The sequence below is a fragment of the Saccopteryx bilineata genome, chromosome 1 (genome assembly GCF_036850765.1).
Source record: "Saccopteryx bilineata isolate mSacBil1 chromosome 1, mSacBil1_pri_phased_curated, whole genome shotgun sequence".
In the NCBI taxonomy this organism is placed as follows: domain Eukaryota; kingdom Metazoa; phylum Chordata; class Mammalia; order Chiroptera; family Emballonuridae; genus Saccopteryx; species Saccopteryx bilineata.
In genome coordinates this window covers 162,796,001-162,868,089 of record NC_089490.1, presented here as the reverse complement: position 1 = coordinate 162,868,089, position 72,089 = coordinate 162,796,001, and the positions used below count along the sequence as shown (strand labels likewise).

The 72,089-nt window shown below is 37.5% G+C and overlaps 1 protein-coding gene and 2 pseudogenes across 1 annotated transcript; 1 reads left to right on the top strand and 2 right to left on the bottom strand.

The window, feature by feature from the left end:
* The first annotated feature begins 18,380 nt into the window (after positions 1-18,380).
* Positions 18,381-51,673, top strand: ADAM29 (ADAM metallopeptidase domain 29). The gene is given in 8 exon segments (XM_066252686.1): positions 18,381-18,522; positions 49,874-49,931; positions 49,933-50,252; positions 50,255-50,520; positions 50,523-50,663; positions 50,666-51,019; positions 51,021-51,231; positions 51,234-51,673. Coding segments are annotated over 8 exon segments (1,932 nt in total).
* A 4,811-nt stretch (positions 51,674-56,484) lies between these two features.
* LOC136319414 (small ribosomal subunit protein eS7-like) lies at positions 56,485-57,075 on the bottom strand (annotated as a pseudogene).
* A 498-nt stretch (positions 57,076-57,573) lies between these two features.
* LOC136320233 (calcium uniporter regulatory subunit MCUb, mitochondrial-like) lies at positions 57,574-58,895 on the bottom strand (annotated as a pseudogene).
* Positions 58,896-72,089: the final 13,194 nt, after the last annotated feature.

Below are 72,089 nucleotides of genomic sequence, written 5' to 3'. Positions count from 1 at the left end.
AAATCAATAGGGGAAAAATTTTAAATATAAAAATGTAACTGCCTTATGACCCAGTTATTCCACTCTGGAAAAATATATTAAGAAACCCAGCCTGACCAGGCAGTGGCATAGTGGATAGAGTGTTGGACTGGGATGCGGAAGACCCAGGTTGGAAACCCTGAGGTCACCGGCTTGAGCAGGGCTCATCTAACTTGAGCACGGGCTCACCAGCTTGAGCGCAGGATCACTGGCTTGAGCATGGGATCATAGACATGACCCCATGGTCACTGGCTTGAAGCCCAAGGTTGCTGGCTTGAGCAAGGGGTCACTCGCTCTGCTGTAGCCCCCCAGTCAAGGCACATAAGATGAGAAAGCAATCACTGAACAACTAAGGAGCTGCAACAAAGAATTGATGCTTCTCATCTCTCTCCCTTCCTGTCTGTCTGTCTGTCCCTATCTATCCCTCTCTCTGACTCTCTATCTCTGTCAAAAAAAAAAAAAGAATCCCAAAAACATTAATTAGAAAGAAGATATACACCTCTATGTTCACTGCAGAGTTATTTACAATAGCCAAGAACTGGAGTCAGCCCAATTGCCCATCAGTAGATGAGTGGACAAAAAAATAGTGGTACACTTACACAATGGAAAATTACTTGGCTGTAAAGAAGGAAATCTTACCCTTTGCAACAGCATGGATGGACCTGGAGAACATTATGCTAAGTGAAATAAGCCAATCAGAGAAGGACAAGTACCATATGCTTTCACTCATATGTGGAATCTAATGAACAAAATGAACCAACAAGCTAAATAGAGAAAGACTCATAGAGAGCAGGCTGACAACGGTTGCAGGGGCTGGCGATGGAGCAAGCTAGAGAAGGTGTGGACAGATAAAGAAAAAAAGAGAAAAACTCATAAACACAAACAACAGTGGAATGATTGCCAAGGGAGAGGTGGGGTGTAGGGAGGTGGAGAAGGATACAGGGAGCAAAGATGCTGATGCCTGGACAGTTGACTTGGGGGCATGAACATACAATACAGTGTACAGATGATGCTGTCGAATTGTGTACCTAAAACATGTATAATTTAATTAACCAGCGTCATCGCAAGCAATTCAATAAAAAATAAAAAAAATACCAAAAGAGTTTTCTCATATTTTTGTCAAACTCTAGAGATAAACATTTTAAAGCTTTGCAAATTTGCAGGCATTTGGGAGTTAAAATAATTTCTGAAAAGTGTTTCTATTACTTGTAATAATTGTTTGGTATCAACACTAAGCTAGCTATACAGGTACTCAGAGAAAAACAAAGATTTCATCATAGCGTAACCGTGTTGTTTTCATTAAAGCTTCACTAATGCGCAACTTCTAAAGCATTATTTTGTTCTGAAAACAGAAGTTCTACTTTCAAATTTAAATGTATTTAAATTAGTATTTAAATATACTCTACAAACACATATCAGTCTGAGTTATTATTTAGTATGATAATTATTTGTGGTGATTATTATGTACCATTTAGTGAGCTGTGTATTTGAAGTCTTGCCAAATACAGTGTGTTTAATTCTATGAATTTCTGATGACATTTTTCCTATAAAAACACAGACTACATTTTTAACATCCTCTTTCAAGCATAACACATTGTGATAAAAGGTTACATAGTAGTATAAGGTTAAAGAAATCTGATATCATTTTTATTTTTGTTTCTTAATGGTTTTTTCTATTCATTGGAATTTAAGAAATCAGGAAAATTTAACTTTTTAATATTGTAATTGGTTGGTTTGCTATATTTTGTAAATTTTATGAATTTAATTCTGAGATGATATCCTTTTAAAACACTGAAACATTTTAATATCTTATTTTATGTAATTATTTGATTTGTGTGCTCTTGATATAATATTCTGTTTTATCTGATATATATTATTTGTATTTTATAATTTTAATTAATTTCAAGAAAACACACTGCATGCGCTATTATTATGTAACATAAATCTACAAAACAACATTGACCATCATAACAAACAATATTTTGTGTATCCAAAATTGTTTTTTATTTTGGTTAGATTAGAAAATATTTGTGTTGGTCATCTTTCAGTGCTTTCCTTCAGTTACATGACTTGGATATCAAGGCCTTTGTTTAGACAAAACTTCATTGAAGAGTTGAAACAACCACATTCAACCATTTCCCTTGTTCCTATGAAAGTCTATAAAAAAACAAATTGAGAAATAAAGTCATCACAGACTCAATGTCACTGAATATCCAACACTGTTCAATATTAAATATTTTGGTTGGAAGTACGCTAACTTGAACATTTCTTCAAAGAGAGGAACTTTGCTAAAGTCAAATAATTTGGCTGAAATCATTATCTTGCAAACGTTTTTGTTTAAAAAAGAAATCTTTCTAAATCCTGGTAGAGTTAATCTTCTCAGGGAAATAATGATCGTATGGTTTATGAATAAAATACTTTGTGGTACAAGATGTTAAGCTAAAATTTCACAAATTCAATAAATAGCAATTAAATAAGATATTGCATCATGTTAACTTATTGGTTACCTTGCAACTATAAAAATATTTTATCACTGCATTCAGGTGCATTTCTTTTTTATATATTAATAAAAATAAATAACAAAGAAGTACAGATAAAGGGCATATATTACTCTACTAATAGTTATTTTGCACTTGATATTTGAGCTATTATTTTCTCAGAAAGTATAAGTGGAGAAAAATATATTTTTAAAGTAAAATTTGAAACATTAAAATTATTCTAAATGGTCTACTACTTCACAAACTGCAATATTTTATGAATAGCTACAATTAAGGAATTAAAGATTTGAAGACAAAAATAAAGTATCATTAGATGCTTCTGTTTCATATTGTAAATTTATAATTATTCAATTTCATAAAAACCTTTCATTAACTTTTATAAGTTTATCTCTTGTAGCTATAAGTGAAAAATCTTTTATGTAACTGTTACAGTTTTTCTGATACTAAAATTTTGGTTATTTATATTCATGAAATACTTATTGAGACCCTCTATTATAAGGACACAAATATTTGTATTTCAATATGTGTTATTAACTTCAAATTTATAGTTTGACTGAAAATTGTGAATAAATATACATGTTGACTTAATCACAAATAATAGGCCAGGTTAGTACTATCAAGTCATGTTAGGGCATAACTCCATTTTCTGTTACCAAACTCAAGGGGTTCACTGCTTGGGGTGCTCTATTCAAGAATGAGATGTGGTTGTCATAAGGTAGTTTCATTTACTTGCAGCAAGTAAAGGAGACAGTCTATTCATATCCATAGCTCTGTCTCCTTAAAGGGAAGCTTAATATTGCATGTATGCATTATTTGTTCAATTACATGTTGATCTCTTCTCCACAATTGACCACTTTTATCCAGTTGAGTTCCTGGCAACTCATCCACCCTGTTTATAGCTATATCTGCAAAACACTGTGCTACATTTTATCACTAGAAAGAAATAACATTTAGAACTGCCCAGACTTGAGACCCTTGTCCTATCTCCCAATTGATTTCTCTGGGTCAAGGCCCTCTTCTCCATTACCTGGGGGCAGTTATTATTTCAGTTATCCATGTGGAGTTGTCAACATAAGATAGAAGTGAAAGTTGTTACATTAGACAGTCAATATGCAGAAATTTGTTCTTACAAAACCTACATTTTAAGCTAAAAAGAAAGAATAACCTGTATATAGCTGCCCAGCCTAGACAAAACAAGGCACACTTTGGCCAAGAAAAATCTGTAAGAACACAGTATTGGCCACCATATTTTGATTAATCTTCAATAATAAGTATGCTCAAGGCGTGGCAGTTCCCTGATAGTAACCAAACTTTACTGCTCCTGGGCCCATTTAAGCCATGCCAGATCCTACATGCAGCACCTCCTTTGAATTTTAATTTCATTTCCCTCCTTATTTAGTTGAACTGTTTATTTTCTGTTGCTCAAAAACATTTTAAAAGTTAAAAAAAAAAAACCTTAATATTAATTGTTGCTGTAACAATCTGACTTTTTATAAAGTAGAATCTGAGTTGACCTGTGAAAAATAACCTTGCTAAATACTAAAATTAGAAATCAGCTGGTAAAAATTTGTTAAGACAGAGATAGAGAAAATGTTAAATTGGCTCACAGAAATTAATTGTTGGAGCTGTTAATGAATAAATGATTTACCCCTCATGATAAGCCTTGACATTCCGCTTGTGATGAGCTTGGACATTTATGTTTTTTTAAAAAGGGACTTGAATGTTTTAAATGTTTAGATGTTTGGGATGACTTTCAGCTACAGAAAGGAGAGAATAGACTTCTTTTTTGTATTTGTCAGGATAATGAGAGCTGATCACTGATGCATTAATTGCATTGTAACAACAAAAATGTATTTTTATGAAGTGCTTCTTACTCATTTCTCCTGTAGGATAGACGTTTGTGAATTTTTAACAAGAAAAAAATTTAACACAGTATATTTCTTCTGAAATTTAAATGAGAATTTGTTTTAAGTAACTTGAATAACATATCATATGCATTTTTAATTTTTTTTCTTTTCCAAATGAGAGGAGGGGAGATAGAGAGACCCCCACATGCACTGCAACTGGAATCCATCCAGCAACCCTCATCTGGGGCTGATGCTCTGCCCATCTGGGACAATGCTGGCAACTGAGCTATTTTTAGTGTCTGGGGTAGAGGTTCCACAGAGCCATCCTCAGCGCCCTGGCCAATGCACTTGAACCAACTGAGTCATGCCTACAGGAAGGGAAGAGAGAAAGAGAGAGAAGGGGAGAAGGGGTAGAGAAGCAGATGGTCACTTCTCCTGTGTGCCCTGACTGGGAATCAAACCTAGAACATCCACATGCCAGGCCAATGCTCTACCACTGAGCCAATCAGCCAGGACACATAATATGCATTTAAATGAACTATACTGTTACTATATTCAATGTTACTCTAAGCTAGATATAACAAGGAAGGAACTTTTTATAAATAGTATCTTTTAATATAACAGCATTAATCAAAATGGTATTTGGCCACTTAAACATTCTCCAGCCTCACAAACCAACATGGCTTGATAATTTAAGAATGATATCTCTTTCTCTCTCACACACACCCACATACACACACCCCTTCTATTTTCCTTTTTAAGAAAAGGGAAATATAAACTTATTTGGATTTCTATGTGTTTAACCTGAGAATAACTCATAAAAAATTAACCAGATAGACATACAGAGATTAACATATAGATCTCTAGATTTTATACATAGATATATGTGTATGTATACTTACAGAGATGTAGATATAAATATCATCCAGTGGTGGAATCAGTGGGAATATTTCTCAGTGTCTTGCCAATGATTTTTACTTAAAATAACACATCTTCCTCTGATATGAACATATATGTTCTTGAAGTTGGGATTTTAGTCAAACTGTGTGTTTTATAGTGTTAATTTTAAAAGTTGATTTATCATATGGTTGATATTCTCATAAATAGAATCATTGCTGACAAATTACCTTCTACCAAATATGGACTATAAAATTAAAGTATAAATTATCATTGCTAGTTTCATATAAACAAATTCATTGTTTTTGGAATTAGTGTTATGACTTATATAATTAATAAATAAGACATGAGTTATTTTGACTTATATGTATTCTGTTCACAAAAATTGATAATAATATGCATAAATAGAAACAGAAGCTTAAAATTTAGCATAATTTTTATAAGAATGAGATGGCACTTAAACTCCAGGTGTGCAGGCTTTATTAGAGGAGAAAGACCTGCCAGGGCACTTCTCCAAAAGAAGGACCCCAAAAACAGACTGAGGCAAAATTTTATAGGGTTGGGGATAGCCTCGAGCAAGGGTGTGCTGGTATGTTCGGCTTTCTGGAATACTCTTCCTTGGGGCAATCGATCAGCTTCCTGGAACCCCTCTGTCCCAGGGGCGATTGTCTGGTAATTAAGGGTGGGGTCAGGCAGCCAAAAGGAACAGCAAAAGGGCAGTTGTAATTCCTGGTAAATTCATGTATCTATCATTTCTCAACTCTGTGGTTACATATAAAAGAAAGGCAGTTATTAATTTTATAATATATGGTGAGGGGTGACAAGGAGAAAGAGGAGAAAAAATTGGAAAATTATTGTTTCTTCTGGAGAGAACTCAAGAAGAGAACCTTGCCAAACCAAGTCCCTCATCTAGATAAGGAGGTCATCAATTTCCATGCTGTGAGGTCTGAACCAGGCGATGTCCTAGAAAACCTGAGTGAGGAAGTAAAAAAACCTTGCGAGGTAATAATTGTTAGTTGCTTGCTGCGAGTGCCAATTGAACAGGGTGACATGGTGATACATGGTCTCCTGGATGAGCCTCATGAGACGTGCTGGTCTGGTTCCTCTCGAATGGGAGGACATGTGGAGATTTTTAGAGACAGTGAACCTGTTGGTGTAAGTTTTAGAAGGACTGAGTATGTGTGGTTTAAAAGGAAGGGGGTTTGGAGAACATTCAGGAGGGAATTTCTCGGGCTGAGGGGCGGCTTCTTCCTGCTGTCATCCCTACTTATTTAATATTTCCCTCATGAAGTTCTCCTTGGGGTACTGGGGAATAGGAGTGTAGGAGCATTTGATTGTAGATAATCCTAGAGATTTCTCTCATCTGGGCCTGTAGGAACTTGATAAAGAAGGGGGCAAGCATTAAAATTAGGCACAGAATTAGGATTGGTCCTATAATTGGTGCTAGCTTGGAAACAAGGGGTTTTTCCACCATTGTTCAGAGTAGGGGTCAGTATTGGCCTGGCCACTGCAGATTCATTCTTGAAGTTTTCGGAGAGAGTTGATATTTTCCTCTACCAGGCCAGACTCATTAATGTAGTAGCAACACTGTTCCTGTAAAAAGAGGCAAATACCACCCTTCTCTGCTGTTAGTAGGTCTAAAGCCCTCCGGTTTGGTAGGGTGACCTGAACTAGAGAGGTCAGTTGTCTCTGGAGGGAGGCTAGAGAGGTAGCTGAATTATCAAGGGCCTGTTCTAGGTCGGCCTTTAGTTGGGTAGTAGTCCATATACTATGGCCTAAGCCAGCCCCACCTATCCCTATAGCTGTTACAGAGGTGGCAAGGCTAAGGCCAAGGAGTACTGGGAGGAAGGCAGCCTGTTTATTCCTGCTTGTTCTCAGCTGGTTTGAAAATTCTTCCTTTCCATAATATGTTAGTTGTGGTGCAACTATTACCAGGACACAAGGGAGCAGGGAAGAGGTGTTTAAGGTTTTTAGAATGGTTCCATTGGGACCATTTTATAAATGAGTTCCGTAAAGGCTGGTTAGAGAAGTTTGATTAGGATAGTCTTATTACATAATGGGGTAGGCCGATTGGTGTAGCAAATTGAGAGGGTTTTTTTTTTTTTTTTTTGGAAGGGAGGAACTCCAGAGAGAGAAAAGGGGTCTTGAATTTTGGTGGTGTTGAGTGGGTATGGTAAAGGAACTGCAGTGATGGGAGGCTTGTTTAAAAAGGCACAGAGAAAGCAATGTTGTATACAGAAGTGAGGTTGAGAACTTAGATGCCCTGCTTGATGAGGCCTAGCCATGAGAAAGGTCGGGAGTAGGAATGTATTTATAGGGTTTCAGATTTTTCTGTTTCACAAGGGCATGTTTCAGGATTGGTGTGTAGGGTTAGGTAGATTTTTCAATTTTCTGATTGGCAAAGGTCTGCATGTGGTTCTGTAAGAAACTAGTGAACAAACATAAGAAGCAGGGTCCAAAAGTTAGAGAAATAAATAGGAGAGTGAGTGGACCAATGAAAGGCAATAGTCAAGACACCCAGTTTTTGCAAAACCACTGATTCCATGACTCGGTTTGTTTTTTACGAATTCGCTGGGCTTCAGAGAGAGAAAGAGTAGAAATAAGACAGGGAAGTGACCAGTCCCCCTGCCCCTAGACCTATTTTTGTAGAGATTTCTAAAGCAACAAGAAGAGGAATTACCTGTATAACTCATTTGGTCCTTAGATTGATGGATAGTGTACTAGGAACTGGAAGAGGCTCATGGGGTTGGATTAGGTTGATATTTGGGGTGAGATAGACTAGGGTACAGGTTTTTGTCCAATTGGTAGGGAGAAACATATAGGTGTTGGTCCCACACAAGTAGAAAGTCCCTGATTGGTTGATACAGGATGAGAGGTGGATAGAGAATAGAAGGACAAGGGGTCAGTTTTGTTTCCCTGTTTCTGGATGGTCAGGGTGGAGGAAAGAGTCACCCCAATAAGTGGGGAGAGTAAAGAATTGTTAGTTAGGGTGACTTAATTAAACATTCTTTGAAAACCCATTTTCTGATTGTTCAAATTCTTTTTTCTCAGTACAACCTCCTACAACCTGCATAAACCTTATAAACCTTAAACTTTCATAAACTTTCTTATCCAAAAATAACTGACCTTCATAACAACTTGCTTTTCCTTTTTCTTTCAAAAGTATTTCCATACCTTATACCTTCTATTATTAAAACCATACAATTCCTTTCTAGTCAGAACTCTTGATTTAAAAACTGTTAACCTGAGATGACGTCAGAGTAATGGCGGAGTAGGAAGCGATACCGATAAATCTCCCCCAAAACTCAACAAGATCTTCAACCAGAAACAGAAAAACCTATACTTGGAGCTTCCAGATTCTTCGCAATACACCCAAAGGTATGATTGAGTGAAAAATTGGCTAAATATATAACCAAACCCCGAAGGAAATAGGGAGTAAGAAATGCTCTGCCTTCCTCACTAACCTAAACAGGGCGGCTTTTTCTGGTAACTGTGAATTTAGAAACTGAGGCAGGCAAAGGGGGTGAATAGATCCAGGCTGCCGTAGCAAAAACGGCCGAACCAGGCTGTGGCTCAGAGATCCAAGCCGAGGAAAATCTGATCCTGTGGCAACCCGGGCAATACAAGCTAACACTCGCGCCAAACCCAAACAAAGAAAGACAAGCGGAGCGGCCATTTTACCCGGTCTCCTGGTCGGTGCGCAGTTAGTGGAAGAGAGATTTCTTCCTAAGCCGCGGAAGTGGGTGCCCGTGTTGCCCCACGGAGAGGCAGGGTCAGAGGCCTTTCTGTGGGCTGACGGCAGAGTCTCTGGGCAGCCCCAGCGCCCTGGGAAAGCCACGCACGGGAGGGAGTGAGAACTAATCCCAACGGTGGAGATTTTCCGTGCTGGAGGCTGTTTCACTCAGAGGGAACCGCGGCCGGCCTCATATCCTGGTTTGCGCGCGCAGATAAGGAGTGAGCGATTCCTCCGAGTGCCTCGGCAGTGCGCGCCCGTGTTATCGCACAGAGGGGCAGAGTCAGGGGCCTTTGTGTGGGCCAAAGCGGAATCTCGGGCCGCCCCAGCGCCTTGCAAAAGCCGCACACGGGGACGGAGCGAGACTCAATTCCAACGCTGCAACTTTTCCCTGCGGTTGGGGGTTTCACTCAGAGCGTGAGACTGCTGGCCGGATATCCTGGTTGCAGACAGTGAGTGAGAGTTTCCTCCAAGCGCCCCGGAAGTGGGCGCCCGCTTGTGTTACCGGATAGAGTGGCAGAGCCAGAGGTCTTCGAGTGGGCGGAAAGCCCGCCTGATTATGCTAGCAGCTCTGACTGACTGAGGCTTACCCAGAGCCCTGTGCTGAGTGGAAATAGAGTGGGGAGTTGCCAGCAATTTGAGCCTCTTACTATCCAGGCAGAGGCAGCAGCAACCCCATACCTGGACTATCAGGCTACTAATTGAGGAAGGAAAGACTAGGAGAAAGGCTCCAGGAACACGGACTCTCTCACTGTCGGAGCCTATAAATGATAATGAGCCTCGACTCCCAATGAGAATAAAGCACAATACATGACATTGCCATAGAGACTTATCAACTGCACACCTCTACCTGAGCGTGCCAAAGGGGCAGAACCCGGGGTACAGAGTCACCGACCAGGAAGAGGGAGAGAAAAGAAAAAGCAAGAAGATAACCTCTCAAAATCAAGAATAATCTGCAGACTTTATAACCTATCCCATTTTATTATATTTGTTCGTTTGTTTCTCTTATCTTCATTCTTGAGACTTTTTTTTCCTCCTCCAATTTGGCCGATTAACTCTCTACCGGTCTTACTCTCTCCTCTCCCTGAACTACACTACCCATAAGTGTTACATCTCCCATTATCATTTCTCTTCTCTTCCTTTCTCTCTATGAGGGTTGCACTCCAAAACCCTTAACTCTCTCTCTCTCTCTCCTTTCTTTTTTCTTCTTTTAGTGGTTCCCTCTTTTTTTCTCTCTCTCTCTTTCTTTTCTCCCTCTATATTAGTTTCTTCCTTTCTCCTTTACATCTCCTCTCATTCAAACCTCAATAACAAACAAATTATCTTATCTGGGACTCAAACCTATGTTTGTGGCATTTTGGGGGGTTTTTACTTCACCTTTTTAACTCACTAGCAGTGCTCCCATCCCTGGCTCTCCATATTATCTAGTTCTTGTTCCACTAAATACAATAGTAAGTTTTTAATTTGTCCCCCCATTTTTCCATTTTCCTCTTATTCCTCTCATCATAACTCTTAGAAAACCAACACCTAAAAGCAAATCATTTTATACTTGACCCAAATTTTTTCCTTATTTGCTTTTTGTGGGTCCATACGCTCTTTTTTTTTTTTCTTTTTTCTTTTTTTTTTTTTTTCGTTTTTTTTTTTTTTTGTTGTTTTTTTTTTTTTTTTTTTTTTTTTTTTTCTCTCTTTTTTGCCCCTTTATTACTTTTCCCCAATTCAGGCCCTCCATCACAGGCATTGTTTGTTATAACTCACAGTCCACCACAAGATTTTCTCAAGAAAGAGGGGAGAGGAAAGGAGAGGAAAAAAAGAGGGGGGGATTAATTTTCTTTTTTAAAAATTTTTATTTTATTTTTCTTTATTTCATTATTAATTTTTTTTAAAAAAAACAACTCTTTTCGATTTGTTATTTTTTTATTTTTTTTAACTTTTTATTCTTTATTAAATCTCATTAATACTATCAACAAAACCACCCTCAGATGCCATTAAGGAAGAGAAAATCGAATATCATGGATACAAAAGAAAGAGAGGTAACACAGCTAGATGAGGAAAAATCTATGGAGAAAAAATTTAATATATTGGAAACCTTGGAGCTAAATGACAGAGAATTCAAGATAGAAATCCTAAAAATCCTCCGAGATATACAAGAAAACACAGAAAGGCAATATAGGGAAATCAGAAAACAACTCCATGAACACAAAGAATATATGTCCAAGGAAATTGAAACTATAAAAACAAATCAAACAGAGATGAAAAACTCAATTCACGAGCTGAAAAACGAAGTAACAAGCTTAGCTAATAGAACAGGTCAGATAGAAGAGAGGATTAGTGAAATAGAAGACAAGCAACTTGAGGCACAACAGAGAGAAGAAGAAAGAGACTCAAAATTTAAAAAAAATGAGATAGCCCTACAAGAATTATCTGACTCCATCAAAAAGAATAACATAAGAATAATAGGTATATCAGAGGGAGAAGAGAGAGAAAATGGAATGGAGAACATACTTAAACACATAATTGATGAGAACTTCCCAAGCCTGTGGAAAGAACTAAAGCCTCAAGTTCAAGAAGCAAACAGAACTCCAAGTTTTCTTAACCCCAACAAACCTACTCCAAGGCATATCATAATGAAATTGACACAAACCAACAGCAAAGAAAAAATTCTCAAGGCAGCCAGGGAAAAGAAGAATACAACATATAAAGGAAGGCCCATTAGATTATCATCAGATTTCTCAGCAGAAACTCTACAAGCTAGAAGAGAGTGGACCCCAATATTTAAAGTCCTGAAAGAGAGGAACTTTCAGCCACGAATACTATACCCATCAAAGCTATCCTTCAAATACGAAGGAGAAATAAAAACATTCACAGATACAGAAAAGATGAGGGAATTTATCATCAGAAAACCCCCACTCCAGGAATTACTAAAGGGGGTTCTCCAATCAGATACAAAGAACAAAAAAAAAACAGAGCCACAAGTAAAAGCTCCAAGAAGAACACAATAAAACCAAATTTAAACTGTGACAACAACAAAAAGAAAGAGGGGGAGAAGACGGAGATTAACAGTAGCAAAGGACGATGGAGTGCAAAAGTACTCACAAAATAGTTCGCTACAATGAACAGGGTAGGGACCCTTTTCATTACTCAAAGGTAACCACCATTGAAAAAACCACCACAGAAGCACATGACATAAAAAAGATAGCAACAGAGGAAAGATGTATGGAATACAACCAAATAAAAACAAAAGATAGAAAAACGAAAGAGAAGGATCAAACAAGACACAAAACTAACAGAAAGCAAGATATAAAATGGCAATAGGGAACTCACAAGTATCAATAATTACACTAAATGTAAATGGATTAAACTCACCAATAAAAAGGCACAGAGTAGCAGAATGGATTAAAAAAGAAAATCCAACTGTATGCTGCCTACAGGAAACTCATCTAAGTAACAAGGATAAAAACAAATTCAAAGTGAAAGGCTGGAAAACAATACTCCAAGCAAATAACATCCAAAAAAAAAGCAGGTGTAGCAATACTCATATCGGATAATGCTGACTACAAGACAGGAAAAGTACTTAGAGACAAAAATGGCCATTTCATAATGGCTAAGGGGACACTGAATCAAGAAGACATAACAATTCTTAATATATATGCACCAAACCAAGGAGCACCAAAATATATAAGACAGCTACTTATTGATATTAAAACAAAAACTGACAAAAATACAATCATACTTGGAGACCTCAATACACCGCTGACGGCTCTAGATCGGTCATCCAAACACAGAATCAACAAAGACATAGTGGCCTTAAACAAAACACTAGAGCACCTGGATATGATAGACATCTACAGGACATTTCATCCCAAAGTGACTGAGTATACATTTTTCTCCAGTGTACATGGATCATTCTCAAGAATTGACCATATGTTGGGCCACAAAAACAATATCAGCAAATTCAGAAAAATTGAAGTTGTACCAAGCATATTTTCTGATCATAAAGCCTTGAAACTAGAATTCAACTGCAAAAAAGAGGAAAAAAATCCCACAAAAATGTGGAAACTAAACAACATACTTTTACAAAATGAATGGGTCAAAGAAGAAATAAGTGCAGAGATCAAAAGATATATACAGACTAATGAAAATGACAATACGACATATCAGAATCTCTGGGATGCAGCAAAAGCAGTGATAAGAGGAAAGTTCATATCACTTCAGGCATATATGAACAAACAAGAGAGAGCCCAAGTGAACCACTTAACTTCCCACCTTAAGGAACTAGAAAAAGAAGAACAAAGAAAACCCAAAACCAGCCGAAGAAAGGAGATAATAAAAATCAGAGCAGAAATAAATGAATTAGAGAACAGAAAAACTATAGAAAAAATTAATAGAACAAGGAGCTGGTTCTTTGAAAAGATCAACAAAATTGACAAACCCTTGGCAGGAAAAAAGAGAAAGAACTCATATAAACAAAATACAAAATGAAAGAGGAGAAATCACCACGGACACCGTAGATATACAAAGAATTATTGTAGAATACTATGAAAAACTTTATGCCACTAAATTCAACAACCTAGAAGAAATGGATAAATTCCTAGAACAATACAACCTTCCTAGACTGAGTCAAGAAGAAGCAGAAAGCCTAAACAGACCTATCAGTAGAGAAGAAATAGAAAAAACCATTAAAAACCTCCCCAAAAATAAAAGTCCAGGCCCTGACGGCTATACCAGCGAATTTTATCAAACATTCAAAGAAGACTTGGTTCCTATTCTACTCAAAGTCTTCCAAAAAATTGAAGAAGAAGCAATACTTCCAAACACATTTTATGAGGCCAACATAACCCTCATACCAAAACCAGGCAAGGATGGCACAAAAAAAGAAAACTACAGACCAATATCTCTAATGAATACAGATGCTAAAATACTAAACAAAATACTAGCAAATCGAATACAACAACATATTAAAAAAATAATACATCATGATCAAGTGGGATTCATCCCAGAATCTCAAGGATGGTTCAACATACGTAAAACGGTTAATGTAATACACCATATCAACAAAACAAAGAACAAAAACCACATGATCTTATCAATAGACGCAGAAAAGGCTTTCGATAAAATACAACACAATTTTATGTTTAAGACTCTCAACAAAATGGGTATAGAAGGAAAATATCTCAACATGATAAAGGCCATATATGATAAACCATCAGCTAACATCATATTAAATGGCACTAAACTGAAGGCTTTCCCCCTTAAATCAGGAACAAGACAGGGTTGTCCACTCTCTCCACTCTTATTTAATGTGGTACTAGAGGTTCTAGCCAGAGCAATCAGACAAGACAAAGAAATAAAAGGCATCCATATCGGAAAAGAAGAAGTAAAGGTATCACTTTTTGCAGATGATATGATCCTATACATCGAAAACCCCAAAGAATCCACAAAAAGACTACTAGAAACAATAAGCCAATACAGTAAGGTCGCAGGATACAAAATTAACATACAGAAGTCAATAGCCTTTCTATATGCCAACAATGAAACAACTGAGAAGGAACTCAAAAGAATAATCCCCTTCACGATTGCAACAAAAAAAATAAAATACTTAGGAATAAACATAACAAAGAATGTAAAGGACTTATATAATGAAAACTATAAACCATTGTTAAGGGAAATCGAAAAAGATATAATGAGATGGAAGAATATACCTTGTTCTTGGCTAGGAAGAATAAATATAATCAAGATGGCTATATTACCCAAAGCAATATACAAATTTAATGCAATTCCCATCAAAATTCCAATGACATTTTTTAAAGAAATAGAGCAAAAAATCATCAGATTTATATGGAACTATAAAAAACCCCGAATAGCCAAAGCAATCCTAAAGAAAAAGAATGAAGCTGGGGGCATAACAATACCTGACTTCAAACTCTATTATAGGGCCACGACAATCAAAACAGCATGGTATTGGCAGAAAAATAGACACTCAGACCAATGGAACAGAATAGAAAGTCCAGAAATAAAACCACATATATATAGTCAAATAATTTTTGATAAAGGGGCCAACAACACACAATGGAGAAAAGAAAGCCTCTTCAATAAATGGTGCTGGGAAAACTGGAAAGCCACATGCAAAAGAATGAAACTGGACTACAGTCTCTCCCCCTGTACAAAAATTAACTCAAAATGGATCAAAGATCTAAACATAAGACCTGAAACAATTAAGTACATAGAAGAAGACATAGGTACTCAACTCATGGACCTGGGTTTTAAAGAGCATTTTATGAATTTGACTCCAATGGCAAGAGAAGTGAAGGCAAAAATTAATGAATGGGACTACATCAGACTAAGAAGTTTTTGCTCAGCAAGGGAAACTGATAACAAAATAAACAGAAAGCCAACTAAATGGGAAATGATATTTTCAAACAACAGCTCAGATAAGGGCCTAATATCCAAAATATACAAAGAACTCATAAAACTCAACAACAAACAAACAAACAATCCAATAAAAAAATGGGAAGAGGATATGAATAGACACTTCTCACAGGAAGAAATACAAATGGCCAACAGATATATGAAAAGATGCTCATCTTCTTTAGCTATTAGAGAAATGCAAATCAAAACAGCAATGAGATACCACCTCACACCTGTTTGATTAGCTGTTATTAGCAAGTCAGGTAATAGCAAATGTTGGAGAGGCTGTGGAGAAAAAGGAACCCTCATACACTGTTGGTGGGAATGTAAAGTAGTACAACCATTATGGAAGAAAGTATGGTGGTTCCTCAAAAAACTGAAAATAGAACTACCTTATGACCCAGCAATCCCTCTACTGGGTATATATCCCCAAAACTCAGAAACATTGATACGTAAAGACACATGCAGCCCCATGTTTATTGCAGCATTGTTCACAGTGGCCAGGACATGGAAACAACCAAAAAGCCCATCAGTAGATGACTGGATAAAGAAGATGTGGCACATATACACTATGGAATACTACTCAGCCATAAGAAATGATGACATCGGAACATTTACAGCAAAATGGTGGGATCTTGATAACATGATACGAAGCGAAATAAGTAAATCAGAAAAAAACAGGAACTGTATTATTCCATACGTAGGTGGGACATAATAGTGAAACTAAGAGACATTGATAAGAGTGTGGTGGTTACGGGGGGGAGGGGGGAATGGGAGAGGGATAGGGGGTGGGAGGGGCACAAAGAAAACAAGATAGAAGGTGACAGAGGACAATCTGACTTTGGATGGTGGGTATGCAACATAATTGAACGACAAGATAACCTGGACTTGTTATCTTTGAATATATGTATCCTGATTTATTGATGTCACCCCATTAAAAAAATAAAATTATAAAAAAAAAAAAAAAAAAAAAAAAAGATAGCATAGGCTACAATTTTATGTCAACTATAATTGAAAAATAAATCTTAAAAGAGTTATGGTAACACTAAAAAAAAATAAAAAATAAAAAATAAAAACTGTTAACCTTTAGTGACAATTAAGTTGACTTTCTTTTTTCTTAGTTTCTCTTTTCCCAAAGCCTGATTAAAATAGTCCTTAGTTTCTTCATATATTTGCCATACGTAGACCAACCAGTTTCAGGTTTGCGGTTGGAGTAAGGCATGCCATTTTTCTATTTTAGCAGCAGTGGAAGTTGTCAGGATCGTGGTGTGTGGACCTGTCCATGTGAAAGTCAGTCCTTGGGTGATGTAATGCTGGAAGTGCCTCTTGGACAGTCTTTGAACAGTTTGCTGAGTAACCTGTAAATCCTGCAAGTACTTAGGGGAAGGGTGGTTACATTTCTACACTTTGCAGTTAGAGTTTAAGTCCTAGTGACCACTGCTTCTAGCTGGGATTAGCAGGCATTGAGACAAGAGGAATAAAGAAGATACTACATATTATATAAAGTAACAAACTCAGACTGTCAATACCCACAGTAGAGATCTTCGAGAGATAAATAAAACTCAAATATTCAGGCAAGGCATAGTAAATGGCCCTTGTGTTTCCAAAAAATGAGATCAGCTATCTACTATTTGGAAGAAATACCTTAGGCTCGTGAACAATGTCCTTGGGCCTTCAGTGGCAATTCCCAGCATGCTGGGCAAGGTCAGGTCACAGGTAGCTGGAGCAGGGCTAGAAGAGACTGAACCCTCCCTCCATGGAGCAAGGGGGCAGCTTACCTTCTCATGTCCCTCTTTCCACAGCACAGATGTGTCAACCGGTGGGGCCAGGTTGACCTTTCTTTCCACTCTGGAGCAGGGCCCTGATGGAATTCTATGAAGCCCTTTAGGGCACTGGAGCCTTTAAGAGCATATGCTGAAAGCTGGTATTTCCTGACTTCTTTTGGGCCTTGTTTGCCTTTTCTGTTACTTCCTTGGCCATTATAGACCTTAAAAGCCATGCTCAGAAGATCTCGCTGAGGGGCTTGACTAAGAGAGTAAAATTGGGAATCCAGTGTTTAAAGAAGCTTATTAGACTGAGGAAAGAAAGGATTTGATTTGTGGTGGTAGGTGGTTGGAGACTGCAGAGGGTCTGAGTTCAATATAGGGTGAGACCTCAGGTAGAGGGGGTTAAGGCGATGCCCAGATAGACTAAAGACTAAGAGTGAAGTTGAGCCTTACCAGAGAAGACACAATATCCCTTCTCAGTAAAGAAGTTAAGAAGGATGGCTGTGTGTCTCCTTGAGGCAGCAGGGAGGGGCTGCAGAGGAGTAGGTTATTTACATATTGTAAGAGAGTATTAGTTTTGAGATTGCATGCTGCCAAATCCTGAGCTAGTGCCTGCCCAAACAGGTGTGGGCTGTTTCTGAACCCCTGGGGTAAGACAGTCCATGTAAGTTGCTGGGCTGCATTAATGCAGTTCATGTAAGTTGCTGGGCTGCATTAATGTCCGGGTCAGTCCAGGTGAATGCAAACAGAAAGTAAGAATCAGGGTGTAGAGGGATGGTAAAGAAAGCATTCTTGAGGTCTAGGACCATGAAGTGAGTGGTGTTTGAAGAAATGTGTGACAGTAACTTGTAGAGATTAGGGACTACTGGATGGAGAGGAACTACTGCCTCATTGATTAGGCATAAAACTTGTACAAGACAATAAGCCCCTGAAGGTTTTCGAACAGGAAGGATGGGGTTATTGCAGAGAGAGTCCATGGGGATGAGTAAGCCCTGATTTAAGAGGTGGGTAATTATTGGTTTAAGGCCTTGGAAATAGACACAGTTACACATTAAACAAAGATTTTACATATAAATTATGAATTAAGGAATTTAAATGAGCACGCTTTACTTGTTTCAATTAAAATTATACTAGAGATATTTTCTGACAAAGAGAGAAGACGGATTACTTACTCACATAGCTTAATATACAATTCTGCTTTTTTAAGTTTTTTGAGATGGCAGGGAGTTGCCAGCGTAGAGGGGAGGAAGAGAGGAAGCAGACAGATGGGCAGCATGAACAGCTGGATGGAAGGAAGGAGGGTCAGAATCTGCAGGAGGAGGGGGAAGAGGTTGGAGTGCTGGTGGTGGCACCACGTGGTCAGAGGAGTCAAAAAGATTTAGAGCTCTGAAGAGAGGGGAGAGGACAAGGGGGAGAAGGGCATAACTGTAGCAGAAGCTGATGATGAGAGGGAAATGGATAAAATACAGCCAAAGCCGGTGGGGAAGGGTCAAAGAAGAGAGACAGGCACCACAGCCAGAGCACAGCTTTTAAGGAGGGAGGAGGGATTTAAGAACACAGTGGAGAAGGGAGGGCCCCTGGCCAGCAGGGGAGGAGAAAGAGGGAGTGGTATTTGCAGGTGGAAAGAGGATTTTAGCAAAGAGAGGGGAGGGGGCTTTCTGGAGGAAAGAGACTGGAGCGAAGAGATTTGCAGAGGAACCAGAGAGAAGTCCTGAGAGAGGGGTGCCCCCAGGGGTCAGGTAGGAGGGGGAGAGAGTTGGGAGTCCATTGAGAAGGAAAGATTAGCGGCAGAGGTTTTAGGTGAGGTTTCTCTGAACAAAAATGGCCGCTGTCCACAGCTTCCCTGGTTGTAAGTTCAGCGGCAAGGGGATCATCCAGGCAGCCAGTGCCCCGTCCCGGGTTTTGGCGCCAGATGTAACAATGAGACAGCACTCAAACTCCAGGTGTGCAGGTTTTGTTAGAGGAGAAAGACCTTCTGGGTGCTTCATCAAAAGAAGGGCCCCAAAAACAAACTGAGGCAAAATTTTATAGGGTTGGGGATAGCCTCGAGCAACGGTGTGCTGGTATGTTCAGCCTTCTGGAATACTTTTCCTTGAGGTGAATGACCAGCTTCCTGGAACCCCTCTGTCCCAGTGATTGTCTGGTAATTAAGGGTGGGGTCAGGCAGCCAAATGGAACAGCAAAAGGGCAGTTGCAATTCCTGGTCAATTCATGTATCTATCAATTTTCTAGTTTATTCATGATTTATTATAATCTATTCTACACAGCTAGTGGTCAGCTGACTTTCCAGGAAAAAAAAAAACGGCTTTATTTAAGATACAGTATTAGAAAATACTTCAGACTTACTTCAACCAAAATGGCAAGGGAATTTTATAAAAACAAGCCTCTGGGTTCTGATCTCATCTCAGAGATGTGGAGAACTAGAGAGTGTTTCCCCCACTTAAAACAAGAAAAAAAATTTAGTGCAAATTAATGAGTTTTCCAATTACTGCAACAAATATTACAATAGATAAAAATAAAAATAAGATTAAGAATGTGAAAAGTACACTCAGGGAAAAATAGGTCCAGGAATTTGCCTCTCTGAAACATAAGGTGCTGAGTGGCTTATAAACTGTTAATAAGAATTAACTAGAAGACTTTAATTGCTAAAGTCTAAGTGAAGTGAACATGGAAGCTGGAAGCTGGAAGCCATCCTTCTGCAAGCTTTTTCTCCAGGAAAGATTGGAGAAAATCCTAAGGAAGTGTCTCTGCGGGTGCCGTGTAGGGAGTGGAGCATTGTCCACTTTCTAATCTCCACCTGTCTCAACTTCTCTATTTGTCCTGTGGAAACAAACCCTTAATATGCAAAGTCATCAAGACATGGTGCCTTAGGGCACAGATAGAAACCAGCTGTAGTTGTGAAAAAAAAAAAGGAAGAAGGAAAAAGCCTTACCCTACAGAATGCCTACAAAGCACAGCATTACCTGTGGAGGAGATTCAGGGACATTATTGAAGGCCTCACCTCTGGGACCCATGTTTATAGCACTTGCCTAAGGCTGCAGCTTAACCAGAACTCCCGAGAAAGGGCCTGGCCTCTCCTCTAAACCTATCAGTTTAATACTGAATCTTCCAACCGCATAGTCACAGCATAGGGGTAAGAAGCGAACCATGTCAACTCAATAAAAACTTTTTAATTAAAAAAATAAAATACAGTAAAATTCATAGATCACATGAAAATAAAATAAGTGAAATATAGCTGGGAGAGATGCAAGAGAGTGATTCATTTTGTGAGCATTAAGAAATGAAGAATAAAATATAAAATTTCATATAGAAAAAGAGTCAAGTTAAAATTGACCATGACATTGAAGTTACATTATCCTACTTAACCAAAACAGGAGAGTGTCCTTGCAAAACCTTCACTTTTTTATTCATTTTAGAGAGAGGAGAGAGAGAAAAGGAGGGGGAAGCAGTTAACATCAATTCCCATATGTGCCTTGAACAGGCAAACCCAGGGTTTTGAACCGGCAACTTCAGTGTTCCAGGTCAACGCTTTAACCACTGCGCCACCACAGGTCAGGAACAAAACCTTTTGTAAAGCCGGGAGCCATGGCCAGGGCCACTATCAAAGCAGCCCGGCTCATGCAGGTTCGCATTGGATTGGGACAGTCGGTAAAGAAACAGCGGAGCCAAAAACTGATGGGCCATAGTCTTTAATTCTAGCTTGCACTCGGCGGGCAAGTGTAAAGCCAGAAGCCAGGGCCAGAGCCACTATCACAGCCGCCGTCAGTCCCATGCAAGTTCACATTTGATTTGGACAGACGGTAATGAAACAACGGAGCCAAGAACTGGTGGGCCATAGCCTTTAATCCTAGCTTGCACCCAGCGGGCAAGTAAAAATACACACTGGGCTCCAAAACCCAGTCACATTCAGTGCTCACAAAGCCACTGACTTGTCCGAGTTTCCTAGAATCAAAGGTTTCTAGCTCACCAGACTTATTCACCTCTGTTCCCCATCTCCTTCCTTATCCCAAATACAAACTCTACATAAACTGGCATCTCACTCAGCACTCCACCATCTTGGCTGCTTCTCCTGGCCTCCTCCATGTGGCCTTTCTCTGCTCTCCTCTGCTCTCTCTTCTAATGATAATCTCAGGAACCAAGAGCCCAAGGTCCCGCTCCATCCCTATTTTATAGTGTAGAAATCCAAACCCTTAATCCAATATACAAAATAGGGAAGTCTCTAATACAGTCACTTCTCTGAGGCATGATTGGATTGTACCACCCCACATCAAAATGGGTGGGAAAGGCTTAATCCCAAAACCAAGCCCCAGGCTACAAGGATTCTCAACACACATTAATATCACCTGGGCAACGGCCTCTTTAACAAAGTGAGCATAATACATTTTATCTGCCCAACACCTTTCTTATAGACTCTTCCTTAATTTCTCAATTTTACACACAGAACAGAAAGAGTATTGGAAAAAGAGCACCTGATGCTCTTATCTAACCTCTCTCTGGTATCTGTCCTGTACCAGATACCTTCAATAACCTTCAAACACTTTTTATGTCCCAGCCCACTGTCCCCTTCAGACTTGTAACTGAGAAACATTCTTTCCTTTTGTGACATCACACCCACTAACTAAACGAGGTGGTGGTGTGGGGAATTTTCTTTAAACTATGCTCTCCTGATGGCCTATTCCTGGATTTCCTGAGGACACTTTGATCTTAATCAGGTCACCGGTAATTTTAACATAGATTTGCCTGTACCCTTCATAGAAGTTGAAGACCTAGGAAGTAATCATACTTCTAGGCATAAACTATGCTGATTTTCTCATATCATTTGGGCTTAAACTAGTAGTTTAATACTGAATCCTCCAAATATCTACCTAAAGACTTGCACCATACCCACTAAAACCAGAACCAAATGAAGTACAAAAATCAGTAATATGAAAACCTAATAGTAAAATGTACTATTTCTTGTAATACTGTTATTCTGCAAGTTAGCAAAAGAAAAAAAAATCCAAAAGCAGGCATATAGGTTTGTTCAGAATCTCAGAAGTAGAAATCTAATAATTATTCCCTACTTCCTTGTAGTACCAAAACCAAATATTAATTTATCTTCGGTATACCATGAAGCTGCATGTTCTACAGCTATAAATCTGTTTTTTGGTCTTTGAATCTTTTATATTCAGAGTTATTTTTTTTCTTTTGCTTTCTTCTAGGAAAATCAACAAAGTCCTTAACTAGGTAGGACCCTCAAGACTCTTACATTTCCCTATACTTTATTTTTATCTTATATATTGATCATTTTTTATTCTACTCTAAAGTTTATTTGAACTCTGTAACAGATTCCATCTATCTATTTATTGTTTTATCTCTAATACTTTCTGAATAAAATAAAAAGTTTTTGTTTAAGAAAAATGATTCCTTGGGACATAATTTATCCCAAAGAGGTAAATTTCACACTCCTGAAAAATTGTAACAATTCTGAATTTTCCCAGCATAATAACTAAGAGACAACACAGATGAATCTTGAATCTCATTGACTATCGCAGAAAATGGGTTCCCAATATATTTATTTCTATTTGCTACACAACAAATTAATACAAACTTGAGTGGTTAAAACAACATATATTTATTATGTCACAATGCTCCTGGGTCAGGAGTTCAGGCATGGTTTAGATAAGTCCTCTGCTCAGGGTCTTACAAACTGATATCAAGGTATTAACCATACTGAAGTTCTCTTCTGGATGGTGAGATTCTCTTCCAAGATCGTTAGGTTATGGACAGAAATTTGTTCCTTGGAGTTATAACTTTGAAGTCCTCAGCTTCTAGAGGCTGCCGCTGTCTGATGGCAGCTTGAACATGGATGTTTCTTTTTTTTGTGAAGTCAGCAGAAGAGTCTTGCTTTTATGGCTTTCACCTTTTTAAGCCAGTTCCTTCCTTTTTAAATCAAAGTCAACTAATTAGGGACACCAATTATATATGCAAAATATTTTCACCTTTGTAATGTAACAAAATCTAATCACACAAGTGACAGTTACCATGTTCACAGGTCCTACATACATACAAGAGGAGAGGATTATACAAGAGTATGCACATCAGGGAATTTAGGAGGTGATTTTAGTATTTGCCTATTGCTCTGATTTACTGTATGACTTAATTGGGTCTTTGTTAACCAAATCTCTTACCTGAGAATTTAAGCATGAATAGGCATTTTGTGTTTTAAAAATTAGCTTCTTAACATAAAAATGAGACTAAGACACATGGACAAGAGTGTGGTGGTTACCAAGGGTGGGGGGGGAGGGAGGACATGGGAGGGAGGGAGGGAGGGAGAGAGTTAGGGGGAGGGGGAGGGGCACAGAGAACTAGATAGAGGGTGACGGAGGACAATCTGACTTTGGGCGAGGGGTTTGCAACATAATTTGATGACAAAATAACCTAGACATGTTTTCTTTGAATATATGTACCCTGATTTATTAATGTCATCCCATTACCATTAATAAAAATTTATTAAAAAAAAATTAGCTTCTTAGCAACCTCTCACTGTGGACCTAGCTCATTATAAAGCTCACTATCTGTTCATACATAAGAGATTTGAACAAGCTTTTGGTGTTCTGACTCAACTTTATGGAATCATCACAGATCAATATCATGCAACTTTTATTTTATTGACCCAGTATCAAAGTTCTAAAGCTAGTAGCAGCAGTTGCCAACTGGGTAGAGTCTTCTACTAAGAATGCTTACTTCCTCTGAAGTCTTATTTTTTTCTCCCTCCTGAATTTCTATTCATTGTTGTAATACTTTAAATCCTACTTTTCTTCTTCCACAGAAAAAAGGAAGCTCATGACTCCCTAACTGTTGAAAAATCTAATGGGTTCATTAAAACGTCCCTAATAAGTTTATTAAAAATGCAGCCCTAGCATCCTTTGGGTAGCTCAGCGGATAGAGCACCAGCCCGGCTTATGGATGTCCCAGGTTTGATTCCTGCTCAGGGCACACAGGAAAAGCAACCATCTGCTTCTCCCCCTCCTTCCTCTCCCTTTTCTCTCCCCCTTCCCCTCCCACAGCCAGTGGCTTGTTTGGTTCGAGTGTGGCCTCAGACACTGAGGATAGTTCAGTACTCAAGCATTAGCCTGATATACTAAAAATAGCTCAGTATTCAAGCATCAGCCCTATGTGGGGTTGCCAGGTGGATCCCAGTCAGGGTGCATGTAGGAGTCTGCCTCACTATCTCCTCTCCTCTCACCTTAAAAAAAAATTTTAGAAATCTAGATTTAATCTTATTTCTGTATAGGTCATGTTTCAAGAATGAAACAAACAAAAAATCATTGTAACATCTCAATTCACCACTAGAATATGACTTCAAGAGGCAAACATATACCCAGATTACAGAATTTGTTGTGATCCCAATAGTTTCTTGTTTAGATAAAAAGAAGAGGATTTACATATACAATAATAGTAGAAATACTTTGGGGATAGTCTATATTTCTGAAAGATTTAGAGAAAATCTAGTTACTTGACCCAAGTAGGATGCCTAATTTAGAATCATTCACAGATTAGAGACATTTTAATAACTCTAATGGTTTCTAAGTAGTTGGCTGTTTTTAAGGTAGAAACTGGTTCAAAGATATCAAAGCAAGAGAAAAAGTACTGGGTGATCATTGTTCTAAGAAGGCTGTTCTCACCAAGATCCCAATGCTCATAATAGAGACCAATATCATCCATCTCTGAAGAAGTTCAAAGAGAATATTATTACATATTATACAATGCCAGCTTCTTTTGGTTCCAGTATCAGAAAAAAAAAGGTATTTATTACATAGAAATATCTTCTATTCTTAGAGTGGCTGCTTGTGGCCTCAAATGAAATCTTGAAATATTTTTCCATAATTTTATTCACACATCTAGGACAACTTGGCATTGTAATCAATCATCATTAGTGAGGAAACAGTTTTGACTGTTGTTGATGAGTGCTGTCAAAGTTTATAATTCTATTTGACAGACCAATGAGGGCATTTTGACCAAAAACAGGTCAAATGGGTGGGTGGTCCCAAACAACTGATACTCAGTTAGCAATACAACAAGCTACTGGCCATTATCCAAAAACTGGACAGGGGTGTGTAGTTACCTTGTTAAATTGATCCTTGCAGATGACGTCAGAGTAATGGTGGGGTAGGAAGCGATACCGATAAATCTCCCCCAAAACTCAACAAGATCTTCAACCAGAAACAGAAAAACCTATACTTGGAGCTTCCAGATGCTTCGCAATACACCCAAAGGTATGATTGAGTGAAAAATTGGCTAAATATATAACCAAACCCCGAAGGAAAAAGGGAGTAAGAAATGCTCCGCCTTCCTCACTAACCTAAACAGGGCGGCTTTCTCTGGTAACTGTGAATATAGAAACTGAGGCGGGCAAAGGGGGTGAATAGATCCAGGCCGCCGCGGCACAAACGGCCGAACCAGGCTGTGGCACACAGATCCAAGCCGAGGAAAATCTGATCCTGTGGCAACCCGGGCAATACAAGCTAACACTCGCGCCAAACCCAAACAAAGAAAGACAAGCGGAGCGGCCATTTTACCCGGTCTCCTGGTCGGTGCGCAGTTAGTGGGCGAGAATTTCTTCCTAGGCCCCGAGAGTGGGTGCCCGTGTTGCCCCACGGAGAGGCAGGGTCAGAGGCCTTTCTGTGGGCCGAGGACAGAGTCTCTGGGCAGCCCCAGCGCCCTGGGAAAGCCACGCACGGGAGGGAGTGAGAACTACTTCCAACGGTGGAGATTTTCCGTGCTGGTGAGGGTTTCACCCAGAGGGAACCGCGGCCGGCCACATATCCTGGTGTGCGCGCGCAGATAAGGAGTGAGCGATTCCTCCGAGTGCCTCCGCAGTGCGCGCCCGTGTTATTGCAGAGAGGGGCAGAGTCAGGGGCCTTTGTGTGGGCCAAAGAGGAATCTCGAGCCGCCCCAGCGCCTTGCAAAAGCCGTGCACGGGGACGGAGCGAGACTCAATTCCAACGCTGCAACTTTTCCCTGCAGTTGGGGGTTTCACTCAGAGCGTGAGACTGCTGGCTGGATATCCTGGTTGCAGACAGTGAGTGAGAGTTTCCTCCAAGCGCCCCCCAGAAGTGGGCGCCCGCTTGTGTTACCGGACAGAGTGGCAGAGCCAGTGGTCTTTGAGTGGGCGGAAAGCCCGCCTGATTATGCTAGCAGCTCTGACTGACTGAGCCTTACCCAGAGCCCTGTGCTGAGTGGAAATAGAGTGGGGAGTTGCCAGCTCTTTGAGCCTCTTACTATCCAGGCAGAGGCAGCAGCAACCCCATAGCTGGATTATCAGGCTACTAATTGAGGAAGGAAAGACTAGGAGAAAGGCTCCAGGAACACGGACTCTCTCACTGTCGGAGCCTATAAATGCTAATGATCCTCGACTCCCACGAGACTAAAGCACAATACATGACATTGCCATAGAGACTTATCAACTGCAAGCCTCTACCTGAGCGTGCCAAAGGGGCAGAACCCGGGGTACAGAGTCACCGACCAGGAAGAGGGAGAGAAAAGAAAAAGCAAGAAGATAACCTCTCAAAATCAAGAATAATCTGCAGACTTTATAACCTATCACATTTTATTATATTTGTTCGTTTGTTTCTCTTATCTTCATTCTTGAGACTTTTTTTTCTTCCTCCAATTTGGCCGATTAACTCTCTACTGGTCTTACTCTCTCCTCTCCTTGAACTACACTACCCATAAGTATTACATCTCCCATTATCTTTTCTCTTCTCTTCCTTTCTCTCTATGAGGGTTGCACTCCAAAACCCTTAACTCTCTCTCTCTCTCTCCTTTCTTTTTTCTTCTTTTAGTGGTTCCCTCTTTTTTTTCTCTCTCTCTCTTTCTTTTCTCCCTCTATATTAGTTTCTTCCTTTCTCCTTTACATCTCCTCTCATTCAAACCTCAATAACAAACAAATTATCTTATCTGGGACTCAAACCTATGTTTGTGGCATTTTGGGGGGTTTTTACTTCACCTTTTTAACTCACTAGCAGTGCTCCCATCCCTGGCTCTCCATATTATCTAGTTCTTGTTCCACTAAATACAATAGTAAGTTTTTAATTTGTCCCCCCATTTTTCCATTTTCCTCTTATTCCTCTCATCATAACTCTTAGACAACCAACACCTAAAAGCAAATCATTTTATTCTTGACCCAAATTTTTTCCTTATTTGCTTTTTGTGGGTCCATACGCTCTTTTTTTTTTCTTTTTTCTTTTTTTTTTTTTTTTCTTTTTTTCTTTTTTGCCCCTTTATTACTTTTCCCCAATTCAGGCCCTCCATCACAGGCATTGTTTGTTATAACTCACAGTCCACCACAAGATTTTCTCAAGAAAGAGGGGAGAGGAGAGGAGAGGAAAAAAGGAGGGGGGGAATAATTTCCTTTTTTAAAAAATTTTTATTTTATTTTATTTTTCTTTATTTCATTATTAATTTTTTTTAAAAAAAACAACTCTTTTCGATTTTTTATGTTTTTTTATTTTTTTAACTTTTTATTCTTTATTAAATCTCATTAATACTATCAACAAAACCACCCTCAGATGCCATTAAGGAAGAGAAAATCGAATATCATGGATACAAAAGAAAGAGAGGTAACACAGCTAGATGAGGAAAAATCTATGGAGAAAAAATTTAATATATTGGAAACCTTGGAGCTAAATGACAGAGAATTCAAGATAGAAATCCTAAAAATCCTCCGAAATATACAAGAAAACACAGAAAGGCAATATAGGGAGCTCAGAAAACAACTAAATGAACACAAAGAATATATGTCCAAGGAAATTGAAACTATAAAAACAAATCAAACAGAGATGAAAAACTCAATTCACGAGCTGAAAAACGAAGTAACAAGCTTAGCTAATAGAACAGGTCAGATAGAAGAAGGATTAGTGAAATAGAACACAAGCAACTTGAGGCACAACAGAGAGAAGAAGAAAGAGACTCAAAAATTAAAAAAAAATGAGATAGCCCTACAAGAATTATCTGACTCCATCAAAAAGAATAACATAAGAATAATAGGTATATCAGAGGGAGAAGAGAGAGAAAATGGAATGGAGAACATACTCAAACAAATAATAGATGAGAACTTCCCAAGCCTGTGGAAAGAACTAAAGCCTCAAGTTCAAGAAGCAAACAGAACTCCAAGTTTTCTTAACCCCAACAAACCTACTCCAAGGCATATCATAATGAAATTGACACAAACCAACAGCAAAGAAAAAATTCTCAAGGCAGCCAGGGAAAAGAAGAATACAACATATAAAGGAAGGCCCATTAGATTATCATCAGATTTCTCAGCAGAAACTCTACAAGCTAGAAGAGAGTGGACCCCAATATTTAAAGTCCTGAAAGAGAGGAACTTTCAGCCATGAATACTATACCCATCAAAGCTATCCTTCAAATATGAAGGAGAAATAAAAACATTCACAGATACAGAAAAGATGAGGGAATTTATCATCAGAAAACCCCCACTCCAGGAATTACTAAAGGGGGTTCTCCAATCAGATACAAAGAACAAAAAAAAACAGAGCCACAAGTAAAAGCTCCAAGAAGAACACAATAAAACCAAATTTAAACTGTGACAACAACAAAAAGAAAGAGGGGGAGAAGATGGAGATTAACAGTAGCAAAGGATGATGGAGTGCAAAAGTACTCACAAAATAGTTCGCTACAATGAACAGGGTAGGGACCCTTTTCATTACTCAAAGGTAACCACCATTGAAAAAACCACCACAGAAGCACATGAGATAAAAAAGATAGCAACAGAGGAAAGATGTATGGAATACAACCAAATAAAAACAAAAGATAGAAAAACGAAAGAGAAGGATCAAACAAGACACAAAACTAACAGAAAGCAAGATATAAAATGGCAATAGGGAACTCACAAGTATCAATAATTACACTAAATGTAAACGGATTAAACTCACCAATAAAAAGGCACAGAGTAGCAGAATGGATTAAAAAAGAAAATCCAACTGTATGCTGCCTACAGGAAACTCATCTAAGTAACAAGGATAAAAACAAATTCAAAGTGAAAGGCTGGAAAACAATACTCCAAGCAAATAACACCCAAAAAAAATCAGGTGTAGCAATACTCATATTGGATAATGCTGACTACAAGACAGGAAAAGTACTCAGAGACAAAAATGGCCATTTCATAATGGCTAAGGGGACACTGAATCAAGAAGACATAACAATTCTTAATATATATGCACCAAACCAAGGAGCACCAAAATATATAAGACAGCTACTTATTGATCTTAAAACAAAAACTGACAAAAATACAATCATACTTGGAGACCTCAATACACCGCTGACGGCTCTAGATCGGTCATCCAAACAGAGAATCAACAAAGACATAGTGGCCTTAAACAAAACACTAGAGCACCTGGATATGATAGACATCTACAGGACATTTCATCCCAAAGTGACTGAGTATACATTTTTCTCCAGTGTACATGGATCATTCTCAAGAATTGACCATATGTTGGGCCACAAAAACAACATCAGCAAATTCAGAAAAATTGAAGTTGTACCAAGCATATTTTCTGATCATAAAGCCTTGAAACTAGAATTCAACTGCAAAAAAGAGGAAAAAAATCCCACAAAAATGTGGAAACTAAACAACATACTTTTAAAAAATGAATGGGTCAAAGAAGAAATAAGTGCAGAGATCAAAAGATATATACAGACAAATGAAAATGACAATACGACATATCAGAATCTATGGGATGCAGCAAAAGCAGTGATAAGAGGGAAGTTCATATCGCTTCAGGCATATATGAACAAACAAGAGAGAGCCCAAGTGAACCACTTAACTTCCCACCTTAAGGAACTAGAAAAAGAAGAACAAAGACAACCCAAAACCAGCCGAAGAAAGGAAATAATAAAAATCAGAGCAGAAATAAATGAATTAGAGAACAGAAAAACTATAGAAAAAATTAATAGAACAAGGAGCTGGTTCTTTGAAAACATCAACAAAATTGACAAACCCTTGGCAAGACTTACCAAGGAAAAAAGAGAAAGAACTCATATAAACAAAATCCAAAATGAAAGAGGAGAAATCACCACGGACACTGTAGATATACAAAGAATTATTGTAGAATACTATGAAAAACTTTATGCCACTAAATTCAACAACCTAGAAGAAATGGATAAATTCCTAGAACAATACAACCTTCCTAGACTGAGTCAAGAAGAAGCAGAAAGCCTAAACAGACCTATCAGTAGAGAAGAAATAGAAAAAACCATTAAAAACCTCCCCAAAAATAAAAGTCCAGGCCCTGACGGCTATACCAGCGAATTTTATCAAACATTCAAAGAAGACTTGGTTCCTATTCTACTCAAAGTCTTCCAAAAAATTGAAGAAGAAGCAATACTTCCAAACACATTTTATGAGGCCAACATAACCCTCATCCCAAAACCAGGCAAGGATGGCACAAAAAAAGAAAACTACAGACCAATATCTCTAATGAATACAGATGCTAAAATACTAAACAAAATACTAGCAAATCGAATACAACAACATATTAAAAAAATAATACATCATGATCAAGTGGGATTCATCCCAGAATCTCAAGGATGGTTCAACATACGTAAAACGGTTAATGTAATACACCATATCAACAAAACAAAGAACAAAAACCACATGATCTTATCAATAGATGCAGAAAAGGCTTTCGATAAAATACAACACAATTTTATGTTTAAGACTCTCAACAAAATGGGTATAGAAGGAAAATATCTCAACATGATAAAGGCCATATATGATAAACCATCAGCTAACATCCTATTAAATGGCACAAAACTGAAGGCTTTCCCCCTTAAATCAGGAACAAGACAGGGTTGTCCACTCTCTCCACTCTTATTTAATGTGGTACTAGAGGTTCTCGCCACAGCAATCAGACAAGACAAAGAAATAAAAGGCATCCATATCGGAAAAGAAGAAGTAAAGGTATCACTTTTTGCAGATGATATGATCCTATACATTGAAAACCCCAAAGAATCCACAAAAAGACTACTAGAAACAATAAGCCAATACAGTAAGGTCGCAGGATACAAAATTAACATACAGAAGTCAATAGCCTTTCTATATGCCAACAATGAAACAACTGAGAAGGAACTCAAAAGAATAATCCCCTTCACGAATGCAACAAAAAAAATAAAATACTTAGGAATAAACATAACAAAGAATGTAAAGGACTTATATAATGAAAACTATAAACCATTGTTAAGGGAAATCGAAAAAGATATAATGAGATGGAAGAATATACCTTGTTCTTGGCTAGGAAGAATAAATATAATCAAGATGGCTATATTACCCAAAGCAATATACAAATTTAATGCAATTCCCATCAAACTTCCAATGACGTTTTTTAAAGAAATAGAGCAAAAAATCATCAGATTTATATGGAACTATAAAAAACTCCGAATAGCCAAAGCAATCCTAAAGAAAAAGAATGAAGCTGGGGGCATAACAATACCTGACTTCAAACTGTATTATAGGGCCACGACAATCAAAACAGCATGGTATTGGCAGAAAAATAGACACTCAGACCAATGGAACAGAATAGAAAGTCCAGAAATAAAACCACATATATATAGTCAAATAATTTTTGATAAAGGGGCCAACAACACACAATGGAGAAAAGAAAGCCTCTTCAATAAATGGTGCTGGGAAAACTGGAAAGCCACATGCAAAAGAATGAAACTGGACTACAGTCTCTCTCCCTGTACAAAAATTAACTCAAAATGGATCAAAGATCTAAACATAAGACCTGAAACAATTAAGTACATAGAAGAAGACATAGGTACTCAACTCATGGACCTGGGTTTTAAAGAGCATTTTATGAATTTGACTCCAATGGCAAGAGAAGTGAAGGCAAAAATTAATGAATGGGACTACATCAGACTAAGAAGTTTTTGCTCAGCAAGAGAAACTGATAACAAAATAAACAGAAAGCCAACTAAATGGGAAATGATATTTTCAAACAACAGCTCAGATAAGGGCCTAATATCCAAAATATACAAAGAACTCATAAAACTCAACAACAAACAAACAAACAATCCAATAAAAAAATGGGAAGAGGATATGAATAGACACTTCTCCCAGGAAGAAATACAAATGGCCAACAGATATATGAAAAGATGCTCATCTTCTTTAGCTATTAGAGAAATGCAAATCAAAACGGCAATGAGATACCACCTCACACCTGTTCGATTAGCTGTTATTAGCAAGTCAGGTAATAGCAAATGTTGGAGAGGCTGTGGAGAAAAAGGAACCCTCATACACTGTTGGTGGGAATGTAAAGTAGTACAACCATTATGGAAGAAAGTATGGTGGTTCCTCAAAAAACTGCAAATAGAACTACCTTATGACCCAGCAATCCCTCTACTGGGTATATATCCCCAAAACTCAGAAACATTGATACGTAAAGACACATGCAGCCCCATGTTTATTGCAGCATTGTTCACAGTGGCCAGGACATGGAAACAACCAAAAAGCCCATCAACAGATGACTGGATAAAGAAGATGTGGCACATATACACTATGGAATACTACTCAGCCATAAGAAATGATGACATCGGAACATTTACAGCAAAATGGTGGGATCTTGATAACATGATACGAAGCGAAATAAGTAAATCAGAAAAAACCAGGAACTGTATTATTCCATACGTAGGTGGGACATAATACTGAAACTAAGAGACATTGACAAGAGTGTGGTGGTTACGGGGGGGAGGGGGGAATGGGAGAGGGATAGGGGGTGGGGAGGGGCACAAAGAAAACAAGATAGAAGGTGACAGAGGACAATCTGACTTTGGGTGGTGGGTATGCAACATAATTGAACGACAAGATAACCTGGACTTGTTATCTTTGAATATATGTATCCTGATTTATTGATGTCACCCCATTAAAAAAATAAAATTATAAAAAAATAAAAATAAAAATAAAAAAACTATGAGCAAATCCCTATGCACACTGCACATATCTTATTTTAAAGTAAAAAAACAAAATGGGAACAAGTACAATATTTAAAATAAAGAACAAGTAAATTTAAAAAAATAAATAAATAAATAAATTGATCCTTGCCTTAAGGATAGTAGCTGCAGACATCACTTAGTATCCATTTGGCCCATCAATTTCCCTTCTCAGAAAAAGAGTTAGTTATATAAATTGCAATCCAATTCAGTTACAATTCATCCATAATTACACACACACTCTTAGGTACATACTTCCTATAAAGGAGGTATCAAACACATCAAATAGACATCAACACATAACTGAAGGAATATTTACGTTTGTACATGATTAAAATTTTTTTGTTTATTTCTCCTTGCCTAAATATATGTTAGTCCAAATGCTTATCACAAAGTGATAATTAAAATGAAGTAGGGGAGGCCCTGGCCGGTTGGCTCAGTGGTAGAGCGTCGGCCTGGCATGCAGGAGTCCCAGGTTCAATTCCCAGCCAGGGCACACAGGAGAAGTGCCCATTTGCTTCTCCACCCCTCCCCCTCTCCTTCCTGTCTGTCTCTCTCTTCCCCTCCCACAGCCGAGGCTCCACTGGAGCAAAGTTGGCCCGAGCACTGAGGATGGCTCCATGGCCTCTGCCTCAGGCACTAGAATGGCTCTGGTCACAACTGAGAAACGCCCCAGATGGGCAGAGCATCGCCCCCTGGTGGGCATGCCGGGTGGATCCAGGTCGGGTGCATGCGGGAGTCTGTCTGACTGCCTCCCCATTTCCAACTTCAGGAAAAAAAATAAAAAATAAAAAAAAATAAAAAAAATAAAAAAAAATAAAAAAATATATATATATATTTTAAGATGAAGTAGGAGAATCAAGTTTCATATGGGTTAATAATGTGTACCTAAGCAGACAGACCCCTTTCACATAGGAATGTGCATATAGTGACATGCAGCAACTGTGCTGGGTAAATGTGTCTACATGGAAGAATCCAGTTAGAACTCAATCCTGGAAAACAAAGCATACAGACAAGAACCTCAGAGCCAACATTAAATATTAATTGGTGGACAGTGGCACATTTATTCAAAGTAATGGCACAGTGTAAAGACATGGGTAGGATACAAATTAGCTTTATTTTTAAATGTATAAATAAGTCATTCTATTTCTCCATACGGAAGTCATCCTTAACAGTGTTAATGGTCACCAACTTTGTCCCATTAAGAAACCTGAGCAAAAAATGCATACTGGGGTTGTTTCAAGTGTAGTATGAAACCTAAAACATGACCATTGTACCTCAGGCAGCTTAGTTTTTGCTATAGTTTACAAAGCCAGACTTTTTGAATTCTTATAACAAATTAATTTTTCTTTTGAAAAACATATATTTATATATTTTATAGATTATTTCATTTCATGTGTGTGTCTCTATATGGATATGTATGCATTATATAGGTATATATCTAGAAAAATATACATCTAGTGTATCTATGTATATTAGATCTAAATTGGTAGCAAAATCTCTGTTAAGCTTTTTATATATTAAACAACACAGTGAAAGCTCAGAGGCAATATTATGAACTATTTCCTTTTATTTATAGCAACAATCTACACATATGTTGAACATTAAAATACCAATGAGTATATGTAAATTAAGTTGAAAATCAGCTTGTATGAAAACATCCATAAGAACTATAAAGGGAAAATTAGTAAGACTAATGGATTGAGAAGAAATGCAGCTGCCCTGGCCAGTTGATTCAGTGGTAGATTGTCAACCTGGCATGTAGAAGTCCTGGGTTCAATTCCCGGTCAGGGAACACAGGAGAAGTGACCATATGCTTCTCCACCCTTCCCCCTCCCTTTTCTCTCTCTCTCTCTCTCTCTCTCTCTCTCTCTCTCTTCTCCTCCTGCAGCCATGGCTCGAATGGTTCGAGCAAGTTGGTCCCTGGCGCCAAGGATAGCTCCATGACCTGCCTCAGGTGCTAAAATAGCTTGGTTGCCAAGCAACAGAGCAACGCCCCAGATAAGCAGAGCATGGCCCCATAGAGGACTTGCTGGGTGGATCCCGGTCTGGTTGCATGCAGGAGTCTGTCTCTCTGCCTCCCCACCTCCCACTTAAAAAAAAAATGCAGCTTTGGAAATACATCTTATTCTAAGCCAAGGATTAATCATTAATCTAGGTTTCTTTAGGAAGCACATGTTTAGTCAACTATTTCAGCAAAGTTCTTAGCACCAATATAAATATCTTACTTTCTTTGAACTCTTATAGTGTCTGTCTTGAGATATCTGAGCCTAATCTGCTTTCTCTTTTGGTCTGTGGGACTTTGTAGGAATTAATAGAAATTGTTAATAATAATAATAATAATAATAATACCAATAACAAACTTCAGTAATTCAATCTATCATCTATCTATTCATCTACTAATTTCACCTGTGACCTCACAAATGCTTACCCGAATTACCTTTTTATGTCTTACTGTAAATATCACAACCACCATTGTAAAACTGTATTTATTCACTTTATGCAGCATTCAATTCAACTACCCACTCCTACTTGATAAACTTGCTTCCTATGTAGAATTCTAGCTCAATCAATTTCTCCCCTCTTCCTTTGTACCTTCAATGCCTCTTTTTTACTCTCATCTCTGAGGTCTAGCTAATTGTCATTTTCACTTTTTAGAGTCAACTCTTTTCCCGAGCCCATAGCTCTTTTAATTCTCATTCCTACTAGGTCTTGTGTCTTCAATTATCTTCCCCCTTTTTCTTTAGCTTTTTTTTTTTTCAGAGACAGAGAGAGTCAGAGAGAAGGACAGATAGGGACAAACAGACAGGAAGGGAAAGAGATGAGAAGCATCAGTTCTTTGTTGCAGCTCCTTAGTTGTTCAGTGATCACTTTCTCATCTTATGTACCTTGACGGGGGGGAGGGGGGGTACATCAGAGCAAGTGACCCCTTGCTCAAGCCAGTGACCTTTGGGCTCAAGCCAGTGACCATGGGGTCATGTCTATGATTCCACGCTCAAGCCAGTGACCCCTCGCTCAAGCTGGTGAGCCTGTGCTCAAGCTGGCAACCTTGGGGTTTTGAACCTGTGTCCTCTGCGTCCCAGTCCCATGCTCCACCCACTATGCCACTGCCTGGTCAGGCTCTTTAGCTTCTTGCTCACAACTGTCTTCCTCCTCCCTAAAAACCAGTCAAAGTCTCTTTCTATGTAAAAGCAACATCAACAATAGGAAACAATAAATTAAGTACCCATTTTGCAAATTAGCATATGCAAATGAACTTCGATCTTGATTTTTTTTTTCCTTTTAATCTTTTTTAAACTATTTTCCAGGCCATAGTAGCCTGGTATGTAAATAAATTCTTTTTTTTTTTTTTTTTTACCAGAGACACAGAGAGAGTCAGAGAGAGGGACAGACAGGAACTGAGAGAGATGAGAAGCATCAATCATCAGTTTTTTGTTGCGACACCTTAGTTGTTCACTGATTGATTTCTCATATATGCCTTGACCATGGGGCTACAGCAGACCAAGTAACCCCTTGCTCAAGCCAGTGACCTTGGGTCCAAGCTGGTGAGCTTTGCTCAAACCAGATGATCCTGTGCTCAAACTGGTGACCTCAGGGTCTTGAACCTGGGCCCTCTGCATCCCAGTCCAACACTCTATCCACTGCGCCACTGCGCCACTGCCTGGCCAGTCTGTACATAAATTCTTAATAATATTCACAAGCTAGTTATTTCTGCCTTCACAAAACTCTTTCTGTAGGAATTTCAAACCCTTTCAAATTTCTTTTTTTTTACTTCTTAACATTTTTATTTATTAATTTTAGAGAGAGAGGAAGGGAGAGAAAGAGGAACATTAATATGTTATTCCATTTATTTATGTATTTTATTGGTTGATTCTTATATGTGCCCTGATCAGGGATAGATCCTGCCTTCCTGGCGTATTGGGAAGACATTCTAACCAACTGAGCTATCCGACCAGGGCCTTCAAATCTTATCAAATATTCTAAAATTAATTCTGAAAGTTTCTAGGAGGAAAGTTACACTCATTCTAAAAATTTGCACTGCTGTCTACCAAGTGCAACTTTTCTCCTGGGTGTATGTTATTTCTCTGCAATGGCAAACATGGCAAAGACACAGACACTGCCCTGATTAGGCCCAGGCTGGTTTAGTGTCTCACAATTAGAATCCTGCTCTTTGAGCTAAGAGAATCATGTTTCCCCAGCTGGAGCTGCTAACATCAAGGTTGTTGCATCTTCTGCACTCATTATTTTTCTTCTATTTCTTCTTTGTTTTAAACAGTCCTCTTGCCCAAAATTCTGGTGTGCCAGTCCTTGAAGCCTGGAACAGATGCCAAGTTGATTGACAGACATGAACTTCAATCATTCCTTTTCTCTGGTTTTGTTTTTTGTTTTTTTTTGGTTTTTTTTGTTTTTTTGTCTCTCTTATCTCAGGATAAGATACATTCTTAACTGATTCTTTGACATTGGCTTTCTTCTTATTTTTCCAGTTTGTATTAGTTTTACTTCTTTTTCTTGCCTTACCATACAACCAGATAGCCCAGTACAATGATGATTAAAATCATTAGAGAGGACATCTTTACTTTGTTCTTGAAAGCAGTCTTCCACAGTTAAATATGATGTTAATTTTATCTTTCATGGATGCTTGTGATCAGATTAAGGAAGATTGCTTCTTCTTTGATTTATGTGAGAGGTATTTTTTATTTCTTAAATCATATATTTTTTTTGACAGAGACAGAGAGAGAGTCAGAGAGAGGGACAGATACGGACAGACAGACAGGAAGAGAGAGAGATGAGAAACATCAATTCTTCATTGTGGCACCTTAGTTGTTCATTGATTGCTTTCTCATATGTGCCTTGACTGGGGGACTACAGCAGAGTGAGTGACCCCTTGTTCAAGCCAGCAACCCTAGGCTCAAGCCAGTGACCTTGGACTTTAAACTTTAAGCCAGTAATCTTTGGGCTCAAGCCAGAGACCATGAGGTCATGTCTATGATCCCACACTCAAGCCAGCAACTCGCACTCAAGCCAGATACCTCGGAGTTTTGAACCTGGGTCCTCTATGTCCCAGTCCGATGCTCTATCTATTGTGCCACTGCGTGGCCAGGCAATCGTCAATGTTTTTATCATGACTTTCATGAAATGCTCTTCCTGCAAATATTGAGGTATCATGGTACATGTATTTTCCTCTATTATTCTATTCATGTGGTGTATTGTATATATTAATTTTTAATGTAAGCCAACTTTCAATCCTTGTGATTAACCCCTTGTGGGACATGTATTACACTGAGGAACAAAATTTTTATTGCATCCACAAAAACACTTGTTCTTACCTAATTCAAGTGTGCTGATCTCAAATCTGACATTAGTTTTTCTCTCTAAGCTACAGTTTTTTTGCAATTCAAGATTTTAGGTTTTCATCCTATTGTAAAATTTTCAACATTTAGTTTAACATAATGAAATAAAATGTATTCTTGGGCATCATCTTTGTGAAAATATAATAATTTACATAATGCAGTAAATACACTAATACACAAAAAGATATGATTGCATCAGAATTTGTCTACAATTTTGAAATAGAACATATTAAAACACTTATTTTAATCATAGAATTTGTGCAAAAGTTATCTAAATTCTATTCAGGCAAAAATTTGCGTTTGTAGCTCTTGCATTTGTGTACTTGTTAAGGACAATCTCATTTGATGCTCCAGCAATAGTCTGCTCATCACTAACACTCCAAGATTTTCAGGAAACTTGTTAAGGTGACTGTTCAGGAAGTGAATCTTAACACCCATGTTACATCCAATGTCGCGGAAAGCCAACAGCATCCTCTGAACCAGAAGTTCATAGTTTTCTACTTTTTTGTTGCCAAGGAAGTTCTTTGTAACTGCCACAAAAGACTGCCATGCTGCTTTCTCCTCCTTATTCATCTTCCTGGAAAATTCTTCGTCATGTATGAGCATTCAAATTTGAGGTCCATTGAATACACCTGCTTTTATCTTCTCGAAAGACAAGGCAGGAAAAGCAGAAATAATATGTTGAAAGCATTCACTTTCTCTATTCAAAGCCTGAACAAACTGTTTCATTAAGCCAAGTTTGATGTGAAGTTGGGGAAAAATAAATCTGTCTCGATTAACTACAGGTTCATTCACAATATTTTGCATCCCTACTTCCAGAGCTTCACGTTTTGGCCACTCCTTCTGTGTCCAGTGTTTCTCGTGAGTTCGGCTGTCCCACAAACACAGAAAGCAAGGATACTTCATGAAACCTCTCTGTTGTCCTAGCAGGAAATTTACCATTTTAAGATCCACACAAATGATCCAGTTATGCTCCTTATACTTCAGAAAGTCAAGGACAATTTTTATGTCATTCTTACTAAGTCATTCAATTCGGGTTAGCTAAACTGCTGAGGGGTTAATGATTGCTTGGCATCAGAAGAAGACCCTTCAGGTTCTACAACCATTTCCTCATGCATTTTATCAAAATACACTTGATCACCATGTTCACTTTCTTCGTCCTTAGAAGAAATAAAACCATTGAAACTGGAACCGGGAGTGTCTCAGAGTGTGGGATAGGTCGTATTGCTGAAGGAATATTAAGATATGCAATCATATGCCATTTTTTCTTGCCGATGCCCTTTGCATGGATCAGACAGAAACAACAGTCACTGCTGTGGTCCTTAGGTTCACGCCAAACCGTGGGAATACCAAAAGGCATTCCTTTGCATTTTCCTTTTGTTCAGTTATGAAGCATTTCCTCACAATTATGACACACAATATGAGGAGCCCAATTCTTGTCTTGATCACCAAGGGGAACTTGAAAATAGGCAATATATGCACGTGTCACAAATGATGAAATATTGCACCTTTGACATTGAAGTGTGTAACAGCCACATACATAACAGAAGTTGTCAGGACTATTCTTGCATTTATGCCTACTCTAAGAAGCCATGATTCAATCTTAAAACAAAATTAGAGGCTGTTTTTATCAGATAATAATTTTTTTTACATTTAAAAACAATACAATTATGTAAAAGTGATGTTTGTAAAACATTAATTGCCTTGTGGTTATGTTCAATCCAAGAGTTGTTGCCCTTTAACTCCAATTTAAAAACCAATGCATGCCATTAACTGTAACAAAAAAAATTAAAATTGCATAAAAACTAGAGCATGCACTAAAAAGCAAATCAGATTTGGAATCAGCAATACAGAAATATATAGAAATAGTTCTAAAACCTCATGCAACAGAAAATGAAAAAAAAATTGTTCCCAGTGTTATTAGCACTTTATATATTGGGAGATTTGATTGCTAATATTTAGTTCAGAATATTTAAGACTATATTAATGAGTGATATTAATTGATAAATTATTTTTGGTAGGTTTTGATATTAGAGTTAAGATCAGCTCATAAACAAGTTGAGAGTTATTCTGTCTCTTTTGTGCTGAAGGAATTTCATTAGTATTATTTCTTCCTGAAATGATTTGAGAATCCATCATTGAAATTATCTGGGCCTGAAATTTTCTTTGTGCAGATGTTTTTGATGAATTCAATTTCTTTGATGGATTTATGGCAATTGAGGTTTTTTATGTAATTTTAATTTGTTTTTGACAAATTCCGTTTTCAAGAAAATTTTCCATTTCAAGAAGTTATTCATAATATTCTTTTTTATCCTTTTGATGTCTGTAGGATCTGAAGTGATATCACATTTTCCATTCCTGAAATGGGTAATATATGTCTTCTCTTTTATCTCTTGATTATTTTCATTGGATGTTTATCATTTTTACTAATTTTTTTAAAGAAAGAAATTGACTTTGCTAAGTTTCTATTTCCTTGATTCTACTCTTTATTATGTATATTTTCTTCCTTCTGCCTGCTTTAAGTTTAACTTACTCTTTTTTCTTGTCTTTCTTTTTCTAATAGTATTTTTCTTATGTTTTCTAATAATGGCATATTTTTAATATTCCCAGTAATAACATTGCTTTAGCTGCATCCTACATATTTAAGATATGTTTTATTGCTCATTACTATTTAGTTTAAAATAAATTTAAAATTTTTGCTTGAGATGTCTTTAGTGGCACATAGATTATTTGGGAGTGTATTGCCTATTTATAAATGTTAAAAGCTTTTCTAGATGTTTTTATTATTAACTTTTAATTTGATTCTGTTATGGTGAAATAGCATACTTTGAACTTTATCAACATTTTGAAATTTGTCTTAGTTAACGATTCTGTGTTTAGTATGTCTTAGTGAATATTCTATATACACTTGAAAGGAATGTGTGCTTTACAGAGATTGGACAAGGTGGCCTATCAATGTCATGTAAAGTTGTTTGACAGTGTTATTCAGATCTTCTATATCTTTATGCTTTCTGTGACTAGTTTATTTATTAGTTGTGTTAAATATCTAAATGTTTGTGGATTTGTCTATTTCTCTCTCTAATTCTGTTTTTGTTTGATGTTTTAGAAAGCTGTGTAATTAAGCAATACCCTTTAGAGAGTTTATGTTTTTCTGCTGTATTGACTAATTCTTCTGAAATTTCTCTCTTCATCTCTAGTAATAATTCTTGTCTTCAAGTCTATTTTGGTTGATTTTAATGTAGCCAATGCAGTCTTCCCATAGATAGTACTTGTTGCCTCCTGCTTCTCCCTTCTCCTTTTCTCTCTAAATAATCAATAAATAAAATTTTTGAGGAAAAAAAAAAAGATAGTGCTTGCATGGCATATATTTGTCATCTTTTTATTTTATTTTCATTTCCGTGTTTGCATAGTCAGTGCCTCTGTAGACAGCATATGTTTCTTGCTGTTTAACCAAATCCAATAAGCTCTATCTACATCCTAACTGGAATGTTTAGTCCAGCTGTATTTAAGATAATCATTGCTACAGTAGAATATAAACCTGCTATTTTATTTGTCTAATTTATTTCTCCTTTACAGTTTTCTTTGCCTTAATTAATTTTTAAGTGCTGTTACATTTTTATTATTTTATTAACTTTTTAAATTAAACACTTAGAATTATTTTATTTATTTTTAGTAGTTGTTTTAGGGACTACAGTGTGTAAGGTTAATTTATCACAATTTAGAGTTAATATTACTCTACTTCATACTAAATATAAAAACGTTGCAAAAAACATAGTTCTTTTTACCCCACCTGTACTTTGTAGGATTCTTCTCATATACACTACAGCTACGTATACCAACAAAAAAAATCACAATGCCAACTTTTGATTTATCTGTTGACCAGCTTATGGGTTTTTTTTTTTTTTGTTTTTTTTTTACCATTGCTTTCAAACCCACTTTCTTTTTTTTAATTTATTAATTTTAATGCAGTGACATTGATAAATCAGGGTACATATGTTCAGAGAAAACATCTCCAGATTATTCTGACATTTTATTATGTTGCATACCCCTCACCCAAAGTCAAATTGTCTTCTGTCACCTTCTATCTGATTTTCTTTTTGCCCCTGCCCTACCCCCACCCCCTCTCTCTCCTTCCTCTCCCCCCCATTACCATCACATTCTTGTCCATGTCTCTGAGTCTCATTTTTATGTCCCATCTATGTATAGATTCATACAGTTCTTAGTTTTTTCTGATTTACTTATTTTACTCAGTATAATGTTATCAAGGTTCCATCCATGTTGTTGTAAATGATCCGATGTCATCATTTCTTATGGCTTAGTAGTATTCCATAGTATATATGTACCAAATTTTTTAATCCACTCATCCACTGATGGACACTTGGGCTGTTTCCAGATCTTCTCTATTGTGAACACTGCTGCCATAAGCATGGGGTGCATTTCTCCTTTTGGAACAGTTATGTTTTTTTAATAAATTAAAAGAAGAAAAATAAGACAATGTGTGTCAATAATTCATTCTTTGCATGGCCACACCATAACACACTGGGAAAAGATGTGCAGTAAATATGATAAGCACATTTAATCTTAATGGCTGAAAAGCTTACATAAAAATTTAAAACTATAATAATAATTTAGAGTAAGAGAATAATGAGAAAAAGATAGTAAAAATGCAAAGAAATATAGGAGAAATATACAGCCTTATTATCAATAGAACATTTTTAATTAAGATATTAATGATATTTAACATTTAAAGTATACAATATTTTGCTTTAAAATATTTCTATATTTCAATATAATTCTCTCTGTAGCACTGGTTAACACCTACACACATCACATAATTATCATTTTTTAGATTTTGCTTATTCATTTTAGAGAGGAGAGAGAGAGAGAAGGTAGGGAGGAGCAGGAAGCATCAACTCCCATATGTGTCTTGACCAGGCAAGCCCAGGGTTTCGATCCAGTGACCTCAGTGTTTCAGGTCGACGCTTTACCCACTGCACCATCACAGGACAGGTTCACATAATTATCTTTTCCTGTGGTGGGAACAATTAAGATCTAGTCTCTTATAACTTTGTAGTTTACAATACAGTATTGATCAGTAATCTTTAATATTACATGAGGTTGTGGTGTTGCTGCTGAAAAATGTATATAAAAATAATTATCAGAAATAAAAGTGTAAAAATTTTATTAACATTCAGTTTGAAAAGCTTTTACTTGTAACACTTTAAGATTGGAATGCTACTCCTTTTTGTTTGTTTAGTTTTTACATGATCAAGTGGAACTTATTTCAGTGATGCAATGTTCGCTCAACATTCACAAATCAATCAATGTTACACTCCACACAAACAAAATGAAGGACACAAAATCACATAAATGCATCAATAAATGCAGAAGAAGACTTCAAAAAATGCAAAAGAATGTAGGATAAATATACAGCCTTATTATCAATTAAATATTTTAATTAAGATATTAATGACATTTAATGTTTAAGTTTATGGTATTAAGTTTAAGTTTAAGATTGAGGCATTCAGCGAAATACAGCCCCCACTCATGACAAGAACTCTCAGAAGAGTGAGGACAGAACAACAAAAGCCATATACGATAAACTCACAGCCAAAACCACAATAAACCGTGAAAGGCTGAGAGGTTGGGGTTTTTTTTTTTCTGTTTTGTTTTGTTTTTCTATTTTTTTTTCAGTTACAACTGACATTCAATATTATATTAGTTTCATGTGTATAGTGCAGTAGAATGCTACTTCTTTAAAAAGTTACCCTTTAGGGTTAGGTTGTTGATTTAAAAGTTGTAGAGCTTTTTGGTATTCTTCATTTAGCACTTTTAAGAATTCATAATCTTAGTCCAGAACTGGTAATATTATGCCATTTTCTTCCTTCTCACAGAAGTAGTTGATTTAAGTCAGCATGAAATAGGTGTTCAGGGCATCATTCTTCTGCATTAACAAGAGGAACATTCTGAATTTTAGAAATGAATTGTTTTACTACTTGCTCATAAAAGAGAAAAAAAATAGCCAGTCATCAAAATTCTGATGTCTCTCCAAAGTAACAATAGTTAGAAGACATGAATATTAGTTGATATGGTAGAAATAAAGAAATCTTCACAGATATTAGAGATAACTATTTATAACTTCTCTCTCAAAAGTAATAAATGTTTTATAAACCCACATTTACTAAATAATCACACTCTGTCTTGAAAACCACAGAAAGCACAATACTCAGATGAATCATCACTAGACGAACAAGAATACATCTGAGTGTTGTCATCTGTATTTTGACAAGGAAGCATATAGTGCATTGTGAAATGATTTAAACTATGTGTATACTTAATATATTTGATTAATAAAAGCAATTTTAATGCATTAAAAAGAACTTTCTAGGAACCAATTTTTTATATAAATTTTTATTTATGTTAATGGGGTGACATCAATAAATCAGGGTACATATATTCAAAGAAAACATGTCCAGATTATCTTGTAATTCACTTATGTTGCATACCCATCACCCAAAATCAGATTGTCCTCCGTCACCTTTTATCTAGTTTTCTTTGTGCCCTTCCCCCTCCCCCTCCCCCTCTCTTCCTTCCCTCCCGCGCCCCCCTCCCCCCCACCCCCGGCAACCACCATACTCTTGTCCATGTCTCTTAGTCTCGTTTTTATGTCCCACCAATGTATGGAATCAGGTAGTTCTTGTTTTTTTCTGATTTACTAATTTCACTCTGTATAATGTTATCAAGATCCCACCCTTTCGTTGTAAATGATCCGATGTCATCATTTCTTATGGCTGAGTAGTATTCCATAGTGTATATGTGCCACATCTTCTTTATCCAGTCATCTATTGAAGGGCTTTTTGGTTGTTTCCATGTTTTGGCCACTGTGAACAATGCTGCAATGAACATGGGGCTGCATGTGTCTTTACATATCAGTGTTTCTGAGTTTTGGGGGTATATACCCAGTAGAGGGATTGCTGGATCATAAGGTAGTTCTATTTTCAGTGTTTTGAGGAACCACCATACTTTCTTCCATAATGACTGCACTACTTTACAGTCCCACCAACAGTGAATGAGGGTTAGGAACCAATTTTTTTACAGGTACAAGACCTTTAAAAATCTTAACAATCTTTGACCCAGCAATTCCCTTTCTAGGAATCTTTCCTAAGGGAATAGGCAGAAATTCAAACAAAAATATAGAAAAATATATTAAGACATCATTTACAATAATGAAAAATTAGAAAAATTGTATTCAATAGTGAGAAACTGGAACTTCTAGCAAGCACCTTCATAAGGCAGACTATTAGGGAGTTAAGAACAAGCTTGTTTTCCAAAAATATTTAATGCTATAGGGCATACATCTGTTGTAAAGTTTAAAAAAAAATAAGAGTTTAAAGAGTCACTGTTTTGCCAAATCTATGAAATCATTGATTCATGAAAGATTACCAATAGGTTCTAAAAGTATTGAGAGTTATTTACATTAAACAAGACTTGTGCATGGTTCTAAAACCATGTCAAGACTCTTCTGGGTTGCAAGGGACAAGACATAACTTTATAATTGAAGAAATCAAGATAGCCTTATTCTAAATTAGTGCTTAATCTTAACATCATTAATAATGGGTCTCCTGATAGACTTCAAAATGTAGTATACAACGTCATCTGTACATTTTACTTAAAAATATATACAGTGATTTGAAAGGAAATTTCAAAAGGCAAAGGCAGTGGCTCTCCAGTTTGCTATGCCAAGGTTTGCACTCCTAAAAAACAGAGAGGTGAACCAGACAGAAGATAAAAATTTTAAATAACTATTGATGATAAAAATTATTTTAAAAGCTAGAGATTTATAGTATTTTCTGTTTTTTTATGCTAGCTGAAAAAAAAACAGAAGCAAAGTGTTATGGTAAAGATGTTTCCAATGATTTGGACTCACAATAGAAACACTGCTTTTAATAAACTTGCTAATGGAAATCAGCTTCTCTTCAAATCCACTTGTTTAGAAAGTTATTTTCTGTTCAGTGTTTTTTAAAAAGGCATATTTTGTAGACCATTAAACAGATAGAATGAACTGGAAATTTGAGAAACCATTTGTTATATTTAAAAATACTAAAAGTAGAGACAAATGTACGATGACAGAAAATGATTTGATTTTGAGTGATGGGCACACAATGCAATCAACAGTTCAAATGCTATGAAGATGTTTACCTGAAACCTATTTTTTTCTTTCTTTTTCCAAGTAAGAGGGTGGATGATAGACAGACTCTCATATGCACCCCCACCAGGATCCACCCAGCAACCCCTATCTAGGCCCGATGCTATGCCTATCTGAGGCCATGCTCACAACCTATATTTTTAGTGCCTGAGGCAGAGATGCCACGAACCCATTTTCAGCACCCGGAGCTGATGCACTCAAACCAATAGAGCCATGGCTGAGGGATGGGAAGAGAGAGAGAGAGAGAAGGGAGAAAGGTGGAGAAGCAGATGGTCGCTTCTCCTGTGTTCCCTGACCAGTAATCAAACCCAGGACATCCACACTGAGCCAACTAGCCAGGGCCAAAACCTGTCTATTCCTATGGACCAATGTTATCCCATTAAATCTCATTTCTAAATTAAAAAAAAAGGATAAATAAATAAATATATTAAAATACTAATCATTATTTATTACATACATATAATTTGGTAAATATTGCCCTAAATACTTAACCTGGGTTATCTCATTTAACAACCAAAACCACTCTAAGATGTAGCTATCACTATTTTATTTCCATAAAAAAATAAATCTGTGAGAATTTAATCAACTTAAGTATAAGTTCTCATATTTGAACCCAGCAATAGTACTTCATTAGACTGATGTTCACTTTGTAACACTACCTTCCAGCCACAGATAATAAAGACTACAGGAGGTCTTCAGGTTATGCACAATTTAGTTCCTACAACAGTGATGTAACCCAAGTTTTAATGTAAGTTGAAACACATCCTAGCCTAAGTCACTTAACTATTCTAACACAGTTGTAAATCATAATCTAGAACTCAAAAACACAACTAAGCCACAGAAAAAGAGAAAAGACATAAATATAGTGTACTGTACACTGTTCTGTATAACAGAAAAAATGAGTGTTAAAAAAAATTCTTTACCTTTATTCTTGCAGTTGGCGTCGTAAACTCAAAATGTCATATGTGGAGCCTGACCTGTGGTGGTGCAGTGGATAAAGTGTCCACCTGGAAACACCAAGGTCGCCGGTTCAAAACCCTGGGCTTGCCTGGTCAGGGAACATGTGGGAGTTGATGCTTCCTGCTCCTCCTTTCTGTCTGTCTGTCTGTCTCTCTCTCTCCTCTCTAAAATGAATAAATAAAAAATATTTTTTTGAAAAATGTCATATATGGAGACTGCCATAATTTGAGGACCCCTGTACAAGCCTACAGAAACATTTTTCATCCCAAAAAGGATGTAACATTTGTAAACATTTATGCACCACCCTAAATATATAAAGCAAATATTAACATATCTAAAAGGAGAAAAAGATGGTAATATACATAGTAGGGGACTTCAATTCCACACTTTTATCAATAGGTAGATAAGACAAACAGAAAATTAATAAGAAAACATTGAACTTAAATGACACATAAACCGGATGGACTAAGTCAACATTTATAAGCCTTTGAAGTTATCACTCTGAATGAATCAGCACATATGTGTCTTGGCTCAAGAGCAGGTGCTGGAGCACCTTACTCTTTCTTGTTGAGCTTTTTCATTTTCTGTCCTTTGCCCAGAGAGAACCAACTATTTTTGGTTTCTTGTCGATACCTGCTGATGGTTCTGTGTCAGACTTTTCCAGCACCCAGTTTGGGATATACATGAGAGATTAAAAGAAAATTCAGGAAAAGCCCTGGCCGGTTCACTAAGCGGTAGAGTGTTGGCCCGGCGTGCAGGAGTCCCGGGTTCAATTCTTGGCCAGGGCACACAGGAGAGGCACCCATCTGCTTCTCCTCTCGCCGCCTCTCCTTCCTCTCTATCTCTCTCTCCCCCTCCTGCAGTCAAGGCTACATTGGAACAAAGTTGGCCCAGGCATTGAAGACGACTCCATGGCCTCTGCTTCAGGTGCTAGAATGGCTCAGGCCCCAATGTTGCAGCATCCCAGATGGGCAGAGCATCGCCCCCTGGTGGGCATGACACGTGGATCCCAGTCGGGCGCATGCAGGAGTCTATCTGACTGCCTCCCTACTTCGGAAAAATACAAAAAAAGAAAAAGAAAAAGAAAACTCAGGGAAATCACCCTATTGCCATTCCTCAAATTGAGATGTTTCCAGCCAGTCTGTCTTTTTCTGTTTAGTTTTCAGTTTTTTCCTATTAAATTATGTTCAAGGTATTTGGTTGTATTAAGAAGGACTAAGCAAAAAAACTTAATCTATACCATCTTGTTTCAGAAATTAAATTAGCCACAGGTATTGAATAATGTTCTTCATTAAGAATGTAATCAAGTATAAACACTTATGAGTATACTCCAAGGAACAATTAAAATTCATTATTTGCTATGTATAGACATATTCACCATTATTTACTATATAAACAATTAAGCTAAGCATTATAAGAGACATAAACCTGTGTGAAGGACACCAATAAAGCTCTTGAGTACCTCCAGTCTGGCAAATCTACTGAGGAGAATAATGTAGAAAAGAAAAAGAAATTAAACATTGTGCTCTAGGGAAGCATGTGGTAAGTACCATAAAAGAAACTTTAAAATAACATGATATAGCCTGACCCATAGTGGTGCAGTGGATAAAGCGTTGACCTGGAATGCTGAGGTTGCCAGTTCAAAATCCCAACCTCGCTCAGCCAAGGCACATACAAGAAGCAACTGTGAGTTGATGCTTCCTGCTCCTCTCCCCCCCTTTCTCCCTCTCTCAAGTCAATAAATTTTAAAAAGTTTTTACTTAAAAATATCATGATATATAATATATATTTATATTTAAATACATATGTACATATTATATGTATCTTAGGTAATGTTATCACTTCATTCATCACTTGAGGAGTATAATGAATCCTTATTTACGCATTAACGAGGAAATAACTATAAATCTTTGCTAGTTTTTATTCTTCTATACACTTCCAAAACCCCTCAGCCCTCTCAATATTTGATAGCAAATTGTAGGCAGTTTCTTGAGTCATTCCTTCATCAAAATATCACTTTTATTAAACGTCTTTTCTTCTCTCTTCTCTGGGCCCTGTCAGAACCACCAAATCCATGTGTTGCTTTTTGTTTTACTTAGAGTGCTCACAATGAGGAGCTTGACTATCTGTGACCAGCCCTACCTGCCTTCTTCTCTGGATCAATGTTTCCATAATGGTGGCTTCATAATTATTGTAATGGAGATCTGTTGTATGTGAGGATTGTGCTTCTACTACACTGGCTTGGGAGTTTCTGTCCCTTCTGGGCATACTTGGGGTGAGCACACCTACTATCACAGCCTTCCAGGAGTGATGATTCCCTTGAAGATAACAGGCACGAGCTTCAGCATGAAGTTTCCAGGCTGGCTCTCGTACAGTCTATATTTTGAGGGTGAAAGACACATTGTTCACATGAAGATCAAGCAGCATTTGCTGTTCAGATAGCTCTCGGTGTTCGCCTATAGCCACCAAGGTGCTCTCCTTGAGGATCAGCTTTTCGTCCAGAATGACTGCTACTATCAAGGTTCTGTGGAGGTAGACCCAGAAGCTCTGGTTGCTCTCAGTGCCTGTTTTGGTGGCTTTAGAGATTGGTACAGATAAATGGCATTGCTTATGAAATTAAGCCCATGACTTTTTCTACCAAATTTGAACATCTGTTATATAAGAAGGACAGCAAAGACACCCAGTTCCCAACCACGAAATCTGCCTCTAGGCAAGAAGAAATTGAACAGCAATTTGAGTTTCAAAAGACATAATTCTACTCCGAAGCAAAGTTTGTAGGGGGCTGGTGGGTCCATAAGTACTTTAATGAAATAGCAGTGATAGTTGACAATACTTTCTATCTTAAGTGTAAGAAAAAAAACTCTCAATGTTACAAGAAGATCTCTCTGTTATGGCAAATACAACAGATTCCATTTACGAAGTAATGGGTCTTCAGGTTTTATTGTTTGGTATGGAGTTGTGGACTCAAACAAACTACACTGAAGTAGAGATAAAGAGACAAAGAGATTTCTGAGACTTTTTTGCCATTGGAAGGCTAAAAACCCTGTTCCCTGCCAGCCACATGATACTGCACTTCTTATATATAAGTCAACAAGAAGATTAAGTGGTTTAGGCTTTGTTGAAGGAATGTGTAAACAAACCCCTAGTTGTGCAATTGTTACTTTTACTGGCAAACCTTTAAGCATTGTTGTAATTGCAATGGTTCAACATATAGATCATATTTTGGGTCAGTTTTAGGATGGTTTGTTGTGTACATGTGGAAAATATAAATGTATAATGCATAATGATAACCCAACAATAACTAAATTTAGCAATTGTTATTCTTAATTTTTGAGATATTTTATGCTTTAGGCAAAAATGTTTGTTGTACACTGTGTACACAAAGGACATATTAACATGGCAGAATTATGGTAATGATATTGTTGAAGAAGAGGAGTGTGACAGTGGACTTTTGCAACAATGTGTAAAAGGTGCCTTTTGTCTGTTAAACTGCTCTCTGAGTTTTGCGTCTAATTATGCTTATGAGTTTTGTTGCAAGGACTGCCAGTTCTTACCATCAGGGAAATATGTAGAAGGAAGATCAATGAATGTGATCTTCTAGAATGGTGTGGTAGAACATGCTGTATGTGTCCAGATGATGTATATATAGAAGATGGAATTTCCTGTAATGATTGTGCTTACTGCTATGAAAAGAGATGTAATGATTGCCATGAACAGTGTAAGCAGATTTTTGGCCAAGAGGCAAAGAGTGCAAATCACAATTATTACAAAAAAATAAACATTCTAGGTGACTGTTTCATATTTAATAACTCAGATATGCTATGTGGAAGGGTTCAGTATGAAAACATAAATGAAATTGCCCTTCTAAGAGACCATTCTACTGGGCATTGGACTTCCTACAATGGCACCAACTGCTAGAGTACCGACTACCACTTTGGGATGGTCATACCTGATATAGGTGAAGTGAAAGATGGCACAGAATGTGGTGAAGAACAAAGATAAAGGAAGAGAGATGTGAGAAATTAATAGTAATGAGTCAAGCAGAGGTGGTCAGAAGTCAAGGGAGATTGTTCCAGGCAGAGTGTGCAACATGGTTAAAGACCCACAGCAAGGGGTTCCAGGAATTAAAAGAAATTCTTTGAGGTTAAATGGAAAATTAGAATAGTGTGAGGTGAGCTTAGAGCAAGAGACCTAATAGAAAGAGCCTTTCGAGCATATTAAGCTGAGGAAAATGGGAAACAAAATCATATCCTGTGTAACATAATCAGATTTGTCTCTGTAAAAAGTCTTTATGGTTGTAATATGTAGAATAGATTGGAAGGACAGAAGATGGAATCAGGAAGAGACTATTGCAGTAGTCAAGGCATAAGGGAATACTGGACAGAATTTGAGATAGGGCAGTAAGATGGGAAGTTACAGATAAATATGCAAGACTTACGGAGGAGCTAGATGACATAGTACCTGACAGATGTTTAGATATAAAGGAGAATGGAGTAAATGGTGACTGAAATAACTGTGTAACTTTTCCAGGCCTGCCTACCTATCCACATGCCACAATCCTTACCTTGGGCCCAACAGAATGGTTGTTTTCATATACAACTGTGATCATGCCATCCCCCTGCTGAAAGCTCTTCAGTTTCTACTATCATGTCTCCACCTGAGCATCAAAATATATCAAATATCTAGGAATAAAATATATGCAAGATTTCTATTCTTACCAGTATAAAATATTGCTGAGACATTAAATAAGGCACTACTAAATATTACCATATTCATTAAATAAGAGAACAAATTTTGTTAAAGTGTTATTTCTAGATTACTGTATAATTAAATATAATTCTAACAATATCTTACCTGTAGGGAATTATTTTAATTTTTTTTAATTTGAGAAAATAAAACTAATGTGAAAACTCTGAGTATGAAAAAGGAGTATGAGTAGGAAAATAGCACAGCAAGGGCCTTGCAGTACCAGGTAGCCAGACCTATTATGAAACTACAGCAATTAAGAGAATGGGATGCTAACAAGTAAAATAAAATAGGTAAGTGTTAGTGCATGTGAACCCAAGGAAAAGCCCTGAGACTGAAATTTTATATCCATAAATGGAGGTCAGGGGAATACCAAGAAACAGGCTGGCTACTCCAAGTCTAGTAATTAATAGTTTATTAATTTACATATGAGGCATGTTTTAGACAACTGCATGATGAAATGGGTCTTAATATCACTTGACAGGTACCAAAAAATTATATAGGGTAACTGGTGGGACAGGAGGAATAGTCACAGGTACTAGTACGTAAATACTACCAGGCATGGGATATCACTTTACATGTTTGACCAGGTCAGGACAACAACATGTTTAGTAACCATCACGTAGCAGGAGGCATGGGAGGGATGCTGATTTATGTCAGAATAATATCTGTTATAATCAGACAGTCTCTAAGGGGGTTGAGGGATTCAGAAAGCAGCCTCCATTCTGGCCTGGGTCCAGCTTGTGGGAAAGAAAGTAGTTACATCATGGAAGAATCTCTTCTCCACAAGAAGCCAAATGTTCTTTCCAATAACTTGTGCTGGGTCAATAGGATATCTATTTATAAAGATATCTCTTTATCTCTACATCACACTGGTTGATTTCATATCTAAGTATCAAAGGTTCATCGATAAAGCTATTGAAGGAAAACATAGGAGTACAACTTAAAGATAAGACAGATCTTCAAATCAATGTGAAAAATACATACAGCTTAATAGAAGACTGGCAAAGAATTCGAACCATTTCTGAAAAGAGGCTATCTAATGGCCAGTAAACTTATGAATAATCAGAGAAATGTAAACTCTACTAAGTCTTGCACTGTTTTTCTTTCAAGAAGAACTCTATAACATATTCATCTTGCCTTCAAGGAGAGAAATCCTCAGCTTAGTGTCTACTCTGTAAACCTTACCCAGCTTATGGCTATTGGGCCCATGGCCAACAGAATAAAAGCTTGTCAATATGACACAATAATGTTCTCAATAATTCTCTGCCTGCTTTCATTCATACTACTCAACTCTTCTATTTGGAAATATAATGTGTTTGAATAGCCCTTCAATCTGTTACTATGTGAGCAATGTGTTTCCTAAAATCCTAGCGTTATACAATATTTTATTCACTTAGAATGACTTTCCTTATCTTTTGAAATTCTTCCCATCCTTCAGAAGTTTTTATAGGTCAACAAAGATGGTAAAATAGGAGATCCCCTGTTTATATCCATCACTGCAACAATAATTAGTCAGTTATCCACAGACAAAATTGTCTTTATTCCTACAAAAGAATCCAGATAGGAACTAGCAAAACCCCAGTGGAGTCCCAAGACCAAGAAGGAATATTTTGAGAACATTTCTGTGCCTACATGGCAGCCTCATGAACAGTGATCCCAGCTACAAATTCATAAATAGCCCTGTCCCCTTGTGGATTGGGATATAGCTCAGCTTGGCCTTGGTCCTGACACCAGCACCGTTCTCCAAGGGACCAGAGAGGAGTCAACCTGTCTGTGCCCCCTGGAAGCTGGCCTGTAGACTCCATTCTAACTGCGGATCTTGAAGCAGCCCTGTAACTTGCCTCCGAACCCCCCTAGTGGTGGTCTGGTAGTAGTCCTGCTTTTCCAGAAACCTTCTAGGAATCAGGCTTGTCCATGCTCTCAGGAGAATGACTTGCAGACCTCAGCTCAACTGTGGATCTTGAAGAGACTCTGTAAACCTGGTTCTTCTCCTCAGAGAATCACAGACATACCTGTTCATGCTCCTTAAGGCAAACCTGAAAACCCGTGTAAGACTGCAGATCTTCAGTGGCCCTGTTACCCTCCCAGCTACGGCCCAGAAGCATGATGCTTACCAAGAAACGCTCCCTGAGCCAAACTCACTAACCTTGGTTCAGCTTAGGCTCTTGAAGAGGTCCTGTAACCTAAATGTAGCCCCTGTCAGTTATGGTCCCTCTCAGCTGTGGTCTAAAAGCAACCCTGCTGCCCCAGGGACCTATTAGGAGACAATACACATCAGTGCCCCTGGTGGCATATTTGACAACCTCTGTTGGTCTGTGAATAGGGAGTACTCTGTAACTTAGCTGCAAGCCCTCTCAGCCCTCTCAGTATGAGAGAAGTCTTACCCACTCAAGTACCCATCCAGTAATGCCATGGGAAGATTCCTAGAGACAGGCAGAAGCTATACCCATCTGACACCTGCTAACAGGATCAACATTTGCAAACCCAACTAACTGTGGACCATGAAATGGACCTTTTCCCAGTGCCAGCTCTACTGACCAATATCCTGGAGGCAGTACTCTTCAACCAGGAACCAGACAGGACCTATACATGCCCAGTTCCCTGGGAATAGGGCCACCAATCATGGACGTACGGCAACCACATGACACGGCTCAAACCCCACTTGACCATGATTCTAGAGGCAGTACCAACAGCCCAGGGACCTGACAGGAGAAGGTGACAAGCTGCCACAATCAGCCTGTTAAGACAAGAAGATATGTTTTTAAGAAACATATAGAAGAACTAAGAAAAAAATAATAAAGTCAATAAGGAAAATTTTTTTATAGAGTGAAAGTGAATCTAAATTTAGACATATAATTGGAATTGCAGTAGAGTGTGCAAAGGGGAGTAATTTTGGATATTAAAAACAAATGCCTCTTTCAGTTAGCAGGATTTGAAGCTCATTAATTAATAGCACTGGTATTTTGAAATAAAATAAAGATTAACTCAAGAAAGGAGTTCTTTATAAATGTAATTTTTCTAATGATTTTAAGAGCATCTTTGTTTTATTTAAATATAGGAAACTAACCATTATATATATAGTACTCTAGCAATTAACAAATCCTATTTGCTCTAAATTCAGTAATATTAACAGAATACATTCTTTGTACCATCAGTCAGTGTGATTAACAATCAGATGACTTAGCAATATAAGGGAATTTTATCAGAAAAATTATAATGAAATGGAAGGTTGAGTATTAAAAATAATTACAATCAAGCATGTGAAATAGAGAATTTAATAATTTTTTCTTACTATTTGACTTATGAATATGCTTACCTCAAATTAGGGCTTCTTAAACAGTATATTAATCTAAATTTTTTCATTCATTCATTATACTAATAATATTACTTTAAAAGTTGTGAATTCTTATTTTAGTTTTTGTCAGTGTCTATAAAAAGGTGCATGCATTTTCTTTAATAATGTAATATTGGTGTATGATTTAATAACTTCCTTAATAAAATTTTATTGTTTTCACAAGCATTAACCTTATGACTTTCATTATTTCTCTTTAATTCTAGAATTCTATACCAAATATAATAGCTATAATTTCAAAGAGCATAATAAAACTATTGTAAAACTATTGTAAGTAACTTTAAAATAATCATACAAAGAGAGTAAAAAAAAAACCTACAGAAAAAAAATCCTACAAGGTTATTATAAAAAAGGAGAGATTAAAATCCAATGCCATTTCTGAACATACATAGTACTAAGCTATAACTCAAGGTTGTCAGTTTTCCCCCTGAAGCAGTCCTAAGAGCAAAAATTATAAGTGAAATTGTGGTCTGACTCCTTACTTCTATGCTAAAGAGATCAGGTAATTATTTATTTATTTATTTATTTAAATTTTATTTAAAAATAAATTTAAAGAAATATTGCAAAGATAGCTTACAGTTCCTGAAAACCAAATCTCACACCAAGTTTCTCCTATTGTTTATAGTTTACATAACCCTGGTACATTTGTTACAACAAATAAAACAATACTCATACACTATTATTAACTAAAGTCCATATTTTTTATTTTAATTTATTTTTTTTCCAACTGATACTCTGAGAATTTCAACTTAACATTCTTGCGAGAAGCTTCTTAGAGACACCAGAGAAATTTCAACCCTGTCCTCCACGTTGCTCTGCTTGGCTTGAGTCAAATGGACTTTTATGAGCAGGCTGCCGTCCGGTTCCGTGCGGATTCGCATGCCCACACTTTCACCTGAGGAAACCAAGTCTTCCCGGGTCGCATCATGCACGGCTGTCAGAGTGCGGCTCTGGGACACTTTTGCTTATCCTCTGCTCGGCTTTCTTGAGTTGGCTTAGGCAGAATTCTCCTCTGAGAGACCAAGACAGCGTGCTTCCCACTGAACGTTTTCTCCTATTCACGTACCAGCCCGACCTGGATCTTCCGGAAAGACTTTCAGTTGAGGAACCAGAACAAAGATTTTAATAGCTTTCTAACCGCGGCCAACTTCATTTTCCTTGGCTGCTGTGATGTTTTCAGCTCCTGAAATTGGGCCTGGAGGGCCGACTTTATCTCCAGTTCCCGCAGAGCCTGGGAGATGCCCGACTCGAACTCATTTGGCTTCTCTTTGAGCTTCACGATCATGGCTGTCGGACTGAACATGGCGTTCTCCTTGATGAGCACCAGCTTGGAAAAAGCAAAGTCCATATATATATATATATATGTGTGTGTATATATATTAGATTTTTTCATTTTACCTGAATTTTTTCCCCTGTTGCAGCTTCCAATATGGACTACCATGTTGCATTTAGTTGTCATATCTTCTTAGACTCCTCTTGATTGTTACTCTTTCTTCCTTGTTTTTGATAACCTTGACATTTTTGAGGTGTGTTTTCTTATAGTTTATAGAAAGTCCCTCAGTTTGGGTTTTTCTGATATTGTTTTTTTCACAGTTCAACTAGGGTGATGGGTTTCAGGGAGGAGGATCACAGAGACAAACTGTCACTTTTGTTTTTACCCGTGTTTTGCAAGCATTTTTATTTTTCATTAATGAAACAAATTGAAGCAATCTATGGGACAATGAACTATGGGACTCAGAAAGTTCTAGTTTCTAAGTTGCAAAATAAACATATAATGGGAAAATAAGATAAAATCATAAGATTAATTATCTCCATTAAGTTCCTCCACTTGCACGGGCAAACAGCAAGAGGGATGTATGCGGCCCTGGCGGGTTGGCTCAGCAGTAGAGCGTCGGCCTGGTGTGCGGGGGACTCGGGTTGGATTCCTGGCCAGGGCACATAGGAGAAGCGCCCATTTGCTTCTCCTCCCCCACCCCTCCTTCCTCTCTGTCTCTCCCTTCCCCTCCCGCAGCCAAGGCTCCATTGGAGCAAAGATGGCCCGGGCGCTGGGGATGGCTCCTTGGCCTCTGCCCCAGGCGCTAGAGTGGCTCTGGTCGTGGCAGAGCGACGCCCCGGAGGGGCAGAGCATCGCCCCCTGGTGGGCAGAGCGTAGTCCAGGTGGTCGTGCCGGGTGGATCCTGGTCGGGCGCATGCGGGAGTCTGTCTGACTGTCTCTCCCCGTTTCCAGCTTCAGAAAAATACAAAAAAAAAAAAAAAAAAAAAGATCTGGTGTATGCAGTTCAGGGATACTTTAACCTTAGCAAGGTCTTCTTATAACTTGTGCCATGTCAAAGTGCTGCTGCTTTGATCTCTTACGAAAGAATTGAAGAAATTGCCTACTCTTCATAGCTGAGTAAGTATAATCCTGTCGAGTAACTATAAAGTTGCAAAAAAAGACCGTGGAATTTGCCAGTGTGATGAAGTATGTAACTGGTTCCCTGATATCCCAGGAGTACACGCACCAAGTGAGCCAGGTCAATACCTTTCCCTAAATGAACAGCAGCACTAATCCAGCCCACAGGAGTCCACCGGTTTGGGTTTCTAAGAGAGCTTCAGTTCTGGTTTTCATCTGTTCCAGGGGCTGCAGCTGTCCCTTCCAGTGGTCAATTTTCTTCAGTGGAACTTTCTCATTTTCTGAAACTCTTCCACATTCAAGGTTTTAAAAAGTCTGTGAGCCAAGGATTTTATGGTTTCCATCTAAGGAATGTACTCACTACTCAGTTATTCTTTCTTGGGGCACTGAACATCATATTTTATTAACAAGAAATTTAAAATTATTCACTAGCACAATTGCCATCAGTGATAAAGCTGCAATCTCACTGCCAGCTGCTGTAAAAATGGCTGCAGTTTTGACACCTTTGTCTTCATTTCATAGGTCCTGGAATAATGAACCAACTGTTGATAACATTGGGTTTGACTACAAATTGGCAGCACTTTCTTTCTGGATGGTAAAGTAAGTGTCAAAGGAAGGCCGTGTTTATAATGAACTCTTATGTCATCAGGTGGCACCTCTGTACTATAAAGATGTGATTGATAGTATTTCAGATTTTCACTCAACTTCTCATACAAAACCTGGGATGTCATTAGCCACTTCCCTGCTCAGTCCAGGGTGCTGGGATCAGCGGCCATCAACACAACAGGGGTCCCCTTAAACTGTCATTTTCATCACATTATCAAGGGTCCATGCAATAAACATGACTTATTAGTGATGATTTAACCTTTGATCACCTGGCTAAGCTAGCCTTTGTCTGGTTTATACAATACATGTAATGTTACTTCCCTTCTCTCTACTTCTATAGTGTACTCTTTGACACTATGAGTAACCCACAGCTCTGGAGTAAGGCCATATGTTCTAATTCTTTGAGAGAAGAATATTTACATAAATTATTTAGAATTCTTCTGCATAAGAGATTGATTTCTACCAGTAGTGGGATTCAGCCAGTTCACAAAGGTTCGGCAAAACTGGTACCTAATTTTTTGCTGAGTTTGGTGAACTGGTTGTTAAAATGGCACTTGTAATCAGGGTTCTCTCTAAGGTGGGCACCTGGGCAGCCACCCAATGTGGAAATCACAAATTTACACTCTTTACTCTTTTTTAATGTTCATTTGTGTAACAGCATATTCTAACTGCCCATAGTAATGTTCATTCTGTACATAGGTGAAAAAAAAATTGCAAGTGAGGACGTCAATCAAGAAGCAATATGGAAATATCTTAAATAAAAGTTTTATTTTTCTTGTCAGGTATTATTTAATACTTTTTCATTAATATTTTAAAACTCATAACATAATCTACTTTTGTGTGCCTCTTTGATTATTCTTATTTAAGTTTTAAATGCATGAAATAATAAACTTTTTCAGTATATCTTTTTTTATACTTAAACCAGTCATTAAGGCAGAGAACTGGTTGTTAAATTATTTGAATCCCACCACTGGTCTCTACTCACCGTTTATTTCTTCAATGATTTATTCATATCAGTATAAACTCATGGACATTTAGTATTATATTCTACACTTTGTCACTCAAGTTTTTCTGGGTTTTGCTGCTGAAATTTCTTTCAGTTTGTTGCTGTGTTTCTTTGACATAAGACCGAAATTTTTTTTCTTTTCCTTTTTTTTTAAGCACTTCTTTACTATCTGGCATTAAAAGATGTTCCAAGTTTATTTTGTATAGTACTTGTCTCAGCCCTAGAATTAGTCATTTCTTCAAGAAACCCTAATTTATTTCCATGGAGAGTAGCATTAGAAACCAAGATACAGGAATTGGGTTCATGTACATGCATACATAATGTATCTATATACATTATACATATATTAATATATTAACTTACTTTACATTAATTTACAAATGAGTTTGTGCCAATGTATCTCATTCTATTTTACTACCACACAGATCATTTTTGTTTTTACCTCTTGTTTATCTGTACTCTCTAACCTCGACCAATGCAGTACTGAGGTTTCTTGCTCTCAACATTGTCTTTATTTACTTTTTTGTTCAATCTCACTTTGTATGTACTGTGTGAGTGTATGTGTGTGTGTATGTGTGTGTGTATATATATATAAATATATATTTGCATCTACATTAAGATACAAATGAGTTACGCTGACGTCTCCCATCTAGCCCAGTATCACATAGGTCGTTCTTATTCGTCCCTTGCTTCTCTCTAAGCTACCACTCCAACATTTGTCTTGATACCAACATTCACCGTTCATAAGCTTCGTTGTTTCATGCCAGTACATGTGCACAGTAGTTTCAGGATTCACATTTGTATCCTGTGAGAAACAACTTGACTATGTAGAGTTTTGAGTCTTATAGTTTCCCTTTATTTTCAAAGTTTCTTAAGTCATCACTCGTCTCTACCTCCTTCAGGGAGGTTTGTCATACACGTGTAACAGACTTCGTTTTTTTGTAACACTCAGTATTCCATCCTAGATTGGGCCACTCTTGATCCAACGCAATAACTTTCTAGATTTTTAAAAATTCTTATACATTGAGGTTTATTCTTTGTGTTGTGGAGTTCCCTGGGTGGTGACAAATACATAGTGTCACATATATATTATTACAGTACCATACAGAATAGCTTTTCAATACAAAAAATCAACTATGCTATACCTATTTATCATCTCCACTCTCCTCATACCCTGGCAACCAAGATTCTCATGTTCCATCTTTGAACAATTTCCATTTTTGAAGTTTTAACTTTTCCAAAAATATCATATAAATAAAACCATATAGTTCATAGCCTTTCAGACTGGCCTCTCTGTTTGCATTGTGCATTTCAGATTTTTCTATTTATATGTATAGATTAACAATTTATTCCTTTTATCACTGAAGAAAATGTTGCATTGTGTGAATATGCCACAGGTTAAGTACTCACCTACTGAAAACATCGTTGTTGCCTCCAGGTTTAGAGATTATTACTAAAGAAAATTCAAGCCCTAGCCGGTTGGCTCAGTGGTAGAGCGTCGGCCTGGCGTGCAAAAGTCCCAGGTTCGATTCCCGGCCAGGGCACACAGGAGAAGCGCCCATCTGCTTCTCCACCCCTCCCCCTCTCCTTCCTCTCTGTCTCTCTCTTCCCTTCCTGCAGCCGAGGATCCATTGGAGCAAAGATGGCCTGGGCGCTGGGGATGGCTCCTTGGCCTCTGCCCCAGGCGCTGGAGTGGCTCTGGTCGCAATAGAGCGACGCCCCGGAGGGGCAGAGCATCGCCCCCTGGTGGGCAGAGCGTCACCCCCTGGTGGGCGTGCTGGGTGGATCCTGGTGGGGCACATGCAGGAGTCTGTCTGACTGTCTCTCCCCGTTTCTAGCTTCAGAAAAATACAAAAAAAAAAAGAAAATTCAAATATTTTTATGTAATTTTGTGTAGACATGGTTTTCAATTCAATTATCTAAATACCTATAGCATGCTCACTGGATCATATAGAAAGACTATATTTTGCTTCATAAGAAACTACCAGACTGTCTTTGAAAATAGCTGCAGTACTTTGTATTTATACCAGCAATGAATGAAATTTTTTTCCTTTTAATTGAATTTATTGGGGTGACCTAAAATATACAGGTTGCAGATATACAATTCTATAACACATCATCTGTACACTGTACTGGATGTCCAACCCCCTGAATCAAGTTTCCATCCATCACTATTTATCCCCTCATACTCTCTTCCACCTTGAATGAGAGTTCTTATTGTTCTACATCCTCCATAGAAAGTGGTAGTAATAATTCTGGGGATTTTAGTCATAATAATAAGTGTGTAGTGCTTTCTCATTGTTGTTGCATTTTTGTTTTTGTATGGTTTTGTTGTTGTTATAAGATTATGCAGAGAGTTCTTGTATGCCCTTGCAGTGGGATGAATAGAAGCTCCCAAAATATATGCAAGACCTAGACTCAAGAGATATGAACTGAGCCTTATTTGGAAATAGAGTCTTTGCAGATATAATGAAGTTAAAGTTCTTGAGAAGAGATGATCTTGAGTGTAGGGTGAGCCTTAAATCCATTGACTAGTGTCCTTAAAAGAGACAGAGAAAGAGGCTATGTGAGATCGAAGGGCAAGCTACAAACCAAGATACAGTATGCTAAAGATGGCTACAAACCACTGGAAGCTAGGACAGACCATGCAAGGGAAACTTCTTCAGAGTCTCCAGAAGGAGCCAGCCCCAATGACATCTTGAGTTCAGATTTCTGGCTTCCAGAACTTTGAGAGAATAAACTTCTGCTTTAAGTTTGTGATAACAGTTTTGTGGCAACCCTAAAAAGCCAATGCAACCCCTTACCATGTTGTCTCTATATCTGCATCTTACCATACTATGATACATTTGTCAAAACTAAGAAACCACTGCTACATTGCAGAGATTTGCAAAGTATTTTGCATCTCTTCTCGAGAATCTAAACTTAATTATATCTGCAAGGACTTTATTTCCAAATAAGGCTCCATTCATAGCTACTGAGTCTAGGACTTGAACATATTTGGAGGATTTTTATTAATTTCACTATAAAGGCATACAGGAACTCTCTGCATTATAGTAAAACTACATTACTATTAAGTAAATTCTAGTTTTTATTTTGATTTCCCTATGTTTCTATTCTATGATCTAGTCTAGGATACCACATTGCATTTAGTCAAGCCATGTGTGACAGTTTCTTAGTCTTTGTTTGTTTGTTTGTTTGTTTGTTATGGCTTTGACAGTTTTGAGAAGTACTGGTCAATTATTTTATAGAATTTTTGTTTGTCTGATGTTTTTCTCATATTAGAACAGAGTCATGGATTTTTGAAAAGAGTGTCACAGATATGAAGTATATTTTTATCATATCATGTCAGGAGATCAAGAAATCAATACGATATCACTGGTGATGCTAATATTGATCACTTGGTACAGGGAACTCTTGCTAGATTTCTTTGCTGTAGTGTTACTATTTTTCTTGTTTCCATATTTTATTATTTGTAAGTGAGCAATGAATTACAACTTATACTCAGGGAAGAGGAGTATTTACATATAGTTTTTGCAATATTTCTGTAAGGAAGATTTGTCTCCTCGCCCTATTTTTTTTTTGTTTAGCCAATCATTTATTCATAACAATATAGATTTGTGCCCCACATATTTGTAACATTTTCTGCTTCATTTGGCATTCCAAATAAAATCTGTCTTTGCTTTATTTTTCCCTTCTAGAAACAAGACTTTCCAAACTTCATTCTCTCTCTCTCTCTCTCTCAATTAATGTGTTGAATATTAATTGAGAACCAGACATTATCTCTAACTTAAGGATAATATAATACAAATAATTTTTTTCCGGAAGTTCACAGCCTAGAGCAGGGGTCTCAAACTCGCGGCCCGCGGGCCGCATGCGGCCCGCCGAACAATTTTGTGCGGCCCGCAGACTAATCCACGAAGTTCAAAATATTTTGGATAAAATTAAGTAAGCCTAGGGGCCTACTTGTATTTTTCATTTCTCTAGCATCCTAGCTAGATATTAGCTTAGTTAACAGCAGTTGTGATGTGAACTACAGTTTCTGGTCGTTTTGTGACACTGAGTAAACTGCATGTACGATTGTGCTTGTTGTACTGATTTTTTTTTGTTTTCAACTGCAGTGAGAAAAGTGTTGCATAACAGTTGCCTTTTGTAGACCTAGTGCGGCCCACCGAACAGCTGTGATCTTGCTCTGCGGCCCACATGCTGAGTTGAGTTTGAGACCCCTGGCCTAGAGGGCTCTGCTATATGCCATTTACCTTGTTAGGTCCTGAGGATATAAAGTTACTTTGGAAACAACCAGAAGATGACTTCTATTTTTCTTCTTCCTTTTTCTCTTCTACTTCCTCCTTCTCTTCTTTCTTCTCCTCTTCCTTATTCTTCTTTCTTCTTCTTATACTTGCATTTTTAACAATATGTAGTAAATCTCGCTTGACCAGGCAGCAGCACAGATAGAGCATCACCCTGGGACTCTGAAGACCCAGGTTCAAAATCCGGAGGTCTCCAGCTTGAGCGCAGGTTTATCTGGCTTGAGCATGGCTCACCAGCTTGAGCATAGCATCACTGGCTTCAGCATGAGATCATAGACATGACCTCATGGTCGCTGACTTGAGCCCAAAGGTCACTGGCTTGAAGCCTAAGATTTTTGAGTTGAGTCCAAGGCTTCTGGCTTGAGCAAGGAGTCACTGGCTTGGCTGGATCCCCCTGGTCAAAACACATACGAGAAAGCAATCAATAAACAACTAAAGTGCCACAGCTACGAGTTGATGCTTCTCATCTCTCTCCCTTTCTGTCTGTCTCTCTCACTAAATAAATAAACAAACAAACAATAGGTAGTAGATCTCTTTTTAACTTCATATGATCTAATATTTGTATATATTGTGAAATGATCATCATAGTAAGTTTAGTTATCTGTTATGGTACACAGCTACAAGTTTTTCTCCTTGTGATGAGAACTTTTTAGATGTACTCTCTTAGTAACTTTCAAGTATGCAGTAAACTATTACTAACTATAGACACCATGATGTACATTAGAAAGGCAAAGAGAAAGTTAAAAAATTCCAGTGAGGGGAAAGTGCAGATCAGGAATAGAATTACTGACCTGGAAGGGAAATAAAAAGACCCAGACATACATCCCTTGGCAGACATTACCAAGCTCTCTGTCCCACGGGTAAACTCTCAAGGGTAGTAAATAACTAAACTTGCTTCTTTGGTTTACCCCAGCCGATTTGCTAAATACAGGTCTGCCCATATTGGGAATTTTAAACTTCCATATAATCAACTTTCCTATTAAATTTATTCTCACTGAAGAGAGAAGATGGCAGCGGAGTAGGCGGATGCACAGACACCCAGCTCTCAACACCAAACTGGAATACAAATCAATTTAGAAAAAATCAGCATGAAAAACCAACACTGAACTGCAAGAACAGCTCTCAAAAACCAAGGAGCAAAGAGGAAGCCACAATAATCCTGGTAAGGAGTGCTTGAATCTCCTCTGCTTACAGGAAGGGAAGGAGGGGGGTGAGGCTGAGAGCCCAGAGAGGATTTCACAGAGGAAAAAGAGCAGAAACTACTGCTTACAGCCACTTACCTGGCGACCAGGGAGCAAGGTGGGTTGAAAAGACCAGCTTATCTCCCAAGTGGAAAAGACAGGGAGAGGGACAGACTGTGAGGGGCTAAGGTATGCAAGAAACAAAATAAAAAAGCTGACTCATTCGCTGGAGGCGGCCATAGCTGGGGGAGGGACTGAACCTTTCACAAAACAGAGCTGAAGTGCTTCCGGATCAGAGATCTCCGGACATCTATCCAGCTCCAATCAGCACAACAAGACACAGCTGAAAACAAGAAGTGGGGAGGAGGGGCAGTAACTCAGGTCTCCATGGAGATCTGAGATACACCTCCCCCTACTGAAGCTGAGAGAAAAAACCCTGCCCCCAGTGAGATTAGTTGGAGGAAGAGACCTTCACCGTCTCAGGTTACACCCACAGCATTCCTGGATACAGTTTCAAGGAAGCCCCCTGCTGAGATCAGTTAACAAGACTATCACCTGTTAAGAAAACAAACAAATCAAGACTTCAAAGCTGCCCAAATCCGAAAGTGGATTACAAATAATAGCTGATACCAACCCACGAAGACCTAAAAATAACACAACTGAAAACTGGAGGCAGACAACACCAAGCCTAGACTCAATCAACTCTACAAATAAAAAAAAAAGAAGAAGAAGAAGATGAGCAAACAAAGGAGTGCAATCCAAATGAAACCACAAGAGACACTTTCGAGAGATGAACTGAGTGATATGGAAATAATTCAAACTTCCAGATGCGGAGTTCAACATAATGATTTGTAAGGATGCTTAGGGGATCTTAGAACAACAATGGAGGGGGAGTTTGAAAACCTAAATAAAGAAATAGCAAGTATAAAAAAGAATCAGGTTGGAAGATGACAAATACCATATCAGAAATAAAGACCACAATGGAAGGAATTAAAACAGGATAGATCGAGCAGAGGATCGAATCAGCGAGTTAGAAGACAACTGGAATGAAGGCATGAAGGCAGAGAAGAAAAGAGAAAAAAGACTCAAAAAGTCGAGGAAACTCTTAGACAGCTCTGTGACAACTATGAAGAGAAATAACATCCACATCATAGGGGTTCCTGAAGAAGAAGAAAAAAGAACAAGGGATAGAGACTTTGTTCAATCATATCATAGCTGAAAACATTCCCTAAATTAATGCAAGAGAAACTCTCACAAATCCTAGAAGCACAGAGACTCCATTAAAGAGAAACCCAAAGAAACCTACACCAAGACACATCATAATTAAAATACCAAAGCTAAGCAATAAAGAGAAAATATTAAAAGCTGCAAGAGAAAAAAAAGTTATCACCTACAAAGGAGCCCCCATAAGGATGACATCTGACTTCTCAACAGAAACACTTGAGGCCAGAAGGGAATGGCAAGAAATATTCAAAGTAATGCAGAACAAGAACCTACAACCAAGACTACTTTATCCAGCAAGGCTATCGTTTAAAATTGAAGGAGAAATAAAAAGCTTCCCAGACAAAGAACAACTCAAGGAATTCATTACAACCAAACCAATGCTGCAGGAAATATTAAGGGGCCTGGTGTAAATAGATAAAGTGGGAAAAGAATTCAGAAAAAAAAAAAAAGAAAAAGGAATACATCTTTAAAGAAGAAAATGGCAATAAACAACTACATATCAATAATAACCTTAAATGTAAATGGATTAAATGATCCAATCAAAAGACATAGGGTAGGTGCGTGGATAAGAACACAGGACCCATACATATGTTGTCTACAAGAGACACACCTGAACAAAAAGACACACACAGATTGAAGGTAAAAGGATGGAAAAAAAATGTTTCATGCAAACGGAAATGAAAAAAAAGCTGGGGTAGCAATACTTATATCAGACAAATTGGACTTAAAACAAAGGATATTAGTAAGAAGATAAAGAAGGCCACTACATAATGATAAATGGGAGTAATCCAACAGGAAGATATAACTATTATAAATATCTATGCACCTAATATAGAGCACCCAAATATTAAACAGACTTTTGATGGATTTAAAGGGCGAGATCAACAGCATACTATAATAGTAAGGGGATTCAATACCCACTAACATCACTAGATAGATTCTCAAGAAAGAAAATTAACAAAGAACAGCAGGGACCTGTTATTGGAATGACAGCTAAACTAGATCAAACTTCGATTTTAATAGATATCTTCAGAACCTTTCTAACCTAAAGCAGCAGAAATACTAACATTCTTTTCAAGTGCTCATGGTACATTCTCTAGGATAGAAACACATCGTTAGGGCACAAAAAGTGCTCTCAACAAATTTAAGAAGACTGAAATCATAATCAAGCACTTTCTCCGATCACAACGGCATGAAACTAGAAATGAATCACAGCAGAAAGAAGGCTCAAAAATTCTCAAACCACCATGGAAACTAAATAGCAGGGTGTTAAATAATGAATGGATTTAAGAATGAATCACAGCAGAAATAAAGAAATTCCTAGAAACGAATGACAATGAGCATACAACAACTCAAAATTTATGGGACACAGCGAAAGCAGTGCTAAGAGGGAAGTTCATAGCACTACAGGCACACTTTCAGAGCTAGAAAAAGCTCAAAATAACAACTTAACCCTGCATCTAAAAGAATATAGAAAAGACAGCAAGTAAAGCCCAAATTAGTAGAAGGAAGGAAATAATAAAGATCAGAGCAGAAATAAATGACATAGAGGATAAAGAAGACAATAAAGAGATCAATGAAACTAGGAGCTGGTTCTTTGAAAAGGTAAACAAGATTGGATGCACCTTTAAGTAGACTCACCATGAAAAAGAGAGAGAGGACTCAAATAAATAAAATTAGAAATGAAGAGAGAGGAGAAATAACAACTGACACAACAGAAATACAAAATATTGTAAGAAAATACTATGAAGAACTGTATGCCAAAAACTAGACAACCTAGATGAAATGGACAAATTCCTTGAAACGTACAATCTTCCAAAATCAATCTGGAAGAATCAGAAAACTTAAACAGACCAATTACACCAAAGGAGATCGAAACAGTTATCAAAAAACTCCCAACAAAGAAAAGTCCCGGGCCCGATGGCTTCACAACGGAATTCTACCAAATATTCAAAGAACTAACTCCTATCCTTCTCAAACTATTTCAAAAAATTCAAGAGGAAGGAAGACTTCCAAACTCCTTTTATGAGGGCTAGCATAATTCTGATTCCAAAACCAGGCAAAGACCACACAAAGACAGAAAATTATAGGCCATATCCTGATGAATATAGATGCTAAAATCCTCAACAAAATATTAGCAAACCGGATCCAACAATATATGGAAAAAATCATACACCATGATCAAGTGGGATTTATTCTGGGGAGGCAAGGCTGGTACAATATTCGTAAATCAATCAATGTGATTCATCACATAAACAAAAAGAAGGAGAAAAACCATATGATAATTTCAATAGATGCAGAAAAAGCATTTGAAAAAATCCAGCACCCATTCATGATCAAAACTCTCAGCAAAGTGGGAATACAGGGAACATACCTCAACATGATAAAAGCCATCTATGAGAAACCCACAGCCAACATCATACTCAATGGGCAAAAATTAAAAGCAATACCCTTAAGATCAGGAACAAGGCAGGGGTGCCCCTTTCACCACTCTTATTTAACATAGTCCTGGAAGTCCTAGCCACAGCAATTAGACAAGAAGAAGAAATAAAAGGCATTCAAGTTGGAAAAGAAGAAGTAAAACTATCATTATTTGCAGATGATATGATATTGTATATAGAAAACCCTAAAGTCTCAGTCAAAAAACTACTGGACCTGATAAATAATTCAGCAAAGTGGCAGGATATAAAATCAATACTCAGAAATCAGAAGCATTTTTATACACCAACAATGAACAGTCAGAAAGAGAAATTAAGGAAACAATCCCCTTCACAATTACAACCAAAAAAATAAAGTACCTAGGAGTAAACTTAACCAAGGAGACTAAAGACTTGTACTCGGAAAATTACAAAACATTGATAAAAGAAATCAAGGAAGATACTAACAAGTGGAAGCATATACCGTGCTCATGGTTAGGAAGAATAAACATCATTAAAATGTCTATATTACCCAAAGCAATTTATAAATTCAATGCAATACCAATTAAAATACCAATGACATACTTCAAAGATATAGAACACATATTCCAAAAATTTATATGGAACCAAAAAGGACACGAATAGCCTCAGCAATCTTAAAAAAGAAGAATAAAGTGGGAGGTATCACACTTCCTGATATCAAGTTACACTACAAGGCCATTGTACTCAAAACAGCCTGGTACTGGCATAAGAACAGGCATATAGATCAATGGAACAGAACAGAGAACCCAGAAATAAACCCACAGTTCTATGGACAACTGATATTTGACAAAGGAGGTAAGGAAATACAATGGAGTAAAGACAGCCTCTTTAACAAATGGTGTTGGGAAAATTGGACAGCTACCTGCAAAAAAATGAAACTAGATCACCAGCTTACACCACTCACAAAAATAAACTCAAAATGGATAAAAGACTTGAATGTAGGCCGTGAAACCATAAGCATCTTAGAAGAAAACATAGGCAGTAAGCTCTCCGACATCTCTCGGAGCAATATATTTGCTGATTTATCTCCACGGGGAAGTGAAATAAAAGACAGGATAAACAAATGGGACTATATCAAACTAAAAAGCTTTTGCACAGCTAAAGACAACAAGAACAGAATAAAAAGACAAACTACACAATGGGAGAACATATTTGACAATACGTCTGATAAGGGGTTAATAACCAAAATTTATAAAGAACTTGTAAAACTCAACACCAGGAAGACAAACAACCCAATCCAAAAATGGGCAAAAGAGATGAATAGACACTTCTCCAAAGAGGACATACAGATGGCCAATAGGCATATGAAAAAATGCTCAACATCACTAATCATTAGAGAAATGCAAATTAAAACCACAATGAGATATCACCTTATATCAGTCAGAATGGCGCTTATCAACAAAATAACACAGAATAAGTGCTGGCGAGGATGTGGAGAAAAGGGGACCCTCCTGCACTGCTGGTGGGAATGCAGACTGGTGCAGCCACTGTGGAAAACAGTATGGAGATTCCTCAAAAAACTGAAAATCGAACCGCCTTTTGACCCAGCTATCCCACTTTTAGGAATATACCCCAAGGACACCATAGAACGGCTCCAAAAGGAGAAATGCACCCGCATGTTTGTGGCAGCATTGTTCACAATAGCGAAGATCTGGAAACAGCCCAAGTGTCCGTCAGAGGACGAGTGGATTAAAAAACTTTGGTACATATATACTATGGAATACTACTCAGCCATAAGACATGATGACATCGGATCATTTACAATAACATGGATGGACCTTGATAACATTATACGGAGTGAAATAAGTAAATCAGAAAAAAAACTGAGATGAATCCATACATAGAAGGGACATAAAAATGAGACTCAGAGACATGAACAAGAATGTGATGGCAACAGGGGCGGGGGGGTTGGGGGAGGGGGGAGGGGGTGAAGAAGGAGAGAGGGGTTAGGGGAGGGGAGGGGCACAAAGAAAACCAGATAGAAGGTGACAGAAGACAATTTAACTTTGCGGGAGGGGTATACAGCACAATCAAATGTCAAAATAATCTAGAGATATTTTCTCTCAACATATGTACCCTGATTTATCAATGTCACTGCATTAAATTTAATAAAAAAATATTAATATTAAAAAAAAATTTATTCTCACTATTTTTACTCACCTGTCTCTTCTTCTAAATTTCATTTGCCTTTTCTTGCTGATAACGGTTTTCTTAACAAATGAATTATATTTATGTACAGATATGAAATGTTTCTATGTTACTCCACTGACCTTACAAAGAAAATTGCTAGTGGTTCCTGATATCTGAATTTCTTGTAAAATATTTTAAATCAGGTAAACCATTTTCTGGAACTTGAAGAACTTTAAGTGTTTATTTCCTCAACATATGGCTCAATGTTGAAGAAATAACCTGGAACCAAAGCAAGAGTTTAAATAAAATTACTGAATCTAAATTATTTATACTGTGTATAGAGAGCATATAGGATAGGAATAAAGAATATAGTCAGATCTATTCATAAAAGTAGTTAGAATTCAAGTGTGATGGAGATGGTGGAATCACAATGAGGAAGAACTTCAGTCAGTTGCCATGGTCTGTAGAGCCAGTTAAGTCTTGCTGCTGAGTAGCTACAACTAGAATTTAATCAATTCAGAGACAAAAAAAAAAGGGAGGGTACTTATATTTCTCTTTGCCATGTGAGGTTTCAAATAAAAACCTTTGTTCATAGAGAGGAATAGTAGAAACCATCAATGAATGCAACAATGCTAGAAAGGACCATGGGAACATTAACTCTTCTGATGGTAAGTCACTCAAGAGCTTCATCTAACAGAAAAAAGCAAGAATATTTAGGCATTCATGAATACACACACATATACACATATACAGACACAAAACAAGAGTCTTTATTAAGTATTCATATCTTGAGGGCTACCAATGACATTTATTATTTCCTATCTTAGTATATTTTATTTGGTGAAGAACTAAAAATTTGTGCTTTAATGGATTGTTAGTCATATTCTGGAAGACTGTGACTTAAGCTATAAATAGAAGTGAGAAGGGAGGTGGTAATTAAAGTATCAAGCTTGATCAGTTTGAAAAAACTGTGAGGATATGAAACAGAATTTATCAATTGTCCTATACATAT